This window comes from Lygodium microphyllum, chromosome 5, assembly GCF_053477565.2.
Source record: "Lygodium microphyllum isolate KBCC chromosome 5, Lygodium_microphyllum_v1.1.10, whole genome shotgun sequence".
Taxonomy (NCBI): Eukaryota; Viridiplantae; Streptophyta; class Polypodiopsida; order Schizaeales; family Lygodiaceae; genus Lygodium; species Lygodium microphyllum.
Genome location: NC_141139.1, coordinates 57039014 through 57111102, shown reverse-complemented (window position 1 = coordinate 57111102; position 72089 = coordinate 57039014).

The window sequence follows — 72089 nt, the reverse complement described above, 5'->3', positions numbered from 1 at the left end:
AACAACCTTCACCACAGAATGGGGGACCTACGCTTACCGAGTGATGCCATTTGGGCTCTGCAATGCCCCTGCTACTTTCCAACGAGTCATGATGGCTGCATTTCAAAATCATCTGCACGACTTTATTGGGTATATTTGGATGACTTCTGTGTCTATAGTTTGATCAGTGAACACTGGGGACATTTGGAACAATGCTTTGACCGATGCCGGGAGTATGGGATTTCCCTCAACCCCGACAAATGCATCTTTGGGGTCTCTTCTGGAGTTCTGTTGGGCCACATTGTCTCAGCACAAGGGATATCAACAGACCCTGCAAAGATCGAAAAGATTGCAGCTCTGCAAGCACCCACCAACCTCAAACAGTTGAGGGGATTCCTAGGCCATGTGGGTTACTACAGAAGGTTCATAGCCCATTTTGCAACAAAGGCAACTTCCTTGCACAAGCTTCTGAGGAAAGATGCAGAGTTTACTTGGACAGAAGAATGTGACAAAGCCTTCCACACTCTGAAGCAGTGTCTGATAGAGGCACCCATCCTGCAACCTCCTGATTGGACGAAAGAGTTCCATGTACACACTGATGCATCAATTGAAGGCTTAGGCGCTGTCCTCTGCCAAAAGGGCTCCTCGAAGTTGGATCAACCGATCTATTATGCAAGCCGAAAAGTCACTGATAGGGAACGGAACTATACAGTGACAGAGCTGGAGTGCTTGGCAATGGTGTTTGCCCTGGAGAAGTTTCGCCATTACCTCCTATCTACCCACTTTAAATTTTATGTGGATCATGAGGCCCTGTCCTTCTTGATGAACAAAGCAGATGTGAAAGGACGAATGATGAGATGGCTCCTTCTATTTCAGGAGTTCGACTTTGAGGTGATTACTAAGCCTGGTCGTTCCCATGTTCTGGCTGATCATCTGTCGCGTATCCCACAAACTGCAGACGAGGAGCGGGATGATCCAGACCTCCCTGATGCTTCCCTATTCTTGGTGGAAACTGTCACTCCTTGGTATGCAGACATTGCCAATCTGCTGGCAACCCAACAGTACCCTCCTGGTATCTCTAGTCGGGAAAGGAAGAAGCTCATGCTAGAATCAGCCCCCTACACCCTGCTAGGCGGTGCACTGTACAAGAAAGGTAAAGATGAAGTGCTCCGAAGATGTGTTGCCGGGGATGAGATTGGGATTGTTCTGAAGGCTTGCCACGACGAGCCATGTGGAGGTCACTTTGCAGGAGAAGCTACAGCCAGGAAGGCTCTGCTAGCAGGATATTGGTGGCCTACCATTCACAAAGATTCCTATGATTACTGTAAAAGATGTGATGCTTGTCAAAGAATGGGGAAACCCACCAAGACAAGTGCCATGCCATTGCAACCTATCCTTCCGTTAAAGCCGTTTGAGAAGTGGGGCATTGACTTCGTAGGTCCAATCGACCCTCCCACTAGAAGGAAACAGAACCGATACATCCTCGTATGTACGGATTATGTCACAAAGTGGTGTGAAGCTAAAGCCCTCAAGCGGGACGATGGTAACAGCGTGGCCCTGTTCATGTACGAGAATATCATCACCCGTTTTGGCAGTCCCTTAGAGCTGGTAAGTGACAGAGGCACTCATTTCCTCAACAAAGTCATGGAAGAGTTGACAGAGTTGTATAAGATCCGCCATCGCAAGTCCACTCCTTATTACCCCAGAGCCAACGGCCAAGTCGAAGTCACCAATCGCATCCTCTGCTCGATTCTGACAAGAACAATTGCCGCACATCGTCGTGATTGGGACGATCGACTTACAGAGGCCCTCTGGGCGTACAGAACCTCCCATAAAGCAGCAACGAGACAGACACCTTTCCAGCTGGTGTATGGTAAAGAAGCAGTTTTTCCTGTGGAACTGGAACTACCCTCGTTGAGATTAGCGATCAAAGAGCGTTTGGGGGATGACGATTCACTGCAACGACGTCTCCTGCACTTGGAATGTTTGGACGAAATTCGTAGGATGGCTCTATAGTGCATGGAAGCCACGCAAGCCCGACGCAAGGCTTACCATGATAGTTTCATCAAGCACAAGGAGTTCAAAGAAGGTGATTTGGTCCTAGCCTATGATTCACGCTTTGGCAAGTTTCCTGGCAAGCTCCAACAGCGGTGGATGGGCCCCTATAAGGTACTTGCAGTCAACCCTAATGGCTCTGTCCAAGTACAGACCGTTGATGCCTCTGATGATCCCTTTCTGATCAATGGATATCGCCTGAAGAAGTACTTCCCTCCTTGGGGATCTTGACAATTACGGTCACTTGATCTTTTCCCTCATTGGCGCAGCACTGTACTTCTTATGATGCTACTTCTGATAGCCGTTCTTCAATCACTCCTGATGAAGTGGACGCAACCCTCTGTCCCCTCAAAACCCCCTTCCAGCCTTGATCTCTTATCCTCTATTTTCCACCAGCGACAGTGGCGAGGTGGGTTCTGATAAATGGTAGTTCTACCATTCACTTGCTCAATTCGAAAAAAAACAAAAACAAAACAAAACATATCGGTCATGGGAGAAAAGGACTTAGGTCCCTGTCATGCCGACCTATTCTTCGGGAAAAGGTGGAAACACCCTCGAGAATAGGGAAAAATAAGAAAAAGAACAAAACAAAGAAGAAGAAAAAAAAAACAAAACAAATCTGTTATGAGAGAAAAGGAAGCAATTCCCTGTCATAGCAGGCCTCGTTCCAAGAAAAGGTGGTAAACACCCTTGGGCGGGAAGCTGGCTGTGGAAAAGGTGGTAACACCCAGCAGTCCAGAAAGTGGAATTCATTGATTGATATCCCTCGGATCCAATTCCGAAGCTGCCTCCCTTGGTACGCTGTGTCCTGGGTCTCTCTGCAAAGCAACTACCTGTCCTCTAGCAGACGACATATTCCTATCCAACACAATGTTCGATTTGATGGCTACCTCCCTGGGTATGCCTCCTCAACAACTGATGACGCGATCTTCATCGACAAACAACAGAGTGCTGTGAGCTTTCATCCTAACCGGATGGGGAAGTGAGTATGGTTGCCCTCTGTATCTATCAACAAAGAGTGAGACAGAGGGTGGGGCGAGAGACCAGTCTTTTCCCTTCAAATCGAACGAGAGGTGAGAAGTGTGAATGAAGTGTTGCACGCACGGGATGGGCCTCTCCAAGCACAAAGCACGATTTGTTTCTGTGCACTGCACCATAAGGCTCCCTGGCCTTCCTTCTCGCACCGTATGCCGGCACAGGGCGGGATGCACAGTTGCACCATTAAATGTGCACAAGGCGTACACCCTTTGCACAAGTGACTGTGAGGATTACATCAATGGGTTTCAGGAAAAGGCTGCCCTCCTGTATCTATCAACAGAGAGTGAGACAGAGGGTGGGTTGAGTGTGACTGGAGTTTCTTCAATCAAATACCGAGAGGTGAGATTGAGGGACGTTACGACACTTGGAGTCAGGTATGTTCCTGTTTCCCTATGCACCCACGGGATGGGTTTTTGCCGTCATCACAAGACACATCACCCTGTTCTGTACACGGCACTGTAAGGCTCCCTTGCCTTCCTCCTTGCACCTATGCCAGACGGGTTAGACGCACTAATGCACCATCAATTGTGCACCCTGGCATACTCCTTCTGCACCATTCCCCCCTTGTCGATTCCTCAACCGGGTATGCGATATGGGTTTTAATCATTCTTCCTCGAGTGATATTAGTCATGGGGCGAGTGACTGTTCCTTCATTCCAAATTGAGTGACTGTGAGTTGAGTGCAATATCCCTCATTATCGACGAATTTCTTGCGATTCCTTCCATCAGCTACCTCCCTGGGTGCTGCGGCGTGGTCCCTGCCATGACGAACGTGTGCCGAGAAGATGCCTTGGTCCCTCCAGCGCCGACAACAACACTGGACGTGCCGTTGATACTCAACCTTGATTCTTGACGCAACGGGCCAAGTTTTTCTAACCCTACAACTTCTGTTTCTTAGTGATGTTCATGTTTTAAGTGTGGGGACGTTAGTGGATGGTCTGTGGCATGGTCCTAGGTCCCTGTTGTTCGGTTAACCCTATCCGTTACGGTCTTAAGTGTGGGGACGCATCCCTGCGCGTCTACATTGCATACCCATCTGCATATGCCTTACCCTGTTCATGCATGTATGCCATGCCTTGCTTTTACCTTCCTGGGGTCCCTTCCCACCCGCCCGGTTATGTTCCACCCACCCTTCGGGCTGTTTCCTTGCAGTTTTCCTTCATTCCTTGATTTTGAGGTCCTGCTATGTGAATGCACCCTACGTTCACTTAAATCCAAATCCAACCTTATAGCCCTGTTCCTCCCGTTGACCTGACCATTTTTCCCTTTTATCTACCCCTGTTCCGGTGCATGGTTTTTGCGTTATTAATTTTTGAAACATTTTGCGCAATTTCGCTGGTTTTCCATGTGAACGCGCTTTTCTTGCTTCCGAATCATGCTCTGACGTCATAGCCCTGACTAGCGCTTTTCCCCTGACATTTTTCCTTTTTATTCCACATCATTCCGATACACGGTTTGTCCGTTATTAATTTTCCGGGTTTTTCGCGCCTTTTTCGTGCGTATATTTGACATTTTTCCATGTGAACTTGCCCTATTGGTATCGGAATTCCAATTTGATTTGACAGCCGTGTCCCCTGTGCCTTCCCCTCCCTTTTTCCTTTTTCCTCTACCCTTTTTCGACTTCTGGATTTTTACTTATTAATTTTTAAATGACTTTTCGAGAGTATTTTTGGAGTTTTTCACATGTGAACCCCTCCTATTTCCTCCGGAACTGCGGTTTAACGTGATAACCCTGTGCCACTCCTTCCTGTGGACATTTTTTCTTCTTACTGCATGTTATTCCGGTGAACGGTTCGTCCGATATTCATTTCCGATCCCATTTTCGAGTTTGTTTTTTGGGTTTTTCCCATGTGAACGCGTCTTACCTTAGTCGGAATTATGTTTTGAGGAGATAGGATTGTTGGGCACAACTTTCTGCACCGTTTTCTTTTTTTCTACACCTCATTCCGATGCATGGATCTTTCGATATTAATTTTTAAATTGCGTTTTTGGTTCGTTTTTTGTGTTTTTTGCACGTAACTACCCTTTACTCCTCCCGGAATACCCGTCCCATATTTTTCTTGTTTCCCCCCTGTCGTCTTGCCCACTTTTCGTTTTTACGATATTTCGTTTTGACATCCGGATTGGGAGTTGTTCATTTTTCTTTATTTTTACGTTTTTTCTCGCGCCCGTTTTGCGCGTGAACGCGCCCTTTTTCGATTTAACGCGTCTCCACGCGCCCCGGTCGTGTCCGCGTACCCCGTACCGTCATCCCAGCGTCATGTCAATCCCGTCACGGCAAATTTTTTTTTACCCCGCCCCGCGCACGTGCGCGGGACGGGGATCCGTCCCCTCTTGACCCCGCCCATCCTCCCTTACCCCTCCCCACCTTTTATTTAACAAAAACCTAAATCCTAATTAATTCATTAATTAATTTTTTTAAAAAAACCTACCCAACGGACACCCTTCCTCCCCCCGACTCTCAACCAACTTCTCTCTTCTCTCTCCTTCTCTTTCTTTCTCTCTCTCCTTCTCTCTCTCTCCCTCTCTGTGCGTTCCTCTTTCTTTCTCCTCCATCGCCTCTCTCCTGTCGCCTCCTCCCCTCCTCCTACTCCTCCTTCTCCTCTTCTCCCTCTCCCCCTCCTCCTCCACAGAGCGCCCCCCCCAGCGCGTTCCTCTTCCTCCCCTCCTCCTACCTCTTCCTCCCCTTCTCCTTCCTCTCCTTGCCCGCCGTTCGACCTCCCGCCGTCGCGTTCGCCTAGTCGCCGCTGCTGTTCGCCCACCCGCCGCCGCCGCCGTGGTCGTCGTCGCCGTGCCGCAGCGCCTCCTCGCCTGGTCGCCGTCGTCGCGCCCGCCGTCGCGTTCGCCTGGGCGTCGCCGTCGCAGTCGCCGTCGCCCGCCATCGCCACGCCCGCCGCCGGCTCCCCTCACCTCCACCTCCCCTCACCTCCACCTCCAACCTCCACCTCCTCCTCAGGTCACTAACCTAACCTAACTAACTTAGTCAAAACCTAACTAAACTAACTTAGTTACAACTTAGTCTAACTAACTTAGTTAGACTTAACTAACTTAGGAAGACCTAACTTAACTAACCTAGGTTGACTTACCAGACTAACCTAGGTAGATTTACCTGACTAACATGACTAACCTGCCTTAAGTGACTTATGACTAACATGACTAACCTGCCTTAAGTGACTTATGACTAATGTGACTAATGTGATTAATGTGACTTAATTAATCACAACCTTCATTTTTCCCTAAAAAAATTTCTAAAAAATTTCTAAAAATTCCTTCTGCCAGTTGTCAATTTTTGGACCTTTGTCTGCTAGGAATTGCCTTTCCTATAATTTCAGAAAAATCCATTTTTCCTAAAATTACCCATAAATTGCCAAAAAAATATGGAAAATTTCATTTTAAAAATTGTAAAAAATTCTAAAAATTTCTAAAAACATTCAAAAAAATTTCTCTCACCTCCCTTGCTCATTTTCCATTTATTCCAACATAAAAAATTACAACTAAAAATAAAATAATAATAAATAAAAATAAAAAATCAACATAAACCAAATTAACACATCTGCTAAGGTGTTGTTTGTTGTTTCATCAGTACTTTTTGCTTTTCCTTTACTGGGACTCTTCCGTGCGCATTCCTGCATTTCATACACACCCTTCCAGGTATTTATTTTATGTTATGTTATTTATTTTTCCCTTTAATCACAAATTAATTGTTAAAATGAACCCTTTCCTTCACCCACAGTTTCCACGCGCATTCGCGCTAAACACACATTTTTTTTAATAAAAATCAACCAGCCGTTCACTTAGCACGCGCTACGTGCGCTACAGAGGCACTCTAAAATTTTAATTAAAATAAACCAGCCGTCACATGAGCACGCGCTGGCAAAAAAGCGCTCCACATCACCTTAATTATAATCAATGAATTGCATTTAGAGACCCAGTCGGAAATCGAAGTCCGGGAATCGTATAACTGCACCGTTTAACCTAATAATTGGTACATAAATTTATAATAAGGAACCGCCGTTTTCTTATTAAGGTTTATCACCTAATAAAAATTCACCCATTTTTAATAATTGATTAAAATCAACCCTTCATTCAATTAATTCCCCCCTCACTGCACTTATTCCCCTTTTCAATGAACCGTTTCGTGGGATGGGTATGCGCAGTTCTTCGTGTTATTTTCCATGGTCCAGTATTGGTTCTATCACAGTTGTCGTATTGATATGTGTTGGATATGGTCTGGTTTTGGTTTCTTGTTTTAGTTACGGTTACGGTTACGGGTACGGTATGTAGTTTTTTTTTCTTTTATTGCCTGATACGGGGTTCAGGGTGTTTGTTTGATGCATCGCATGAAGCTTTCGCTTGCATTTGTCTCGAGGTCATGTCAAATTTTTTCTAGGATGTGGTTTGCTTGGGGTTAGTAGGTCGGGTCATGTCTTATTTGGTAATTCTCTTATCCTTGGTTTTTGTCTGTTGGTTTGCAGGCATTCACCTTGATTGTCTGTGTTTGTGGTGTGTGTGTAACCATCTGAATGGCGCATTCTCATGCTCCTCCCCCTATCCAGTACGTCCCATTAGTTAGTAGGGATTACTCGTCCCTACTTACTTTTGAGCCCCTCACGAAGGCAGGACTTGCTGCTTTTGTGGCCACTCCTTTTCCATTACTTCCAGAGGATCCGTCCGTATGTGATGAGTTCCTGGCCTCTTACAGCAAGAAGACAGGAGTAGTCCAAGGCATGTCTATGACATTGACGTCTCGCGGCTTAGGGAAGGCTCTGTCTTTACCCTCCAAAGGAGAACCTTTTGTGACCACTCGACAGCTCTTTTCTAATGAAGAGATTCTCAAACTGTTGCAGAAGCAGACAAGGGAAGTCCTTGATGTTAAGAAAGTAATAAACTCTTCAGGAGTTTCGTTTTCTATGATCACTGATCCCGTCTGGAAGACCATGTGCCAGTTCCTTCAGGACAGGTTCATGCCTGCCAAAACGCCATCCCATTATTTGTCCAAGGAGCTTTTCACAGCTTCCAGGATGGTGCTAAAAGGAGTTGCCATTGATTGGAGCACATACCTCCTTACTAAGATGGATCAGCATTTTGTTAAAGTCACGAGGGGTAATGTTACCAATGTTACCTATGGATCATATTTGTCTGCCTTCTTGACCTATTCAGGTTTACAGAAGACTGTGCCTCCACCTCCAGCATCAGATCCAGTACCTCCTCCTCCACCTTCAGAAGAGTCAGCACCTATTGACATTGAGGATGATGATTCTCCGCCTCCCCTGGTCATACAGCGCAAACGCTTGAAGAGGGTAGTGGACAAAGCCCCTGCTGTACTTCCCTCAGTGTCTATCCCTGCTACTTCTGGCAGTGACCTCCCTGGGTATCTCACTTGCAATAATCTGTTCAGAGCACATAGAGAAGGATCCTTGGAGATCTCAGTTCCTTCCCTAAACAGTCTCGTCTCAGGAGATGCCATTCCTTTCCTCTGCAAGGATATTCAAAGTTCCATTGAGTTGTCAGTGACAGCCTGTGTTCAACAACTGTACGCATCTTTCTATGAGGAGCTCATGTAGTCCAAAGACCAGTTGCATAAGGCAACATCTGAGTTAGCATCTGCTAAGGATACCCTAGCAGATCTATTTAAGCAAATGGAACAGCAAACCCAACTGGTTGCCATTCAAAGTGATGAGATTGCTTCATTGAAGACCCAGTTATTCGAGGTTCAGTCACAGGTTACTAGCCTTTCAGCAGAGAAGGAGAGGATGTCCAACGAAGCAAAAGAATTCCAAGTTCTTTTAGATGACAAGCTTTCAGCTTTACAAATGGCTAATGACACAGTGGCCAACCAAGCCTCCCAAATCCGGCAGTTGTAAGATCAGCTTGCAAAGTCCCGCTCTGTTCCTCCAAGCCCTCCTGTTCCATTAATTCCTTCTCTTTCACAGCAGGACTTGGCTGCCCTACAGAGACAGGCTACTTTGTGCCCTCTATTCCAAGACAAAGTGGAAAGATTGCAGTCCAGACTGGACTTGTTATGGTCTACCTTTGAGCAGTTTCAGGAATATGTCTTACCTGGCCATTCTTTCTTTGTCCACTACCACTTGCAGAAGCTGGTCTTCTATATGAAGCTTTCCACGATGGATTTACCTTTTCCAGAGGATGGCTGGAGTGGGGCTTGGTCTGCTGAGTTGTTGACAGAGGTAGTCAGAATGGTCTTTGAAGATTCTGTCACGCCAGACACCATGCTGATGTCATACATGTATCTCCGAGGAGATTTGTTAATTCCAGATGAGCTAGATATGGCATGGTATGTGGGGGATGTGGTCTTACAGGCTGTCCTATATGTCAATCATTTGGAGTTGCGCATAGCTGATATGTTCCAGAGTTATTCCTCCAAAGTAGCTGATTGTCAGGATAGTTCGTGGCATCCCATGATTGATTTGGTGGTCCTCAATCAAAGACAAAACACAGCTCCTACCTTTGTACAGAGTACTAACCAACTGAGGATGGATCTCTTAACCTATCTTTCCAAACATAATCCATTTGATGCTACTTTCTTTGATGCCTATCAGAGACGATCTCTCTTGGGACCTTCTGTTCCTACCCTCCTTTATTACCAACAATTGGCTCACCGTTATGCTATATATTTTTCCCTTTGTCAAACAAATTCCACAGTAATTTTACCACTTCTTTTCCAACCTTCCAATTTCCCTCAAATTCCTATTTTCACTTACTGTTCCTTTATTGAGGATAGGGTATTTTCCCCTTCTCCACCCTGTCCTTCACCCCTCATAAATGTACCCTCCACATTTCCTATTTATCAGTTAACACCGTTCCTTAGTGATTCCTTACAAATTGCTGCCACTCCTTCTTTAACCTTTTCTTCCTTTTATGATTTTTCCTATCCTTCCCTACATCCACTTTCTCTTATTCCATTACCCTCTCCTAACACTTCCATATCTCTACCACCTCAGTTGGTTAGTGACTGTGCTGGTTTTGATACTCAGATTTCCAGAAGAAGGGGATGGAGTTCGGATGATTGCCTTACAGGACCGCAGATTAATTGGCCAGTAATTCCAGGGGAATGGACAGTTTCAAGTCAAGCTTATCAAAACTATGTTCATTTTGCCCAACAATATTCACAGTCTGCAGATCCCTCAGTGAGATTAACTGCTCACTTTGCTTGGTACCTGGCGTATATGCATAGGCATTCTCATACTGATTCAAAGCCTATTCCAAAGTTGTGCATGAATGTCAATGTTAGCATTGATTCTCAACAGCTGGAGATACTGTATTTTCATGCCCTCTGTTTGCCTAGCATATACTTGGTCCTATTGGAAAGGATGTGTTGTCTCCAATTTTTTCAAAATCCTCCTAAAAACTTTGTAGATGAATCCTTATCTATGGATCGATTCCGACAACATCAATCTTTTAAGAGGGATCATCTTCATTGATGCCTTTCCAATGTATGGTGCAAGCTTTTTAATGCCAAACTCTTCTTTTTGAAGAAGTCATTTAGATGGTTGGTTGTGTATTAGTGTTTGTGTTGTGAGTTCCTTTATGTCAAACGAACGTGGTGGTTTCCTATTGGATTTTGTGTATGAGCTATGTTTTGGAGATTTGTAAAGATGGGGTCGTGGTTGGAGAGTTGAAGATGAAAATGATGAAGAAGAAGCAAACTCTTATATCCTTTATAAATTTGTGGAGATTTTTAGTTTAATAAGCGGTGTTAATTTCAATAGAGTTTTCCTTTCTTTGTATTTTTATATCAGAAACAGGTTATAAGTTGGGGTCGTGTTGGATGGATTCTTTGTAAGAAGATATTGAAGATCACAGTGAAGCTTTTCAATGAACTTGTATTCCCTTTTTCCTGGGTCGCGAGGACGCTTCCTTATTAAGTGTGGGGATATGTTGAGTGTTGAAATGACTTGTTTTTTGGATGATTTTTGTTGTTTTTGAGAGCTGAATGGTTGATTTTAAGGGATGATTGATTGATTTGGAAGTGGTTTGAGAGTGTTTTGGATGATATTGATTGTGTTTTGGAAGATCATGATGTTTGTTGATGGTTCTGTGATGTTCTGATAGGTTCTGAATGGTTCTGTATACCTTCTGTTTTGTTCTGTTTTGGTCTGTTTTGTTCTGATTGTCTTCTGTAAAGAGGGATAGAGTATTGATTGATGAAGAATGAGATATTGTGAAAGTTTATTGAATGGTTTTTGAGAGTTTGGAATGATTTGAGAGTGAGTTATGTGGTTTTGATGACCTTCTATAACCTTCTGTAGGTCTTCTGTAGAGCTTCTGCTTCTGTTCTGTTTCTGTTCTGTTCTGTACTGTAACTGTTCTGGTACTGTTCTGTAGACTGTTCTGTAAGTGTTCTGTGGAATGTATGTGTGACTTTGGGAAAGTTTTCTAGCCTTGGAAAGAGGTGAATACAAGTGCAAAAGAGCTGGAGGAAGTGGAAGAAGTAGCTGTTGAAGACTCAAGAGAAGACTAGAGTGAAGTGACAGTAGTGAGCTGTGAAGAGACACTGTAGTGGCTCTGGTGACCCTTCATATCAGACATACCTCTTGGGAGGGGTATCCACGACCTAAGAGTGATTATTGAGAGTAATTTTGGGAGATTGTAGTGAGGATATGATGTATTATTGATGGAGTGTGTGAGAGAGAGTCAGAGATAGTCAATTTTACAGAAACAGAGTGATTGTATATGAGAGATTGAGAGAGAAGACTATGAAGATATTGAAGATGAATACTATGTGATGAATTTCCATTCAAAGATGGTGTATTCCTTTGCTTTCTTTGTTCTATTGATGGATTTTGTGAAGATATTGAAGAATATGGTTGATTCTATTAAAAACCGTGGGAGATTTACATGATGCTGCATGAAGATTTGTTGTGCCTGGTGTTCTTTTCTTCATTGTGATCATATGAAACATGATAAACAAGCTTGTTGATGTTACAAGATAGATTTTCTTGCAAGAGAATTCCCTTTTCCTTGGTGTTCCTTTCGGGGCTCCAAGCTACTTCTTTCACTTCTTTCAGCTCTTTTGCACTTGTATTCATCTCTTTCCAAGGCTAGAAAACTTTCCCAAGCTACACTCTCATCCATCAGAACACATACAGAAGCATACAGAACAGTCTACAAAACAGTACCAGAACAACTACAGTACAGAACAGAACAGAACAGAACAGAGACAGAGGCTCTACAGAAGACCTACAGAAGGTTACAGAAGGTCATCAAAACCTCATAACTCATTCTCAACCCATTCCAAACTCTCACAAACCATTCAATAAACTTTCACAAGATCTCAATCTTCATCAATCAATACTCTATCCCTCCTTACAAAAGACAATCAGAACAAAACAGACCAAAACAGAAGGTATACAGAACCTATCAGAACATCATAGAACCACCAACAAACATCATGAACTTCCAAAACACAATCATTATCATCCAAAACACTCTCAAACCACTTCCAAACTAATCAATCATCTCATAAAATCAACCATTCAGCTCTCAAAAACAACAAAAATCAGCCAAAAAACAAGTCATTTCAACACTCAACATTTCCCTATGCCTTACAGCACATGGATGTTTCAGCCAGAATCGCTAAGTGGGTGATAAAACTCCAAGAGTTTGACTACACCTTCAAGGTGGAGGATTCTACTCGAGCTTGCCTAGCTGATTTGTTGACCCATAGATGTCATCAAAAGAAGGAAAAAGAGAAGGAAAGGTAAAAGAGGAGACACCTCCCCTTGAGGAGCCGCCATGGGTGGAGAATGCCCATGCCCTCTACTTCGATGGGACCTACAAGTATATTAAAGATAGAGCGGCAGCAAGAATAGTGGTGTTCAGTCCCGAAGGTGACAAACTTTATGGAGAAGGTATCAGCTTGGAGGATGTCCATTCTAATAATGAGGCAGAATATCAAGCCTTGCTTTTAGGTTTGAGGTGGTGTCTTTCACATGGTGTCACTCAACTTAATGTTTTTGGGAATTCTATGCTAATTGTTAAGCAAATGAAAGGAATCTGGGCTTGTAAAAATGATAATTTAGCAGTGAAAATGAGAGAAGCTAAAACTCTCATGAGAAAGCTACAGAAAGCCCAAATCTATTTTGTGCCAAGGCGCACAAATGGCGACGCAGATGCTCTAGCAGCTGAAAAATTGAAAGAGGTAATGGTGGGCATCATTACAGTAAAGCTTCCCTTGTTTTAGGGTAAGTTTCAACTACAAGATGTGCTTTATTTTTTTGAGCATGGTGAGGCACCTACACATATGAGTAAGAGTGAGAAAAGGTGGCTGGCTACTAAGCCCACTAAATACCACTTGATAAATGATGTGTTGTATTGCAAAGGAAAGGATGAAGTGCTTAGAAGGGTGCCAACATCAAAGGAGATTATGGATGTGATTAAGAGCTTCCATGAGGGGGTTTGTGGCGGACATTTTTCTCAAGAAATAACCAACAGGAAGATTCTCCAAGCCGGTTTTGTGTGGCCTAGTCTACATCGAGATGTGCAACATTGGTGCCGCACTTGTGACGATTGCCAAAAGGCCAGACCAAGGAAGCTAGTGCATGAGGAACAAAATCCCATAGCTACATATGGTCCATTTGAGAAATGGGGGATTGATGCAATAGGGCCACTCCCACGAACTCAATCTGGCAAGGAATACATCATAATGGGTGTGGACTACATGACGAGGTAGGCAGAGGCTTCAGCAACTAGTAGGATCACAGCCCAATAAGTGGGAAAATTTGTGTTTGAAAATATTTGTTGCAGGTTTGGCACACCTTTGGAAATTATCTTTGATCGGGGTCCTGGTTTTAGGGCAAACCTAGTAGGGGAGCTAATGGAAAGGCTAAAAATCAAGCACAGGCATTCTACTCCCTACTACCCACAGTGTAATGGTTTGGTCGAAAAAGTAAATGGGCTGATTTGTAAGATAATTACCAAGCAAGTACACATGCACCCCAAGCACTAGGATAAAAAATTGAGTGCAGCTCTTTGGGCCTACAGGACTTCATTTAGAACCTCACTTGGCTATACTCCATTTCACCTCGTCTATGGCAAAGAGGCTTTGCTTCCTATAGAGGTGGAACTGGCCAGTTTGCGTATTTTAGTAGCCAATCGAGAGAAGAATCAAGATAAGAAGTTAGAGGATAAGATCTTGGATCTAGAGAGGCTGGAGTTAGACAGAGAAGCAGTAGTCCAACACTATTCCATGCAGGCTGAAGAGAGAAGGAAGACATTTAATAAGAAGCTGGCTAGCAAACACATAAGGGAAGGATCACTTGTGCTACGTTATGATAATCGCTTTGATAACAGAAAGGATGCTAAACTTGTGTTCAAGTAGGAAGGGCCATTCATGGTCATAAGGAGATATCCAAATGGCAGCTATAAGCTAGGTGACATGGATGGGAAGGTTCACAAGACAAGGGTAAATGGATGGTGACTGAAGCCTTATTTTCAAAGAAATATGAACACTTTGGAGCAGTCATTCAATGAAGAGCCACCAATGGGGGGTGCAGTCCTCCTTGCTCTATTGGACCATCATTATAAAGCTAGAGGCATGAATACCTCTAGCCTAAGGGGAGGGCTAATGATCCGGGTTTTTTACAACCCGGATTATTACCACAAAATTTAGCCAAAGCCCCTATCAATATCTTACCATATCACTTTGGGTTTACTCTTCAAGCACTAGGTATGCTACATTGCTTCTCGATTATGATAACTTTAGCAAATGCAGGGAACAAGTTCTTAGGAGGCATGTCAATGTAAAGGGTAAAAGGAAGGGTTATCTTAGTGAAGATGAAAATGGATTACACCTAGGAGTTGAGTAAGTGCATAGATTTTTCAAAGGACTAGCCTCCAACTACACATGGGCTCCGTCTGCATCACTAAGATTTGGAATCTATCACCATCATTAGAGGACACCTCACCCTAGCACACAAGTCAATATCCACATCATGGTGTCATTTGGATCTTACATAAAAGCTTACAAGCATGGACCCCTTCTGACACATGCTTATATGTATTTATATATATATGGGAGACTAAAGTCAAAGCAGCTTTTGGAAGCCGTTTTTTATAATCTTGATAACTCCCAAGAAAAAGCGAATTTCAAGAAAATTCTCGCGATGCCCAATTGGTTTTGACCTGGTCTACAAAGTTGCAGAAGAAACTTTTTTCAAATTCTTCACGGAATTGAAGTTACGAAGGTGCAGACTGCTGGCTACATGCAATTTGCTTCTCTCTTTCACCACACCAACTTTCCACTCTATCCTTCTTGTAAATATATTATAATAATGTGTTTTGGGCACCCACCTCTTGTAATCTAGCTCCATTTCTCTATTTTGTCTACCACCATCCTTGGCTTCTTGCATGATGACCAAGGTGGGGACTTGTCCCATCCACTATTCTCCATATTTTCAAAGATGCCATACATCATCAAGGATTATGTGAATCAAGAAGATTAGCTTAATCTAATCCCTCATGGAGGCTATATAAAGAGCCCATGGAGAATGAAGGGGAGGAAGGACAATGGCAAGCCCATGCGAGCACTCTAGAATACCCTCATCTCTTTGAGGTAAGCTATGAGTAAGTTCTTTTATTATGTAGCATAATGGCAAGCTTCCTCTACCTCTTCTCCTATTATCTCCCTCTCTTCTCATCTTCTCATTCCATGTAGCATAATGGCAAGTTTCCTCTACCTCTTCTCCTCTTGTCTCCCTCTCCTCTCATCTCTCTCTCTCATATTCTAATATGGTGTCTAGTACATATATTCTCTCTTGTAAATTTGTGTCTTGGTTCTCTTGATTCTCTTTGAGAAAAGGGATGTCCTAGCCCATCCTCCCTTTGGCTAGGTGGTGCCCCTCTTTAGTTCTCTTAGTGAGGATTGGAGGTTGGATGGGTACGAGGCAACCCGTTCATCATTTCATCCCTCAACAGGATGGCATAGGGTCTTCATCAAAAACTATGCTTTGATTGCAGCACCTCTGACGGACTTACTGAAGAAGCAAACTTCCATTACATGGTCAACTCCCGAACAGGAATAGCTTCGACAGATTAAAGAAAAGTTTGGTATCAGCACCTATCCTAAAACTTCCAGACCTCAATAAGGAATTCCAGGTAGTAATTGATGCTAGCATTCTTGCCTTGGGATGTGTACTTATGCAGGAAGGTCATCCAGTAGCATACTCTTCAAGGAAATTGAAGAGTCATGAAAAGAACTATGCTACGCATGATCTCGAATTACTAGCTGTCATCCATGCTCTAAAGCTTTGGAGACACTACCTGTTGGGTAACAAGTTTACTCTAGTAACCGACCATAAGAGTCTCAAATGGATCTTTACCCAGAAGGAGCTCAACATGAGGCAACATCGGTGGATTGAAGTGTTGGAGGAATATGACTTTAAAATCAAGTACCGACCGGGGAAAGAGAATGTAGTTGCCGATGCACTTAGTCTCGCAAGGCATTCCTAAATTCCCTAATCTTGCAGAATCCATCAACGGCCAAATCTCTAGCTACAAAATTATCTATGCCAAACAACCCTATACTTGAATTAGCTAGAGAGGAAGCATGCCATGATTTGGCCTACCAATCAATGCTAAAGGAGATCTCTATCAAGGATTAGAATCAAAAGTTGCACGCTAAGTATCAGGAATTTTCCATTAATAGTGGACTTGTCTACTATAGAACAAGGCTGTGTATACTAGCAAGCCAGTCACTTAAGCAGAAGATAATGTGGGAAGCTCATGATTCTCCTTTCGCAGGACATCCTAGCTATGCTAAAACTCTTAATGCAGTTAGGAAGAGCTACCATTGGGAGAGGCTCAAAGGTGACATTCTCAAATATATCACTGAGTGTTTGTCTTGCCAACGTATCAAAGCCGAACATGTCATGATGCCAGGGAAACTGCAACCGCTTGACATTCCCCAAATGAAATGGGAATTCATCAGTATGGATTTTGTTGTAGGCCTACCCCAAGTCCAGGGAGGATACAACTCCATCATGGCTGTGGTTGACATGCTTACTAAGGTTGCACACCTTATTCCAGTAAAGACAAACTATAAAGCCTCAGAAATTGCAAGATTGTTTATCAAGGAGATATTCAAGCTACATGGTTTACCCAAAAGAATCATTAGTGATCATGATTCTCTCTTTACATCACACTTCTGGAGAGCTATCTTTGAAGCTATTGGGACTCAACTCTGTGTTAGCACCGCCTACCATCCCCAAACGGATGGCCAAACAGAGGGAGTAAATCAAGTCATCGAGGATATGCTTAGGGCATACTGCTATCGAGAGCCGAAGAGGTGGATTCAATACTTGCCTTTGGTTGAATTTGCATACAATGCTTCTTACCAAGCAAAGCATTCAGATGACCCATTTCCAAGCATTGTATGGTCATGATTGTCAAAGTCCCCTAAATTTTTCCGATCCAACCTTAAGGGTTGAAGCTTCAAGACAGATGTTGGAAGAGATGGATGACCAAATAAAGTCAATAGACATACAAGCGGCCAAGGATAGACAGAAGGCATACGTGGATTTGAAATGTTAAGAAAGGGTCTTCAAAGAAGGATACATGGTCTTCATTCGCGTACGCCCTAAAAAGAGTTCTCTATCCTTAGGAGATTACAAGAAGCTAAGTCCAAGGTATTGTGGGCCATACAAAATCCTCAAATGCCTAGGACCTAATGCTTATAAATTGCAACTTCCTGAGAACCTAAAGGTTCACAATGTATTCCATATCAGCCTATTGAAGAAATACGTACCTAATCCTAACCATGTACTTATCGATCAACAAGTTGCAATGCCTAGTCAAGGAGTTCTTGAACTAAGGCCTGATAGGATCTTAGATGTTAGACAGTGACAATTAAGATCCAGAACCTTGAGAAAATGCCTCGTCCAGTGGAAATATTATCCTGAACAGGATGCCACCTAGATAGAGGAAGCACACTCAACCATCAATATCCCCACTTTATCTCGAGATGAGGACATCTCGATTCCTCTAAGGGGAAGAGAATGTGATGGCTCCGTAGTAGAAATAAGCATTTCACATGAATACCCTCTTAGTAGGGATAATAATTTTCTTTTAAATTAGGCAAAAAAAATTTATTATTATTCCCTCCTTCCCCCAGCCGACTATCGTGTTGGGGGGAGGGAGGGAATGGTGGATGACTAAGCATCCTTGTTGGATGCTTTGGAGGGTGGAGGACCAAGCACACTAACACGTAAGGGGAGGGAGGATCCTCCTTCCCTCCCCTATTTAAACAGAGGACGGCGCTATGATTGGGGAGGACGACGCTGCCAGATGGATGAGGTGGAGCTGAAGTGGGGAGATAGGATGGGACGCTGAGAAGAGCCGTCACGCTGAGGGAGCCAGGAGCCGTGAGACTGCGAGGAAAAGACGAGAGACGGGATTCTGAAGACTACTCCAGAACTACCATCCGTCGCCAACATCGGCCGCCTGGACATCGCCACCTGCCGCCTAGGAATCGCCATCCACTGCCATTAAGTAATTCCCCTTCCCTCCATGTGGCTTTTTGAGCCCACAGAAGCTTCTAAGGGGAGGGATCTAAGCCCCCTTTCCCATACCTTTTATTAACCTTCCCCCCTCCCGGTTTAAATCCTTTTTAAGGGCCTTCTTAGCCCCCTTTTCCCCTGGTTCAAATCCACCTTAAATCCCCCCGTGTTTAACCTATAAATCCCTTGTGTTACCCTTTATCTTTTCCCCCCTAGGTTTGAAACCCCTAAGTCCTTTTCACCCCCGTGTCCACACACCCTTTCCCCCCCATCCAAAAATCCCTTCAAGATCCCCCTTCCTATATCTTTCACTACCGTGTCCAAAGATCTCCCAAGGCCCTTCATATGCCTTTAGAAACACACACACAACCCCATGTTTTAAAGCCCTCATCCCATGGGTGCTGGAACCCCGTAATTACTTTCCCGTATTTAACCCTTAAGCCCCTTTCCTTTGGTCTTGTTACTCCCCCCCCCCCCCCCCCCCTCATGTGTAAAACTCTATAGGGCCTTTTTTCCTTGGGCCTTGTAAGCCTTTCCCTCCCAAAACAAATTAAGGCCTTAAAGGTCTTATTACCCCCTCCTCGTGGTTAGTCCCTCAGCGGTTCCTTGCCTTTCCAAAAATACCATTGGGACTTGATTTCTCCCCTACTCGAAAAAAAGAGAAGAAGAGTATTGGCGTGCAAGGGAGCGACGGTGGAATTCTGAAAAGGAGTGTAAAGTTGCTTCCACATTCGAAGGACTACAACTGCGATGCCTCCTAAGAAAGTCCAAGGAGTAGCTGCGAGAGGGTCATCTCCCGGTATCCATGTGGATATCTCACCCCAAACCCAGGTTTTTCCTTCTTAATTTTATATCGGTTTTGATTCAATCATGCAAGATAATTTGTTAGGGATAAGATATATTTTGTCCTAGTTATTTACAACGAAGGAATTTAGTTTAATTAAACATATAAAACATAGTTTTCCTTCAAAAATTATTATGCATGGAAACTAATTATGAGCAAGATTATTTACCCACTAAAGTAGTATACTTCGATTAATTCTAGAAGGTATAAAACTGCATCTTGCACTATTAACCCCTATTCTTTTTACAACGAGTCATCATGGAAGGTGCGAATCATGAAAGGTTTCTTACGTTGCTTAAACTCTAGGAAGTTATCATTGCTAACTGCATAACTTAGCAAGGGAAAGATTGCTTATTTGGCATGAGTTTTGTTCGCAAGGAAAAAGGAAGATTAATTGAATTTACCTAAACTCAAATAAAAAAAGTTTAGGATTGAAAAATCAATTGACACATATATAACAAATCGTGCGGAGGTGATCTCGATATTACCTTCTAAAAGTTAACCCAATTAATATAAACTTAGAAATACCTATGCTGCGAAATATTCATTGGGAATGATTTAAAATCTAAGAAACATTTATATCTTAAATACTTGCCCACATTCCCTGATTGTAGGGTCAGTAAATCGTAAACGTAAAAGAATTAGGGTTTGTCCCTGAGTTTCTTAAAGAAAATAATAAAATCTGGGAAACCCTAGGTCTGATAAACGTCAGCTTAAAGAAACTGAAACGGATTGATTCGTAACTCCATTATCGCATAGTACGATGCAGGACTTGCGCAGCAAGTACGAAGTCATATGGTCTTGTGATTGATTCACAAGAAGAAAGGTTAAATACCCTCAACAACGATGGCAGATCCTTATGCAAGTTATCTTGCAAGAGGATGTATTCTTTGATATCCTTCTAAGTAAGGAAGGTTAAAAACCGGAAACTAAAGTATCCAACGAACTTTAGGGTTGACCAAGTCGGGTTAAATAGGGTATGCCCTAACCCAGAATATAAAGGATCTTGCCAAGTTGCAAGACACCCCGGATCGAGTGCTAGATGCATTCAAAAGGAAAGATTCCTTCCTTAGCAGTTTGCCAATAACAAGATCGATCAATGCAAATGTTTGTGCTTGCTAGAGATTTTAGATCACTATTTGATTTAGGAATTACAAATTAAATGAATATCTATACTTCAGGTTGAAGGCCTGAAGGGAGAGGCAGTTACAGTTATCCTCGACTGCCTACCTGACCCTAACCAAGGGGGTTGTTGACCGTGTCGAGAACATAGACCGAACCCTCCGCGAGAGGTCTCTTCGTTGAGCGCTACTTGGAGCAAGAGGATGCTTGGGTACCAGGGGGGCTCTGGTCGTAAATCCCTCACCTTCCGGGTCCTGCACAAGAGGCTAATGCGACTCGGGATTGGATCTCGAGGCCCGCATACTAGTCTACGGGCGAAAACTTGGAATAGTGATCCTTGTGGATTGCTGGATAGCCTTCGCGCGGATTGTGGATAAGCCTACGGGCAGAACTTTTGTATTTCAAAGATAAATATAATGATATGTTAATAAAGAACTTGTCTGATATTGTTTTTCTATGTCACGTGATAAGATTACGTGAAGGAACCAGTGCTTAACGGATTAATTAAAGAAGCTGGTTGTTACATGTCCAATTAATGTGTTAGATAATTACATAACTAAAACAAACGGAGGAAAGTGCGGAGGATGGGCCATGGGTCCATCCTATGGTTGGGTGGTCCCGATTGGCCAGGAACTTTTCTCAAATCTCGAAGAACAGCGAGATGATTGTCAAAGGACAGAACAACGAAAGCATTGACCTAGAGTTATGTCTTAACCGATTTACGTTGTTTTAGGGGAACGGAATAGGACTATGCCTTATGGCAGAGAGGTTGAGCTTTGCATCCCTCTCATTTTCCATTCTCCTTGAACCAAGTGCAGCGTGAATCCGGTTCGGACCTAGCGTTTCTGCGTAAAGTAGTTCGCTTGGGTCCGACGCTAGTTGTTGTTAGGAAATGACCAATCAGGAAAACCCTAATTCCGGTGGATCCTAAGTGGGAACGGCCAGAATACTTCCGCTACGTGGCAGACGCGGAAAGCCCTAGATCGCAAATCCCATAACATTCCATGGGAGTGCTGGGCTGAGCTTTCTAGACATCCTTTCCAATGGACTGCTAAGACGTGTCCTGGATGATACTAGTGGACACGTTACACCATCTCATTGAACAATAGCCAATATAAAACTCTCAAGTCTTTGATTTGCATTTTATGCATCGTGAAAGGACAAGCATAAGATTTAAATCAGTTTGCTTAAGGGAAGGTTGATGCATCATCATATGTTGATTTTTCTCCATCCCAAGCTGACGAATGTAGACATAATACATGTGCTTGCAGGCTAGGAAGGGTTTACTTTCCAACTCTCTCTTTTGAAAGTCAGGACACATGTAGAAGGGCTCGGGATTGACATGCACCTCATACAAATGCTCTGACATAACATAAAATATGACTTTCTCATTTGCCACCACTACTTTCTCTTCCATGAAAACTACATCCAATGCCTCAGTCAATGCAATTTTTCTTTCTACATCCTTAGAAATACCATGTCTCCATTTTTTTCTTCGCTTTCCACTTGAAGAGGTAAGTGGTTCTGTCCCATGTGTCGTAGTATTTTTGGGGGTAGGTGGAATGCCATCATGCTTGAATACAAAACCTCCTTTTATAAGAATTGAAATCTCCTCTGCAGAAGCATTGGTGCCCTTGTCAATAGACCAAATCCTTGGTCGCAAGGGCACATGCTTAACTTGTTTATCAACATCCCATGTATGCTCCACATCATGACTGCAAAACCAGAACCATTGTGCAATAGGCTTACCTTGAAATTCCCTCTCTGACCAAAATGAAGGGCATAGTAACCCAGGTGATCTACTTTCTATCACATTGCAGCACTTATTTCTTTGTATAATACCAAAACATTTTCGTTTGCAATGAACATGCATTCTCCGGATGGCCCACAAACTTCTATGCATTTCCTCCTCTGAGACAATATTAGTTGGGAGATCCATTTCAATCGGCACTGCATGCACCGCATGGTCCAAGCCCACTTCTGTAGGTTGGTCATTTCTATTTTGAAAATTTATCTTGTGTGGTCGTCCTTTTTGTTTTCTATCCCTTGACTCCATTACATAGCCAAGTTTATGAGAGCTACAACCATCTATAGTTCTTCTTTTCCTTTGAGTTGTTTCTTTGTTTCCAGAAATGAAAGGCTCTCCGTACATGGGGGTGCCAAGAACTGCTCCTTGAATTGTTCGAGCTATGAATGCAGGTGAAGGGGTATTTCTTGCAACCACCCTATTAACAAGAGCATCCATGTCGGGACCACTTCCGGAGTATCTTCCAGTTGTGAAGGACAGTTGCCTTGAACATTGAATATATTAGTTGATCAAGTCAGTGACGCATGCATCATACAAACCAGTTTTCTTCTTTCCATCCTCCCCTGCCAACCAAATTGTATGCATGCTCTCAGAAAGATTTGTGTTGGGAATACAAGCCCTCTCCCAAGGACTCAAGGAAGCCTGCAACCCAATAAAAAACTTAGCAATTCCTCTTACATGTCTATTTTGTTCTCATACTTGGGTATTCCCACCCCAATGATATTAGTACATGTGTATGTAACAAATAGAAACAAAAAAAAAACATTTTCGTATGTAGTACTACCCCAATGGTCTATCCTATTCTCCCACCATTTGATCCATCTCTTCAATGGTACGGTACCATCTCTTCAATGGTACGCTCAAGGTAGTCCTACTTGCTACCACCAATTTTGTATAGCTGTGGCATTCCTCTTGCCCTCTTCAATGGATTTTGAAAGGCACCACCTCTCACATAAATTCAAGTGATGCTTCCGAAGGTTTGAAGGCATGTATTTTGTTGTGTGCTTTTGTAAGCTTTGTTCCCAGTGAAACAAACACGATCGCTCTCTTTCTTCCAAAACATTGTCAGGTCCCGCATTGAAAACAGTGCGGATCGCCATCCAATTTGCACCGGCTTCATCCGCCATAAAACCTGCAAAGTCTGCAGGAGGGTGTCCACACTCGAGCATCACATTATTAAGGCATCTCCAAAAAAGAATTTGTGTTTCTGTATCCTCTTCCTTTGTATCAAAAATAGCAATCACCATGATCCCCTTCAAGCTGCAATAAGAAATACAGTGATTAGCAACTAGAATATGTCAACGAAAATTGATAACAAGTAAGGTTCACGAACAAACCATGGATCGTACACAGAACAAGACATTGTTGCCCAGTCATCTATTCTGTGTGTAAAGTCAAAGTGAACCCAAGACTTGCAAAGGTCTCCATTTCCTAAGCGTCGCATTCAATTAACCAATTCCACTCCAGAGTCGGGTCCTTTAGTAGACATCTTGAAAATGTAACTTTTTTCACCCACCCCTCCTTGCCTTGGAAATCTACTGCCATGCATCTTTTTTTCAACTCCAAAATGTTATCAAAGCCATCTCCAACAACACGTGTTTCTTTTTTTTCTGGCATGTCACGATACTATTGAACCTGCAACCTCAACAAACGAAAGTTTGTTAAACTAATAACAATGCTACAAATCATAGTTTGCAGACTTGAATAACCAAAACTAACCTCTGATTTTGAACCAATGGCATCAACTCCTCCAAAAAGTTTGTAAGCTCTTGTTCTCCCTCCACCATTGAACCATTAGTTGTCAAAGATTCAGTGATAATTTGTTTTTCTACAATCATTTGAATCTTCCCAGCACCACAGTGTCGATTCACTTGCAAAACTAAGTGAACTAGAGATCTAATTTTTTTAATTGCAGCCATTTAAGTCCCTGGTTGCACATTGTGCGTGTGAGCGCCTACATGAAGCATCAATCTCTCCATGCTTGTGTCCTTTGGCAAAATGTAATAAACTTTGCAATCATAAGTTGCATAACAAGTGACAACTTTACTACAATAGTGACACGTGATTGAATGTTTTTCTTCACTTGCAAGTAGCCCCTTGCTCACTATGCTATTGAGGTAACCATGAAAATACATTTTATTATGTTGATTGTTGCTCTCATAGTAAGGACAATTGACTCGATGGCATTGTAAGTCTCCAAGGCAATGGCTAATTCTCAAAGTAGCATCAAGGAAGATATTAGTTGGATGGGATCTTGTCCAGACATGACCATCATATTGTTGTTGCATCCCATCCATGTTTGAAGATGTGCCATATGTCGGCAGAAGAACGAAAGCAACAGAACCATTGTACTCTCTTAGAATCTCACTAACAAAAAAAGGGCCTTCACTCGTCTGCAATAAAGCCTTCAACTTCTTTCCTCTGGGGCTATTAGCAATCCAAGGTAAAATCTCTTCCTTTATTTGTGGAAATGAATGAGGACTATCAAGTCCATCATCCGACTCTAAGTCAATAGTCGGAGTTGAGACGGGTGCACAAAAAGCATTTGTTATAAGTGGCGAAGAAGTTTGAGATGATGTCTCTGCGAAGGAATCAGATGTAATGTCTACAACAGGTCCTGAAAGTGAATGAGCTTGTTTGCTATTTTCTACAGTGTGTAGTCCTTCATCTTGGTCCATGGTGAAAGTGGTGTCACAATGTACTATTTTATACTGACATGAAAGAGAAGAATCGAGCTAAAATTTCTATGCACCATTGATATCCGGTTGGCCATGAACCGCGATCTCTTCACTGTAAGCATCAAGTTGGAAAATAACATACAAACCTACCAAGCTTCTGGTAGGGGGGTAGAAGTGATTGAAGAAAATAAGAGCTCACAAGAATCTTTCCATTCCTCAGGGGCACAACACGTTCCAGTGATTCGGAGCCGATTGACCATTGAAGAGTAACTTTTGCCATCGTGTCTCATAAAAGCCGGTTTGAAACTCATCCAAACAATGGAGCAATAAAGGCGAAATATTATATCTAATAGCATGCCTATTGTTTATCAATTTCTTTGAACGTAGAAATAATAGTCTGTTACCCCCACCAAATATGGATTAAATGAGCTTTTACTCCATGGGCAAGTTCTTAGTGACGGTTGAAGTTGCGAATCAGTCCATTAATGAACCAAATCATTAAAAAAAGTCTACATATTGAAAAATCACAAGATTTAGTTAAATAATTTTTTTAAAAAATATGTTTTTTCGAAAATAAATCATGTCTTTTCAAAAATCATGTCGTGTTGTAGCACATATTTTTATAAGCACGTTTTATTTTGTCAGATGTCAGGCGCCGTCAGCATTTACATTTTTTAGTAAATAATTTTTCGATGTTCAAGAGAAACATTCTCTCATGATGGATGTTCAATATGCATGTACCACTTGCCATTGAAAGTTGTGTGTAACGGTTTAAACATATCTTCTTATTTGTCCTCCTCCTTCTTCTTCTTCTTCTTCTTCTTCTTCTTCTTCTTCTTCTTCTTCTTCTTCTTCCTTTTCTCTTTTGTTTCCCTCTTCTTCTCTCCCATTGCAAGTTGGAAGGCATAAAGAAGAAGCAAGAAGGAGAGCAGCTCTTGCAACAAGCTCAAACAAGATCAACATTCTCCATCAAACTCACCGGGTAAGCTCCACACTCCATCCTTATGGCTGAAAATCTATATTTCAAGTTTCATTTTTCCTCCATGGCTGAAAGAAATGGAAGAGAAGGTAGACAATGAGAGGGCAACAATGGGAGGGGAGAGAAGGAAAGGGGAGGTAGAGAAGGAGACGGTAAACTGAAAAAATGGGAAAGGAGGAGACCTTTGGGACACCCGGGGCTATCTACGTCAACGCAGACAACTCTCGGGGGTTGGGCGCAGCCCCCTTTGGAGGGAGGAGGAGGAGAGGGAGAAGGCAAGGAGGGGGAACCCTCAGTACCCACCCGCTATCTGCGTCAACGCAAACGACCTAGTGGGGGGGCGGGGTACCTTATGAAATGGGGCGGGTAGTGCACAGCAGCCCCCCTCTCAGCCCCTCCTCCTTAAACCACTCCCCTCTCAGTCCCTGCTCCCTAAACTACTCCCCTCTCAGCCCCTCATCCTTAAACCACTACTCCTCCCTAAACCGCCCCTTAAACCTCTTCTATAGCCAAGTTACCTACAATTTTTGGCCCCCCTTGGAACCCCCCGACGACAGTAGTAGGGGGGCTGATGCCCCCCCTACACCCCCCCCTCCATATAGAGTGGGTGTAAACCGTGCGAGTCCAAGGCATGAAAAATTAAACCATTTTTAAATCGTACACAAATCATCCTAAAGAAATAAGTGTGATATGATTTGATTTTTTTGGATTGGGAATTGTCAAACACTCAGCATTGTCTGCGTCAATGCAGATAGGAACAAGGGGTTGGAAGTATCCCCCCTTTGGGGGTGCGGGGGTGAAAATGTGGTCAAGAGGTTCAAATGATTAAGAAAATTTAATACATTTATTAAAACCAAATAACAAATGATATTAAAGTGTGTTGTCTGCATCAAATGGTCATATTTTGGTGGAGATTAATTAATAGAACATGTGATTTAGTTGAGTTGTCTTCATTTTTAAAATGATTTGTGGTTTGTTTTAGTGCTTCTGAGCATGGCTAGAGGTCGGCGTGGTGGTGGTAGGAGAGGTCAAAGCAAAAAGGGCCGTCCAAGTAAGTCATTCAATCACTCTTTTAAATTTACATATTCTATTCTTAATGGTTAAGCAACTCTTTTAAAGTTCCATATAAATGTTATATTCTATTTTTAAATTATTTTTGTAGATACTCCAATTACAAGGTTAAGATCCGGTCTATGCAATAGACTAGTAAGTATCAATCAAGAAGCATCCTCCCATGCATTTTCTGAATCTCCAAATAACAAGGGTGGAAAACCAAGGAAAAAATGTCCTTTCATTAATGATGAAGCGCTTGAGGATAGCATGGATGAAGCAAGCAATGACATTCATGCTGATCCTATGAGCACCCACACTACCACCACGGAGTGTGGTGAAACAACATAAGGGAGGTCTTTAGATTTGCAAACTGTACATGAGGAAAATGAAGAGGTGAATGAGGATGTTGCTAATGAAGAAAAGAAAGAGGTCAGTGAGCATGATAGACACATTGGAGAGAATGTCAAGTTTGGGCTTATGTCAGATGTGTTGGCCTCATTTTTTGTAATGAGGTCTACTTCTCCTCCTCCTATCCCTTTGTGTAGACTTGTGCCCTATGAGGCTATAAGGCTTGCATCTAGTTCTGCTACATGGTTGATTTCATCTTTTGATAATGCTTCGTATATGGAAACAATGGGGAAATATTTGGTTTCTTTGAGAAGGCCCATGAGTGGGCTGATTTAAGAGGGCACAAGTTTTTGGTATGGGACGGTAATCATAGGTTGAAGACATGGATGAAGAGGATAAAGGAAGGTAACTATGCATTGTCTTGCTTTCTCTTGTTTATTGTGATGATACTTCCTTCTTTGACTAATTTTTATTTTATTATTTGATGTATGTAGTTTATAATGAATATATTTCGCGACATGTTAGAGTTCTATGTCAATTCATTCAAGTGGAGAAGAAGAAAGAATGAGAACTATTGTTAGCATTGGATACATCAAATGCATAAGTATACTTATCACTATTAACTTTTTCAAATGGGTTAATAGATCATCAATTGTGTGTGAATATTGCCAATAGTTTTTATTTATGTGTGAATCTCAAAATATAAAGATAATTTATGTGTAAATATCAAGATATTTTATTTATACCAATAGGTTTCATTTACTTGTGAATGCCAATAGGTTTCATTTATTAGTTATGTGAATGTGAATAGGTTTTATTTATGTGTGAATCTTAAAATTTAAAGACAATTTTCAATGTTGTAGTGTAACAAGAGCACATGTCAAACCCAACCTAGGCCATGAAATTTTCATGTTCCAAAAGTTTGGCATCACTGATAAACAAAGCATTTTGGAAAGGATGAGCCCTTCTCAAAGACGGTGGGCTGAAATAGAGTATGAAATTGAGGGAAAAAGTAACCATGGCAATGATCCATGGTATAAGAACCAATGTTTGCTAATATCGCTTTTGGTGTGGAAGGTAAAAAGTTTGGTATAGTATTTTAGTTTTCAGCATAACAAATTGTGGTATCTTGAATTTAACCATAACTAAGAATAGTGTATTAGTTTTTCTATTTAGGATGACTATAACTCTGCCATACTCAAAGAGGAGGCCCGCCTCAAGGAGCTTGCATTGCCAGAGGCAAATTATGAGGCAAAAAGAAAACAATTCATATTAAACAAAGAGCAAGATAAATTGAGGGACAAAGGATACAAGTACCTTGGAATAGCTAATCATGCGCATAGAGAGGATTTCTTTTCTGTTTTGTTTGCATTGAATTGGGATGAAAAGAACATGATGGGTATTACCAAGGACAAATTGTATGCCATTTGTAGTGCTAATATTGCTACGGAGAGGTATGTTTTCCTCATGGACTAATGTTCTCTTATTTTTTGGAATTGAACATAATTTGGTTCAACAATATTGAAGTTATGTTTTGTTCAATAACCAATATATTAGAAAAAGGGAGATTTTACTTCTCATGACTGTCACAAAGGCAAAGGACTCCACTATGTCACACTTTGCGGATGTAAGGAGATTTCGTAGCTACATGAAGCAAGAGGTGTATTGGTTTCATATGATTGGAGAATGCTCCTTATTTATCAAGAGCTTACAAGATGATGGCACTGAGATTCCAGGAGGCTTTGATGTTTTTTTAAAAGGCCAAATACGTTTACATATTTTAAAGGCATTTGCAAATATTTTTGGTGAAATGAAGAATGTTGGAGACTCTGAGAAGGTTCCAGAGCTCACACAATCAAGCAAGAGGGTGGTATATAGGTATTTCTAGTATAAAGAAACCATATTTTCTAAATACCATATGTACAAATGTATTCTAACTTAAGAGTGCTTTTGTTGTTTGTTCTTATGTTTTTGGAAAAGATGGTTGCGTAGTCTACAGGAAAGTGGAGTGCTAGAAGCCTCCCTCCTCTAGTGGAGGAGTGGATGGACTTGGGATGTTGATCCGAGAAAATTAAAAAAAATATTTGTCTAATACGTTGTTGATTTTTTGTACATTTGAAGCTTTGAAATAAAGAAGAGGGCCGGAACAACCTCTTGGAAAATCCAAGAAATCACTGGATGAAAATATTTCATGGACCGGTTTACCAAGGGGGGGTAAAGAGTAAAGATCAATGGAGGAAGATGAAGGGAAAATGTATAATGTGAAAAGGAAAGATATGAAATGGATTTGGAGCCATCCAAAGGGTATGTGAGGCTCATAATGTCATGACTTTGGAGCCTTATGACAATTCAACCAAATGAGACCCTTCTTGGAAGCATTAGTGGAAGAAAAATCAGGCACATGATTTTGTAAGATTTTTTAAAAATTCTTCCACTCCGATCCAAAAAACTTTTCAACATGAAAGTTGTAGTGCGTGAGCTGAAGTTTCGGCTGATATTTTTTTATAATTTTTTGAAGCTACGAGTTGGGAGATATGGCCAAAATGGTCGATGCCAACTTTTTCCAACTGCAGTGGAGACCATCTCCCAATTTTATACACATCCATACTTTCTTCCCCACACTTAACACTTCCATAAAACATCATTCATTAGACTCCCAACCCTTTTCCCTCTCTTCTCCTCTCTCTCAAGCTAATAAGCCATTAGAATTCCTCTCCTAAATCACCCTCAAATCATCCTTAATTGTAGTAGTAATGTATGAACTCTCATTACTCTCCCTCTATTATTGGTAGATATGATCTTATTTTATGAAGATTCTCTATATTTTTTTATAGGAGAGATCTTGGACTCAAGCTATGGGGGGGGGAGAATAGAGACAACTCACCTATGATGGAGCTTGATTAAGTACAAATTGGTCAACAAAACATCTAGATGGAGCTTCCACATTGGTGGAACCGCCTTAATGCAGCTTTGGTGGTGTTAATTCCTATTATATCTTAACCTCCTCCCTAAACACCCTCAAGGACTATATAAAGAGGCCTTCTCCTTTGTTATTTGCAAGAAGAGAGAGAGCCAAGAGGCCTTCTTCAGCCCTATTGAGCCTTCCCTATTCTCCCTCATGAGTTTATGCAATTCCTTCCCTTACTATAGCTTATGTATGCTCTACAATGTAATAAGCCCATGATATTGGTGTCCATATTGTGTATATTGGTTATGTTCCAAGGGTTCTCCATCTCTTAAGTTTATTGATTCATCTATTTTGTTCATAGTTCTCTCTCTCTCACTTAGTCTCTCTCTCCCTCTCTTAGTTTTCCTCTCTTCTCCCTCACAGTCTCCTCTCCCTCTTGCATAGCGTCCTAGTCCGCTCTTCCATGACTAGATGGTGCCCTTACCTCATTCACTTTGTGGCAGAAGGGAGTTTGGCATAGTATAGAGGCTGCCATACCGAATTTCCTTCGTCATAAATTGGTGCCTCCACAGAGGACATTCTCAACCACAATTCTCTACCTCCTTATGTGGGATTATACAACACATGGTGGTGCATCCTCTACAACAAGTTCCCCAAGTGGCTCTTCCTCAACACCTTCACCAACTGTTTTTGAAGCTGGTTGAAGTCCACGACTCCCACAATGGTCTCCCAAGGAAGCCCAAGAAAGAAAGTATGCCTATCGAATGACGGCACATATGCGGGTAAAAGGTGTTCACCTTAGAAATTCCATTCTCTCACAACGGAAAAAATCATGTTGCCATCAATTGCTAGGTTCTCATAATTGTGGTGAGTGTTTTGCAAACAAAGTAAAGGCTCTTCCGGGAGGTCCTGGTCTCCAAATCATCAAATCCCTCTCTCTCTCTGGCCTAATCCACATCAAAGGAGGACAACTATGCATGAACGGTGTGGAGTTTTGTAGAAGTGCAAAGTATGAAGACTACCTTCAACTGTTGTTAGCTCGAAGGTTGGGTGTGGTTGAAAAGGTGGCCATCACACCTTATGAAATATATGTCGCCGAGGATGGACACACTAAGGCAAGAACAATCACTGGTGAGAAAATTCTTTGTATAGCAAAGTTGATGGGTTCCAGAAAGAAACACTCTGGGAAAAATCCTTCATAATTCAAGAAAGTGCATTCCCTCTACTCCCTTAAGTAGTCTTACTCATGAATAATAATAATGGCCCGAATTTCTACACCTTCCACTCTGTACAAAACATCCAAGTTAATGTATGCATCAGTAGGAAGATTTTCTTCCAACAGCGTCTTGTCATGTACTTTGGGGCTGAAAGATTAAGGGAGATTCTTGTATCACCAGAACCTATAATCTTCCCAATGCTAGACTACAATGCATCCTTCAATGTACATGTCTTTATCCTATTATAATAGTTTCTCATGAATCACAACGAGTTGTATGGACCTATCCGTCCACTTGCTATGCAAACTGTGCATATTGTAGCTAGCACAAAGCTTAGATTCCAAGGTATTATTAGAAGCATACTGGGGCCTAGACGTCTTACTGAAATCAATGTATCTGTAAACCCATTCATCCTTCCCCTCATAAAATACAACTTAAGTCTAGACGTGTTCATCTTTGTACTCTACTAAGGCAACATGGCATTTCCAAGCTTCTTTGGGCACAATGGAGAAAATGTAGTGGATAATTTGGACAACCTTGAGATGGCCTTCCTTGTCTCTGGGAGGGATGATGAAGCATTAAAGTTGAGGGCTTTTCCTTTGGTGCTCAAGGAAGAAGCTAGAATGTGGTTCCAAACTCTAAATCCGGCCCAAAGAGGTGAATGGGAAGGATTGAAGGCAACTTTCTTGCAGAGATTTCAACAAACTAACTCAGCTAAAGAGTTACGACAACGGCTTTTGGCCCTCCATCAGAGTGATCCTTATGGTTATGCAACTTATGAGGAAGGGTTTTTGAAGCTTTGGGGGCAGTGGTCAGACTCACTGAACCCTGGAGAGAGAGCTCCAAACTGCCTTCAAAAGGATCGATTTATTTCAGGTTTGTATCCCTTGCTCAGGGAGAAGGTAAAGATGAAATTTCCAAATACTTTTGAAGATGCTTTGAGAATCACTAGGGAAAAGAATCGAAAGATTCTGTACCAAGCCCAAGCTAGCCAAGCGGTTTTGGGAAACAACATCACAACTATGGAGGCCTCTCAAGTTCCCCCAAATGTATCTAATGCACCAGGCCTTGTTAGAGGTCAAGAAGACATGATCCAACAAATAAACAATCTTACTAATCAACTAGAGGGTTTGAGTGTGAATCTTGTGCAAGGTGCAAGAAGACCTATCGAAGGGAATGGTGGGAATCGACCACAAATGCGGCGACAAGCAAGGGAGATGTTGTGTTACAACTGTGGAGAAAATGGACATGGCATGTACAATTGTCCTCACCCTAGAAGATATGATCACCATGCGAGAGGTCCTCGACAACAAGTAAGCCCTCCTCGTGCTAGGACTCAAGAGCAAGAGCAGTCACGACCTGCAATTTTACAACCACCTTATGTTCAAGCTGAAACCCCTGTTGTTCAACCAAATGTTAATATCATAAAAATAGAGGAGGTGGTCAGGGATAGAAGGCTCCAAGAAGAAATAGCGAGAGGTAAGATGAAGGTGGATGTAGTAGAGACCATGACTATCAAGTGGATACGTGTCCAAACTGAGGCAAGTAAGGAAGCAACCAATGAGGCAAGTACATCACGGGCACCTAGAGATGAAGGGAAGAAGAGAAAGACTCGAGCTAGGTCTAAAATTGATATCTCTGACTTCCCTTTGGGTTCTCGGACACAACCTTATGATCTAGTAGCAGATGTGAGCTCTCAAGGGCCAAAAATTACTTGGCCATAACTACTTCATGTCTCTCCAAAGCTACGGCGACAATGGTCAAAAATGGTAAGCACAAGGGCAAGGCAAGGTAAAATGGTTAGTGCAATCAAGGCATATGGACTCAAAGATATAGTGCCTATAGTGGAGGCTCAAATTAAAGGTCAATGGATTCGAAAAACATACATCGATAGTGGAGCAGAGGTTTGTATCATGACAGAAAAACTTATGCATCAATTAGGTTTAGAAGTAATGGAATCCTCAACCTTCAGGGCAAAGATGGCCAACAATGATGCAGTTACATGTGTGGGTATAGTGAAAGCTTTGAGAGTTTCTGTTTTTGGAATCACTGCAGCAGTGGATGTTTATGTGATGCCAGTAAAGAGGGAAGGATATCCCCTCATCCTAGGGAGACATTGGCTTATGGGCATCGGAGCTACGCAAGATTGGGCAACAAGAGATTTGGAGTTGAGGCCACGTAAGGTGGGTGGCCACAATCAAAAGATGGTTTACAACTTGAAGAGTGGGCGTCAAGAGAACCTTGAACTAGAAACGTCTACCAATGAGTGGAACTCAAGTGGATGTTCCTCATTGGTAGAAGTGGAAGAGAGTTCAAGTGGAGAGAGTGATAGCACTCTCGAAGTTATGGGCATCACCTTAAAGGAACCTACCTCATCAGAAGACAACCCAAGAATCCAAGGAGAAGATGTGTGGGATGCTAGCCTAGAGAAGATGATATCCAATGATGTAAAGGATGAAGAAAGGGAGGGTTATGTGAATGTTCTCAAGAAGCATGCATCATTGTTTATTTCTGATTATACTCACATTACAGATGTCACTGCAGTGAAGCATCACATCCAACTCAAAGAAGGAAGAAAACCAATAGTACAAAGATTGAGAAGACTGGGAGTCGTGCAACAGGATGCACTGTTGATGGAGGTGAAGAGACTCTTGAATGCAGGATTCATATACCCAGTGGAAGATTCAGAATGGGTCTCCCCAATATAAGTGAGGCCAAAGAAAAATGGTAAGTGGTGAGTATGCATAGATTACAAGCCACTAAATGCTGCAACAAAGAGGGACCACTTCCCTCTCCCATTTCAGGATGAAATCTTGAATGAAGTAGCGGGACATGAGCGGTATACGGTGTGTGATGGCTACTCTGGCTACTTCCAGATTCTCATTGCAGAGGAGAATCAAAAGAAGACCACTTTCATCACACCATGGGGCTGTTTTGCCTTTCGGATCATGCCCTTTGGTCTCACAAATGCCCCAGCAACCTTTCAACAATTCATGAATATGGTTTTCCAACCTTACTTTGGTAAGTCCATAAGGGTTTTCATAGATGACTTTTGTATTTATAGCTCAAGGAACATACATCTACGCAAGGTTGATGAAGAATTTACTTGCTTAGCTAGGTTGGGTGGACAACTAAATAAGGATAAATGTCACATTAGGGAAAGCAAGGTTACACTACTAGGGCATGTAGTGTCAATTGAAGGAATTGAGGTAGATCCAAATAAGGTAGAAACATTGCTAGCTCTACCTTCCCCAACCTCCATCAAACAATTGGTCTCCTTCTTACAAAAGCTAAGATATTTGGGTAGATTTATACACTTACTCTCTCAGGCCATATATCCCTTGCAGCAACTGACACACCAAGAAACACTTGTATGGAGTGAACAAAGTGAAGGACATTTTAAGGAGATAAAGAAAATGTTGGGGTCACTTCCTATAATCCTCCAGCCTTGTTGGGAAGAAACATTCTTTGTAAACCCTAGTGTGGGAGAAGAGGCCATTGGTGCTGCTCTCCTACAAAAAGATCCAAAAACATCCTTCATGAGGCCTGTGTATTTTGCCAATCACCTCATGAAAGCCTCAGAGAAGGCTTACACCTCCATGGAACAACTAGTGTTGGCCCTCATGTTTGCAGTAACCAAATTTCGGCCATATTTACTTCCAAAGAGGTTTGTGATCATCACTGTGGAGGATATGTTTCCCTACGCACTACAACATATGGAAATCTCTGACAAAATAGCAAAGTGGGTGGTCCGACTTCAAGAGTTTGACTATACAGTGCAGGTTGAAAAAACAACTCGGGCATGCTTGGCTAATATTTTGACAAATAGGTGCTATGAGAAAAATCTCATGGTGAAAGAAAGAACCTTCCACCACCCCCATCCATAAAAACTCTTGTAGATACTTATAGCCTCTACTTTGATGGTGCATACAAGAGAACAAAGGATAAGGCAGCCGCAGGCATCGTTGTTTTCTCTCCTTTAGGAGAGAAAATCTATTGTGAAGGAATCATCTTGGAAGGTGTCCACTCTAACAATGAGGCAAAATATCAAGCTTTAATTCATGGTCTTAGTTGGTGTCTTAGTAATTCAATTGAGAGATTGAATGCTTTTGGAGACTCCATGCTATTGGTAAGGCAAATGCAAGGTACATGGGCATGCAAAAATACAAACCTCTCTAGTAAAATGAGAGAGGCCAAATCTCTTATGAGAAGATTTAGGGAGGCACAAGTACATCATGTGCCAAGAGACCAGAACAAAGATGCCGACCATCTAGCATCATCAAAGCTGAATGAGTCAATGGTGGGAGCAGTGGCTATCAAACCCCCACTTCGACAAGGCAAGGAAGACTTAGAAGATATTCTACATCTCTTAGAACAAGGAGAAGCTCCCAAACACCTGACTAAGGGAGAAAGACAGTGGCTAGCTCGGAAGGCTACAAGATATCGCATGGTAAATGACATTTTGTATTGTCTTGGTAAGGATGGTGTGCTTTGGAAAGTGCCTTCAAAATAGGAAATTGAAGAAATCTTAGAAGCTTGCCATGATGATGCGTGTGGAGGCCACTTTGCACACGACATCACAAGCAGAAAGGTTCTACAAGCCGGCTTTACTTGGCCCAGTCTATACCGAGATGTCAAATATTGGTGTCAAACATGTGAAGAATGTCAGAAATCAGGACCACGACGGCTCATAGCAGAACCCCAAACCCCAATCAAGGTCTATGGACCCTTTGAGAAGTGGGGAATTGATGCCATAGGGCCTCTACCATGCACTCCATGAGGAAAAGAGTATATTATTATGGGGGTAGATTACATGACTAGATGGGCCGAGGCTATGCCAACTAGAAGAATCACTGCTAAGGAAGTGAGTAAATTCATCTTTGACCACATTTGTTGTAGATTTGGTACCCCTCTTGAAATACTATCAGATAGAGGACCAGGGTTTAGAGCTAATGTGGTGGGTGAACTCATGCAAAAGCTAAATATTCAATGACGACACTCTACCCCTTACTACCCTCAATGCAATGGATTGGTGGAAAAGGTAAATGGAATGATTTGTAAAATCATCAGCAAACAGGTACATTCAAGGCCCCGGGATTGGGACAAGCACCTTAGTGGAGCTCTATGGGCTTACAGAACCTCCTTCAAAACCATGTTAGGGTTCACACCTTTTCATCTAGTTTATGGACAAGAGGCTCTTTTGCCTATTGAGGTGAAATTAGCTAGCCTTCGGGTATTAGGTGGCACAGTAGGCTCTCAAAAGGAGAAGTTACATCAAAGATTACTAGACCTAGAGAGGCTACAATTGGATCGTGAAGAAGCCATCAACCACTACTCCCAGGAAGCTGAGAAGCGTAGAGAAAATTTCAACAAGAAGCTAACAAATAAAAACATCAAGGAGGGATCTTTAGTGCTTCGATATGACAATCGCTTTGATAAAAGAAAGGATGGCAAGTTTCTCTACCGATGGGAGGGACCGTTTTGGGTCACAAAAAAATTCAACAATGGCTCCTACAAACTTCAAGACATTGAGGGAAAAGTTCACAAGACCAGGGTAAATGGATGGCGCTTAAAACCCTATCACATCAGGGTGGGGTTAGCTCAAGATACCAAAGAGTGTCTAGAGGCATAAATACCTCTAGCCAGGTTGGGGGGGGCTATATGATCCGAGAAAATCACAAAAAAATATTTGTCTAATACTTTGTTGATTTTTTGTACATTTGGAGCTTTGAAATAAAGAAGAGGGTGGGAACAACCTCTTGGGAAATCCAAGAAATCACTGGATGAAAATATTTCATGGACCGGTTTACCAAGGGGGGGTGAAGAGTAAAGATCAATGGAGGAAGGTGAAGGGAAAATGCATAATGTGAAAAGAAAAGATATGAAATGGATTTGAGCCATCCAAAGGGCATGTGAGGCTCATAATGTCATGACTTTGGAGCCTTATGACAATTCAACCAAATGGGACCCTTCTTGGAAGCATTAATGGAAGAAAAATCAGGCACATGATTTTGTAAGATTTTTTAAAAATACTTCCACTTTGATCCAAAAAACTTTTCAACATAAAAGTTGTACCCGTGAGCTACAGTTTTGGCTGGTATTTTTTTATAATTTTTTGGAGCTATGAGTCGGGAGATATGGCCAAAATGGTGGATGCCAACTTTTTCCAACTGCAGTGGAGACCATCTCCCAATTGTATACACATCCATACTTTCTTCCCCACACTTAACACTTCCATAAAACATCATTCATTAGACTCCCAACCCTTTCCCCTCTCTTCTCCTCTCTCTCAAGCTAATAAGCCATTAGAATTCCTCTCCTAAATCACCCTCAAATCATCCTTAATTGTAGTAGTAATGTATGAACTCTCATTACTCTCCCTCTATTATTGCTAGATATGATCTTATTTTATGAAGATTCTCTATATTTTTTTATAGGAGAGATCTTGGACTCAAGCTATGGGGGGAGAGAATGGAGACAACTCACCTATGATGGAGCTTGATTAAGTACAAATTGGTCAACAAAACATCTAGATTGAGCTTCCACATTGGTGGAACTGCCTTAATGCAGCTTTGGTGGTGTTAATTCCTATTATATCTTAACCTCCTCCCTAAACACCCTCAAGGCCTATATAAAGAGGCCTTCTCCTTTGTAATTTGCAAGAAGAGAGAGAGCCAAGAGGCCTTCTTCAGCCCTATTGAGCCTTTCCCATTCTCCCTCATGAGTTTATGCAATTCCTTCCCTTACTATAGCTTATGTATGCTCTACAATGTAATAAGCCCATGATATTGGTGTCCATATTGTGTATATTGGTTATGTTCCGAGGGTTCTCCATCTCTTAAGTTTATTGATTCATCTATTTTGTTCGTAGTTCTCTCTCTCTCACTTTCTCTCTCTCTCCCTCTCTTAGTTTTTCCTCTCTTCTCCCTCACAATCTCCTCTCCCTCTTGCATAGCGTCCTAGTCCACTCTTCCATGACTAGGTGGTGCCCTTACCTCATTCACTTTGTGGCAGAAGGGATTTTGGCATAGTATAGAGGTTGCCATACCGAATTTCTTTTGTCAGATGTAAAAATTGTATGTTCTCAAAAGCACTACTTGAGAGGGGTCTGTCGGAATGGGAAATGCGTATTTGTCCATGGTGGATAGACTATCCATTGGATGACATTCCACGGCAAGAGATTGAATTAAGAGAGAGTAAGTACTTTGAGAGCCAAACATAGTAAATATGTGGTAACTCTTGCTCTTATCTATTTGTTTTAGTAATACTTGCCTAATATGCAGGATTTCTGGAACAAAATAGAGTAATTTCTATGCATAAAGAAGAGGATGAAGAAAATGGTACTTTCTAAAAATGTATTTGTTTAACATGAAACTTATCATAACTTTTTAGACTTTTGTTTTTTCTTAACTTTGTTGTTTTTGCAAATTAGAAATGTCCAATACAATAGACATGGTCCCTCATGTTGTGGGGATAAAGGCAACTTGTGGTGGTAGCATGGCAAAGGGTATATTGGATGGAATGCAAATTTTTAGTTTGATCCAAGTAGCCTTGTTTCTAATTTGCATGAATATGATATTATATTGTGTTGATTTGACACTACTTAGGTGCCATTAGTGATGCAACTGTTGATACTACAATGAAGAAAAAATCCATGGGAAAACGAAAGAATATCCCCACGATAGATGATGTGTTGAAGCATAGCAAGGGTAAGCCAATTTGCATGAATGATAGAGTTTAGGATTTTCATTTGACGAGTCAATTTATTAAAGTATTATTTTGTTGTCTTTATATTGCGTAGGTAATATAAGTGAATCAAATGAGGTTGGTACAACAAAGCGAAGGTCTAAACACAAAGAGCAAGTTGTTTCATTGGATGAAGAGTTAGAAGGTGAATCAAGTATCATTTTTTGGATTATTGGAGTCATGTTAACAGTACATTTTATATTTTTTTGAAGATAATATAAAATCTAAACATTAAACACTAAATAATTTGCTTTCCTTCCTATTTTTCTTTACAACTTTAGACAAAAAAGATGGTTTTGACATGCATAGCATTTGGAAAGAAAAGGAAAAAAGTAAGGGTCACTTTGAGGGATCTTTGCAACATACTACACCTTCTCGGGCTATGTCGTTCATGACTCAATCATCAGAGCCTATATAAGAGTCTTGTAGACATCCCGCTATACACAACACAGGTATGTAGATTTCTAGCTTTACATTTTGAGTCTTAACATTTAGCCAAACATCAACATTTGTAAGTAAACATTATTTTGATGATAGGATTTCAATACCAAACTATCGTAGATGCTCTGTTGGTAGACGTGACATCGATCGACGATTTTGCATTAGATGGGTATATTTTATCACCATTCTCTATATACACATCTATTGTAATGGTTAATTATGCTTTGTTATTGTGTTTTCAATTTTAGCATTAAGCGCTTCATGGAGGAAAATACCATCAACTCTTACCAGTGTAATGGTGTCCCATCATATGAGGTTGCTAAGTTGTTGTTTGCAGATTTTCCTACATCTTTGCTTGTTGTTGGCCTTGAGGCAGAAGTTATATGTGCTTGCATTAGTTTAGTTTATAAACTCATGTGATATTGCATGGTCTTATACATCTTTACATTTGAAAGGGATTCCCGAATGGAATACATTTTCTAGTGCACTTGTCAAAGGTGTCATGGACCTAGCCCATAGATTCTTGGTAGATGAGGGGTTCTTGGTGACTTTGGGACTTGCACAACACTTTGGAAAAGTTCTTAGGGGAGCTCATGCCATTGGATTGAAGCTCCATCGCACATGGACTCTCGTGTGTGTGGGTGGATATAGACACCCTGATACTCGAGAGGAGGTAAGTGTGTTGAAGACAAACTTGTAACTTTTTAAAATAAAAGTTTAAGTAGCTAACAAGATGATTCTACATTGCTAGGTCATGGACCTTACTATTGGCTTGTTTTATCGAGGGATGTATGTCCCTTCATATGATAGAGAGGCTGGTGAGAGGGTTAGCCCATACAGGTTTCCTGCCTCTCGTAGCTTCCTCTTCGAGACAAACCTCCAGGGCACATCATTTGAGCACACTTATGTGGATGGCGTAGAGGTTCGAGGGGGTGCAGAAAGATCACTAGTTTTTTATAGGTGCGTTATACACTCTTAGACTGGTTTATACTTTGCATTGAGATATGTCATGCTTTTGTTATGGATGTTACTAAATGGTTTCTTTTGTAGGTGGCTCCTTGCTACGTTCACAGAGGATCTCGACTGTGCTGGATATTTTTTCAGGTTGTAGCGGCCTTGGTAGAGCATGCACAGAGATGCATCATTTTTGCATGTGCCTTGAGGGTGATTTTAGCCTCTACAACCAGTGCTTGGTTGATGTGGCATGCGGACCGCCATCTGTTCATCCTAGTGATGATGATAATTTCACATGATTTGTAGTTGCATTATTTTTAATATGATGCCTTGTATTGGTAGTGCATGCCATGGGGCTTGATGATGCTCGGGAATTATGTATGACTCTATGGATTTTGGATCTCACTTAAATTGGGATTAATTCATAAAATTATGCTAAAACTTCATGCTTTAGAAGTAGTTGCATACCTATTTTTTGTTAGAGATCAAAGCATTCAATAGTTTGCGATTAGTTTGCAATTCAACATCCTAATATAATTGATCTAATTAGTTTGCAATTGCAAAATAATTAAATTCAAAGTGATAACATAATCAAACAAAAAGCTCCATAAAACAACCAAAAAAATCCAAGTGATGGCCAAAAAGCTTCAAGAAGCACTTAAAAAGCTCCAAATGAAGAGCTTGCTAAATAATAGCACTCAATAAAAAGTATCCCTAGATGCTTCAAGCCTGCTTATAAGGCTAGATTGGTAGCTAAGGGTTTCAAGTAGAAACATGGTGTTGACTTCCATGAAGTTTTTTCTCCTATGATTAAAATGACGGCCCTACACTTGGTGCTAGCATTGGTTATTTAACTAGATTTGGACCTTTATCAAACAGATGTAAAGACGGATTGTTTACATGGGGACTTGTATGATGAGATCTATATGAAGAAACCTAAAAATGGCACAACGTACCTAGTCTACAAGCTTAGGAAGAGTCTTTATGGCATTAAGCAGGCATCTAGGAAATGGGACCATAAGTTTAATGCTTTTATGCATTCATAGGGATATAGTTGTAGTGCTATGGATCCGTGTTTATACACAAAGAAGGCTTGTGATGTGAGAGCAGATTTTTAAGTCAATTTTTGAAGTAGAAAAGAGCCCAGAGACCATCAAACACTAAATTTTCATGCAAAATAAAATGGTTGTGGATCGATGAGCTGGAGTTTTCCTAGATGGAGTTTGATGCCAGGAAGCCAACGCAAGTCTCGGTTTGTCGATCAGAGTCTGTTTGACCCCCATTTAATCCCTATAAGGATTCACATTGTGAAGTAGCTACATGATCTGAAAGCCAAAAAGTGCATACCATGTACTAGTTTTATAGTTTTTGATGTCACAAAGCTAGCCGTCAAGACAGATCTCAATTCCGAGCACGTTTGCCCCCTCAAAAGTGAAAACCCCACTTTTCTCGTAGGGTAAAACTCCGAAAGTGAACCAATTTTTTGGGGCTTTAGGCTTGGTTTAAGCTTGTGGAATGAAGGGGCATGAAGACAAAATGTTTTCCTATGGGAGAGGGGGGGATTTTTTTAAATGCCCTCTCCAATCATTAAAAAATGATTTTTTGAGCCTACAACCAAAAAAAAAACTCTCTTGGCTGTGAGATGCTCCATTTTTTCACCCATCATCATGACAAAAATGACTGAATTTCGTGCATTATTCAGCAAGATCTCATTCTAGTTTTTCTCTCTCCTCTCTCCTCTTATGGATTGTTCTTATGGATCAATGTAAAAGAGAGGGGGATGGACCGAGATGGATGTTTTTTGTCAAACGATGAAGTGAGAGTGGAGAACACGTGAATAAAAGTTGGACGGATCATCAACGACCATGGAAGAGCATCAACAAGCCTCCAACGTCGAAAAACACGCATCATAATGAGTGATTTTATGAAAAAAAGATAGATTTTATCGTTTTATGATCAATTGTTATTTGGAATCATAAGCAATGATTGTATTTGATTACCAATCCTCTGTTTGATCATTCATGTTGAAAGAATCATAAAACATCAGTCGTATAATGATTGTATGCAAAATACGCAAAACACTCAAAACCCGATATTAGACAGTTTTAGGGATAATATGTGGTTTTGGGAATTTTGGTGTGCATTTGTCATTCCCATGGAATGAATTGAGCTAAGAAAATCATTTTTTATAAGAGTAATTAGTCTACATTTAAAAATTATTAATTATCTGTACTTTTTTATAAATAAATAGATAAATATAAATAAAATTAAAATTTTAGATTTTTTGCACCATAAAAATAAGAAAAAATAAGCTTAATGTGTATGATCACATAATGGAGCTAAAGCATGAGGTTTAGCCTCAATTCAATCCCATTTCTTTATTAGAGTGAGTTTTCAATGCTTTCAATACAGAAAAATACATTAAAAACTGTGCCTACACCTATCAACGTATGCAAAATCTTAAACAGTAGGGCATAAGGGGGTTGTTGAGTGGTTGAAGTGTGTTCAATGCTGATGTTTGATGTTGCATTTCATATAGAGTTCAGGATTGTTTACAATTTAAAGGGACTAGTAGCACGAGGAAACTCGGTGCTAGCCCTTAGCAACAAAGCACTATCGTGTAGAAAAGGAAATCGCGAAAAGAATTATCTTCACACTATCACGTTGTTGATTTCCAATGAATATTTGTTTGAGCATGATGGCCATATTCACACTTGCATTGAGGCACATCATGGTATCCAATCCTGGATGCATAGCACCTGTTTGTATGAGTGATGGCCCGATGCTGAGAGTGTGAGGTATCTTGACCCATAGGGCTAAGTATTTGAATCCTTAGGAGTTATTTAGTGAGCTTTATCTAACATCTCATGGATCCATTTATCAAAAGAGTGGACTTTTGTTTCAAAAGTGCTTTATGTTCACGATGCATCTTGGGGTCAATCCTTGAGGTGTAGAAGAGCCATAGTGGAGCCACATTGATCAACTAAGGGGTGATCCCTATATGTGTGCTACATGATGTATAACAACAACATGTTTAGGGACTCCTTTTGAGGAGTAGGGAAAAGAGTTATTCGTTGGACTACAAAAAACACTACAAACGCAAAGTTCTTAGATGCTTATTTGGCCGCGAGGCTGTGTGGGGTGGTTTTAGTCGAGTGGAAGAGACCTGACTAGTGCCTTAGAGACACTGTCGGGTCCGTTTTAGGTCCCAACAAGTGGTGCATTGCTGCAAGCTACTAATAAGTGGCGGTTTTTGAATCTCACTCAATAGGGACCAATTCATTAGTGTATGCCAAAAGGCACTCAAATTGAGTCAAAAGACCATCAAGCCGAGCTTCAAAAGCAAGAACGAGCTAGAGAGGTTAGATAGCATACCGAAATTATTAGAAGATATTCTCCACAAATATTCCTACAAGGACAGGATCTTAATAACCCTAGCTTAAGGCATAGTCTGTTAGGAGAAGGATATTCTAGTACTTCCCCTCTTCCAATTAGTCCATCCACTTCGAGTGGAGTAATAGTTCTGATTGGTCAAACTCCCTTAATGAATCCGATTGTTACCATGGCACAACCTATTGCAATCCTAGCAGGAACACCGGACTTACCAGCCCTTAGGTTTCCTCTACCCATTTTTAATGGGTTAGCAGAAGAAAATGTGAAACTGCATATCAATGAATTCCAAAAGTTAATGTTTAACTCTCAAATTCAAGATGAAGGACACTTGATGATGTTCTTCAACATGACTTTGAAAGGACAAGCTATAGTATGGTATCACAGCCTAGAAGCTGGAACCATAATTACAATTGATCTATTCTTTGCATCCTTTTGAAGAGAGTTTGCCCCTCAAACGGGAGGTCACTATTGGCTACATGTCCTCAACATAACACGTCAAGAACCTCACGAGAATGTTCATGGGTATGCCAAGAAACTAAAGGAATTGTTCCGTAAGTTGCAAACCTATATTCCCATTCTTGTTGCTGCTCAATTGCAATACTTTTTGAATGGGTTGGATTTTAACATTCAAGGGCAGTTGAGTAGTGTTGATCCTGCGGACATAGACATAGCTATTACAAGAGTAGAAGAGGTGGAATCACGATTGCAAGTGGGTTATAACTCTAGGGAAAATTGGAACCCGAGTTCAGGGTTCGGAAATACGTTAGCATGGAGTCCTCCTAATGGGAGATGAGAGCAGAATTTTGGTGCCGGGAATTGCTTAAAAATAGCTAAAAATTATGAATATCAAGGGAAAAATATCCAATGTCAAAGGCGGCGGCTCGACCTAGGATGATTTTAAGCGTCAAAGTGCTCTAAGGACGCCCGGGCAACACTTTCGGATTTTTAGTAATTTTTTCATGCGCCTGTGGCGGTCAGTGGAGCTATCAATCAGTGGGGATGCCGAGACGAGCTCACAGAAATTTTTAGATCGCGATTCGGACACCGTATGCGAGAGAGACGGGAAAAGGGCCAAAAGGCGGGAGGTGCCCAAAAAATGAGAAGTGAAGGGGTGCCTTTGTGAAGGGGCACCCCCCCTTCCAAAAAATATGATTGAGGGGGGGCGGCGGCTGCTGCAGCACCGTGAAAAAAACGCCCCCCCCCCCCCCCCCCCCCACAAATCGAGATGCTGGCTTGAAAGTAGGCCATAAGACAAAGCACAACAGGGTACTACACTCATCCTCCGCTTTGTATAGCTCCGCTCCCCGCGTCAATTGGCAGCCTGTAGAGGGAGAGAGAAAATCAGTCTTTCTCTCTCCTCCCTCTCTCTCCTCTAAGGGGGAGTTCATGTGGGAAGAGAAAAGAAGAAGAAAGAATGGTGGAGGCTTGATCGGATTGCTCCACGGGCTGGAGATGGTGACTTGTGATCGTCATGAGCATGAAGTGCTGCTGATTTTCAGATTTGCAGCCATGGACATGAAACCCAAAATACGCAAATAAGCGGTAATCGAATTTTTTTAAAGGAAATTTGAGATTTCATGGCTTTTGATTGATAAAATGTTGTTCATGTGGGCTAAAATTTGTTTATATTGCTGTTTTCCATGAGTACTTGTTGATCATAATCAGAAAATCAGAAAAACATGCATCTTGTGCCTCAAAATAATACACTAAAGCACGTAAAATATGGAAAATCAAGGGAAAATGATGTTTTTGGGCATAAAAATGGAAGAATAAACAGGAACACCAACTAAATTTTCATTTTTGCTGCAAGAAGGAACTAAGGGCCACAGCCCATAACCTATTTTGAATTTTTAATAATTAAATAATGCAGAAAATAAGAGAAAATACAAGGAAAATAGAGAAAAACCACTAAAAATAGGGGAAAAATGCATTTTGGGTGCGAAAAATTAATGAAAATTAAGAACAATGTTCGTGAATGTTTGTGGGGACTGAAGCATGAGGATTTTCCTCAGTTCAATCCCACCTTCTTGTTCTAGTGTGTTTTTTCCACTTTTTACACATAAAATGATGGCAAAATGCCTTATAAATCTATACAACAATGCAACATTTGATTGATGGGAGGGTAGAGTGGTTAAAATGTGTCTCAATGTGGAGTAAAATGATAAAAAGATTGCTGGTTTTTGTTAGCATACCATATAGGTCGGTGAATAATTATAAAATAAGGGCCTAGTAGCACGAGGGTTTCCTCGGTGCTAGGTTCATGCAACGCCGCATAAAAACGGTAGTTGAAAATCATTGAAAGGATGTTTTCCAGATGTGCACAATATTGATTTTACAACTGTTTGAGCACTTAGCATCCACAATGTGCATAAACCATGGAAATATTTAAAGGTATCAGAAATCCTGGATGCACAGCAATTGCTTTCATTAGGACCTTGACCCATGTTGAGTGAGAGACAGGACACCCTAAGCCATAGGCTAGTCGTGGGGTCTAGGGGAAAGAGAAGTAAGGACAATGGTACATTCCTATATATACGATTAAATGGTACCTTGAGTGGATTTTGTGTGAAATGTTTCTATGTTGAGCGACGCATCGAGGGGCCAATCCCCAAGGTGTAGGAGAGTCGCAGAGGGGTGGCGGCACTCAACCGTTGGAGGACCCCCTATGTTTGTGCTTCATGCTATTAGGCAATGTGTAAGGGACTCCCTCTGAGGAGTAGTGGGTGAGAGAAGAGCGGACTACAAACGACGTAATACAAACGCAAGATATTTAGGAAGGCAATGTATGTGTCATCAGCGCTCCTGGCCGCGAGGCCGTGGGGTTGTTGAGCGCGTGAGATAGAGGTCACGAGCCAGTGCCGGCCCGTTCTAGGTTCCATCAGTGGTGCATCTGCCGGGAGCCGTTTAAAAGTGGCGGTCCTCGAATCCTGGTTGTCTAGGGACCAACTAGCAGTTTATGCCAAAGGATACTGTGATTGATCCGTTATTTATCAATAAGCATCGTCTAGCAGAAATCCAAAAGCAAGAGAGAGACGAAAGAGCTAGGCAACGTGCTGAAATTTTTAGGAGATATTCCCCTAAGCATAGCGGTGCTGAACCCTTACGAGGGAGTGGATCTAGTGGTCTTTGTGCCACAAGCAGTAAGTTAGGAGAAGGTGGAAGCTCTAGTGCTCCCCTTTCTTCCATAAGCCAGTCTACATCAAGTGCGGGAGGTGTAACCCCACCGTCCCTTATTCCTAGTGCAAATCCAATCCTCGTCATGGTGCAGCCTATTGCAATTCCTGCAGGAACGACAGATTTGCCGGCTCTAGGTTACCCGCTACCCATTTTTAATGGGCTAGTTGAGGAAGATGCGAAACTCCACATTAGGGAGTTTCAAAAGCTGATGTTTAACTGTGGCATTCAAGAAGGACATTTAATGATGTTCTTCAATATGACTCTCAAAGGAAGAGCCGCTATATGGTATCATGGTTTAGAAGCCGGAACCATATTGAATATTGATGCATTTTATGGAGCTTTTCGAAGGGAGTTTGCCCCTGAAAGGGGTGGGCAATATTGGTTGCGTGTACTCAACGTGACCCGCCAAGAACCACACGAGGATATTCGTGCTTATGCGAAGAAAATAAAAGAGGTTTTCCGTAAGTTGGACACCTCTATTCCTATCCCCGCAGCTGCCCAATTGCAATATTTCCTACATGGTTTGGACTTTAATATCCAATTGCAGTTGAGTAGTGTCCCCTTGGGGGATATAGATACTGCCATTACACGAGCACAAGAGGTGGAATCCCGACTACAAGCAGCCTATGCTTCTCGAGGCAATTCGAATATGAGTTTAGTATTGGAAAACAATATGGCGATGCCCAATGGCAGTAGTGGCCAAGGGATAGCGATGGCTAACCCTAATGGGAGAGGGAAGATGATGCAGAATGTCCCTTTATTACCAGCTCCCCCTAGCATGTCGATGACTACGGGCAGTCAAATGGCTCCAAATGGTGGAGGCCAGGCTGTCAATTCTAATACCATGCATGTGGCTCAACAACCAGTGCCTAATCGAATTGTTAGGCCGATGGAACAACATGGTAATGACCAAGGCTATGAGTCAAGCGCTTCCAATGTTCTTGGCGAGGTTAAGGACATGATGAAGCATTATTCCGACATGATTACAGAGCAGTATCGGCAAATAGCCGTTGATGTCAACTTCCTTAAAAAACAACAGAATTTGATAGGAAGTAGATACCCAGATGAGGGTGCACCTTCGAGGTTTAGTTGCAAATGGTGTGGTGGGCAGCACTATCCAAGAAATTGCCCAAATGTTAAGTGCGACATCTGTGGAAAATCCGGCCATTTAGCAGCTACTTACTGGAGTAAGATCAGTTCCCTCTAGTGAGGTAGTCGACAGCCAGGGCCTGTTAATCATCGTGCCCAAGGAAATGATTCCCAGCGAGAAGACATGCCTAAACAAAATACTTCAACGACCAAAGACTACAGTGGAGGAGCTACCCAGTGGTAGTGGGGTTAGTTTGATTGAGGCTGTACGCGTTAATGATGCTGAAACCTCTAATCTGCAAGCTGTCCTTACAAGAGGTCAAAAGGGTAGAGAGGCCGACAAGGATAAGCTTGTCGACGGAAACCCTAAACAAGGCGACAAAGGAACGCAAGTTTTGGGTCCTGCCATGGAAGGAGGACCTTTGAAGCCCGTGGAGAGTAAAGCCGATAAGGAACCACCAAAGAAGAAGGTGAAAGTTAAAAAAGAGGAAATAAAGCCGGTTCAGCGACCTAAAGAGCGGATGGTTTGGCGTGAAAAGCAAACTCTATTGAACTATCATGAATTCGATTTGGCGAGCTCTCTTTGCGAAGTCAAGCCGGATGTGAATCTTTTACAGCTTATTAAGCTTTCCCCAGGAGTACGTAAGGAATTTAGAAAGATCCTGCGTACCGGGTATATCGTAGAACCTTTGGGTATTGCGCGAGTTGGTGATGACTGGTTCGAGCATGCTGAGAAGCATTGCCCCAAGGGTTGCAGTCTATGTCGATGGGATATTAGTAGATTATGCCATTGTCGACAAGGGATTATCTGTTAACATTATGAGTTCTGAACTGATGGAAAGGTTGGGTCTTGCAATCCAGAAAGATACCTCCACAATTCTTAGAATGGCAGATGATAGTTTGAGGCAGCCGGAAGGCTGCATTACTAAGGTCCATGTTACTGTTGCAAATGTAGAATGCCGGTTGGACTTTAGGGTGATTCGTTTTGCAGGCCGTCCAAGTTACCAAGTATTACTCGGACGACCTTGGAGCTTGCAAGCAGACTGCCAAGTAGATATACCCGCCGGTCGACTAATATTCGGCAGAGGTGCCTAGCGTGTGGTGGTTGATGCTTATCCTGAGTCCCCGCGGAGTGAGAGAGCTCCTCTATCTTCTACAGAATTGGAGACATTAGAGGATTTATCTGCCAGTGAGACATCATCGAGTGATGAGTCCAAAGAGGGATCCACCACAGAAGACATCTATCAGATCACTTTGAACAAGCTGACAAAGGGCCAAGATCGTATAAGAGATGCAGATGTTATCGAGCTAGACCTTGGTACGCCTGATGATTCACGGCCAATCAAATTAGGTTCTATGCTCAGCACAGCAGAAAGGGAGGACTATGTGGCCTTGATTCAGGAATTCTGTGATATCTTTGCCTGGAGTTATGATGAGCTGAGAGGCATTCCTCCTAGTCTTGCTGTTCATACAATTCCGTTGAAAGAGGGTAGTCGTCTTGTACGACAGAAAGTAAGGCGTATGCCTTTCGAACTGAGGGACGGGCTGTTTGAAGAGTTAGAGAAGCTTCGGAAAGCAGGTTTGATTTTTCCTGTGCAACACACGGAATGGTGTTCGCCAGTTGTGATCAGAAAAAAGAAGAATAATCAAATCCGATTATGTGTAGACTTTAGAGAGCTGAATAAGTAGACAGTTAAGGACTACTACCATTGCCATTTATTGACCAGATTTTGGATCAATTAGCGGGTAGGGAGATATATTCATTTATGGATTGCTTTGCAGGATATAACTAGATAGCAATTGCAGAAGAGGACAAGTTAAAAACAACTTTTATTACTGTATTTGGTACTTTTGCGTACCATGTGATGGCCTTTGGTTTATGCAATGCGCCTGGTTCATGGCAACGAATAGCAGATAAGACATTCGGTGACATATCCCCTGAAGAGTTGAAGGTGTTTATTGATGACTTAGGGGCTGCCACCGTGAGAGGAAGGCAGTTGATCATTTTAAGAAAATGCTTTGAGCATTGTAGACAGTTTTGTATCGCCCTAAACCCACAGAAGTGTGTTTTTGGAGTACCTTATGGGCTATTGCTGGGTCATGTGGTCAATTCGATAGGAATTGCGACAGACCCCGAGAAGGTCAAAGTTATAGTTGCCATGGGTCCATCACGCACTCCGAAAGAAGTTCATAGTTTTCTGTCTTCGGTTGGTTACTACCGTAGATTCATAAACGCCTTGGGAGAAAGAACGTTGCCGCTTACAAATTTATTGTCCTTTAGTTGTTTGTTTGTATGGGGTGACCCTTGTAAGGTAGCATTCGAGGATGTGAAACAGGAGCTAGCAAGAGCTCCCGTTTTAAAAGCACCTAAAAGAGATGAGGTATTCTATATATTCTCAGCAGCCACCATGCATAGTATCAGTTGCTGCTGTTTAGCCCAAATTTGGGAAGAGAAGTGGTACCACCCGATTGCTTTTGCTAGTCGGAAATTGGGTATTTCAGAGATCAATTATACCTACATGGAGAAGTTGTGTCTAGCGATGGTCTTTGGGACCAAGAAATTCAGGCATTATATTCTCTATGAGAAAGTTGTGCTTTATACGAAGGTGGAGGGACTTCGATTATTGATGAATAAGCTACAGCCGCCTGATCGTCTAGCAAAGTGGTTGATCACTTTGTAGGAATTTGATTATGAAATCAGGAGTAAGCCACCAAGGTTGCAAGGCATAGTGGAATGTCTTATGGACTTTGGGGAGCCGAGAGAATCTGTGGGGCTGAAGGTAGTGACATGGAGTTGTTATTTAAAATAGATACAGCATCTATTCCCTCCTGGTACACTGCAATAACGCATTATTTATCGACGGGAGAGGCGGGATCCGAATTATCTAAAGCTGAGAGAAGGAAAATTAAGCAACAAGCGTTAAAGTTTGCCTTGATCGCAGGTACATTATATCGGCAAGGGGTTGATGACATCTATCGCCGATGTGTAATGCCTGACGAGGTGCCATTCATTTTGGAAGAGTGCCATGATTCTGCTTGCGGCGGCCATTTTGCTGGACGGCTTACAGCACAAAAGGCTTTAAGAGCAGGTTATTGGTGGCCTGCTATCTTCCAGGATGCGTTTGCGTATGTTAAGAGATGCGATATTTGTCAACGACATGACAGTCGAGAGAATAGGAAACGACCACTCACCCCTATTATGGTGATACTTCCATTTGAGAAGTGGGGAATAGACTTTGTGGGTCCTATTACTCCGTCGTCGACTACGCAAAAGAGGTACATCATTGTAGCAACTGACTACTTCACAAAGTGGTCAGAAGCACGTGCAACAAGGAAAGATGATGCTAAAGAAACTGCTAGTTTCCTTTTAGAGCAGATAATATGCCGTTTTGGTCCGCCGAAAGAATTAGTGTCGGACCGCGGAACCCATTTCCTGAATAAGGTGATTAAAAGCTTAATAGAGACTTGGCAAATCAAGCATAGCAAGACAACCCCATATAACCCGCAAGCCAATGGGCAAGTTGAAAGCACCAACAAGCAGCTTGTGGGCATCTTGTCCAAAATTGTGTCGGAAAAGAAACGAGATTGGGATAAAAAGTTATACGTGGCAATGTGGGCCTATAATACGACTTTCAAACGAGCCGCTGGCCATACCCCGTTCAAGTTAGTATATGGGGAGGAGTGTGTCTTGCCTTTAGAGATTGAGCTGCCGACTATTCGGTTTGCCATCAATCATTCTTTGAGTGATGAAGACGCACTTTTTGAGCGCTTAACAACACTGGCACATTTAGATGAGCTTAAGCTGCAGAGCTTATTGCACCAAGAAGTGGTGAAGCGCCGAATGAAGCAGTTACACGACCTTAAAGCCAAGAAATACACCTTCAAGAAAGGACAGCTTGTTCTGTATTATGACGCACGACGTGAATTATTTCCAGGCAAGCTAGAGCCCAAATGGGATGGGCCCTATAGGATCGTTAGAATAGGAAGGATAGCTGACCTTGAGGGGGTAGAATTTAAAAATAAGGTTAATCTTAATAAGATCAAACCTTATTATTTCTGATTGCACTAATACTATGACTGCCTTGCAAGTCTAGGCGAGATCGATCAAATATCTACAAGGAAATCGTGATCAGAGGTTGATGGGTCGTCTGATCCCTTATTTAGAACACCCATATTTAGAACAGAGGTATCATCAGGGAAAGCTCATTTGGTGGAGCAAAGGATATAAGGTGATTGAGCAAGAAGGCGGGACATTTATTTGGGAGATCAAGGTCTTCTACCATCACTGCCTACAAATTTTGACGAGCATCCCTGTTGAATTCAATGATGATGGAGGGATGGAGCCTACGGTCCACCCGTTGAATATGCTGAATTTCGATTACCATAATTACGAGTAGAGTTCCGAATGGCGGGATATGTAAACCCTTTATGGACGTACACCTTGTACTTTGATGGGGCGTCCAGGGATGCATGCAAAAAAGGAAGTGTAGGAGTTGTCATCCGAGACCCCCGACGACGCATTGTCATGAAGTTAGCTGCTTATCTCGGGGTGAATTTTACCAATAATATGGCAGAATACAAAGCCCTGATTATGGGTCTAAATATTGCAAAGAAGGGTGGTATCCGCCAGTTATTGGTGAAAGGGGACTCTCAGTTGGTTTTAAATCAACTCAATGGGACGTACATGGTATGAAAGGCCATCCTTTGCATGTACCATCATACTGCCATAGCCCTGCTAGACGAATTTGATAGAGTGTCTTTTCAGCTGATTCCACAGAATTGGAATCAGTTTGCCGATTCATTGGCTAACCTTGCGTATGAAGAAGACCTCTTCTTTAATTGTGGCCCTTGTCCCGATATATCTATTGACGATGAGACAGGACCTGGTCGTTTGTGTGGTATGCTTTCTGAACATGCCCTCTTTGGCAGACGATGGTTGATCTGGGTGATGCAGAGGGTAGGCGAGACTTATCTGCCTTTATTATCTTGGACCCACAGACTGATTAGATGACATGTGATGCGAACACCTCTTGCGATATACGCAGGAGGGATGGGTCATAATTTAATGCACCTAGTTTAGGGCTACGAGCCTTTGTTCCCCTGGGAATGGTATGCTTTGATGTCTATCATAGTTGTTTCCAAGAGGATGTTATGAGTAGTATTGTTTGATTTCATTAGGCCAAGAGGGCCAATCTATTGGCAAAGTCATGTTTGATTTCATTAGGCCAAGAGGGCCATTTCCTTGTCTAGTGCGGGTGCGTTTAATCGGGTTTTTGTTTTGAGTGTTGTGATGGACAGGTTTCATGATTCGTGGAATTTGGTGGAGCCTGGAGGAGCCTTTGCTGCGATGGAAGCTTCTTGTGGCCAATCCAGGTGATATCTCTCCTTTACGAGTACCTTTCTTTCCTGTTATATGTGTATTTGTACTTGTCGAGGGGATATATTTTTGTTGGGGACCGGCAACCAAGGCATGAAGTCCCAGGTTTAGGCTAAGTATGTTTGAGGGAAGTCGGAGTAGTCATTGCCTCCTGTAAAGACATTGTCAGGCATCGAAAGACCTATTTTAGAAGGAAGTCCTAGTGGCCCTGTTCTGCTAGCCTGCTAGGTAGCCATTCTAGGAGTTCTTGTTAGTAGTGAGGCAGTTAGAGAAGCCTGCCAGAAGATAATAATGGTGATGCCAAGAAACCCTGAACATCCTAAAAGATGAATATAAATACGAAGGTGTGTAAAAAGGGGTTCTAACCCCTATCAAAGAAAAGAAAAGGAATGAAAATGTATAAGCAGTTGATCATCGCCTTGCGAAGGCCCGGTAGATTCCTGGGGATGAGTCAGACCTGGGGCCGATACCTTGTCTTCCTAGGGGTGGCTTCTTGCTGGAAAAAAAAATGACAAAACAAGGAAGGTTGGAGCGAAAATAAAAGTGAGCGTTAGAAAAGGATTAAGTGTTGCCTTGCGAGGGCTTGGTAGGTTCTTGGGTGTCGAGACAGGTCCTGAGGTCAATGCCCTGTTCTCCTTGGGTCACTACGCTCAGCTTCCTCCTTTTTACATGCCCAAGTATGTTAATAGCAGAAAAACCCTCAAAGAAGAACTGTACTGAAAGAAAATACTCCTTGATCAGGCTATAGGAGTCCTCACCTTGTAAGAGCTCCTAGTTGTGTTGTCTTTAGTTGGTAAGTAGTTCAGACCACCACTTAGGGCAACCTCTTTGACAGTTCTTTTTAGTTTGGCTGCGTTGGAGCAGCTGGTTAGTGACTCGCTTCGGATCTTCTATTAGATGATGCTAGGCCTACTCCTTGTGGATGTCATGCCTTGCTTCTGTCCAGGGGTAGGGGGAGCATTGTGCTGAGTTTTATTATATATTTGTTTTGTATCAGCTTGATGCTTCTTTGGTTGTTTATGTGCAGATATGTTCGTGGATTCGACGAGCTGAGTCGCCCTATCCCGTGGTCGCCAATGAGAGCGGAATTTTGGTGTCGGAAATTACTTAAAAATAGCTAAAAATTATAAATATCAAGGGAAAAATATCCAATGTCAAAGGCAACGGCTCGACCTAGGACGATTTTAAGTGTCAAAGTGCTCTAAGGACACCCGGGCAACACTTGCGCATTTTCAGTAATTTTTCCATGCGCCTGTGGCGGTCAGTGGAGCTATCAGTCAGTGCGGGATGCCGAGACGAGCTCACAGAAATTTTCAGATCGCGATTCAGACACCGTATGCGAGAGAGACGGGAAAAGGGCCAAAAGGCCGGTCAAAAATTGGGAGGTGCCCAAAAATGAGAAGTGAAGGGGTGCCTTTGTGAAGGGGCACCCCCCCCTCCAAAAAACGTGATTGAGGGGGGGCGGCGGCGGCTGCAGCGCCGTGAAAAAAATGCCCCCCCCCCCCACAAATTGAGATGTTGGCTTGAAAGTAGGCCATGAGACAAAGCACAGCAGGGTACTACACTCATCCTCCGCTTCGTATCGCTCCGCTCCGCGCGTCAATTGGCAGCCTGTAGAGGGAGAGAGAAAATCAATCTTTCTCTCTCCTCCCTCTCTCTCCTCTAAGGGGGGGTTCATGTGGGAAGAGAAAAGAAGAAGAAAGAATGGTGGAGGTTTGATCGGATTGCTCCACGGGCTGGAGATGGTGACTTGTGATCGTCATGAGCATGAAGTGCTGCTGATTTTCAGATTTGCAGCCATGGACATGAAACCCGAAACACGCAAATAAGCAGTAATTCAATTTTTTTAAAGGAAATGCCTTATAAATCTATACAACAATGCAACATTTGATCGATGGGAGGGTAGAGTGGTTAAAATGTGTCTCAATGTGGAGTAAAATGATAAAAAGATTGCTGGTTTTTGTTAGCATACCATATAGGTCGGTGAATAATTATAAAATAAGGGCCTAGTAGCACAAGGGTTTCCTCGGTGCTAGGTTCATGCAATGCCGCATAAGAACGGTAGTTGAAAATCATTGAAAGGATGTTTTCCAGATGTGCACAATATTGATTTTACAACTGTTTGAGCACTTAGCATCCACAATGTGCATAAACCATGGAAATATTTAAAGGTATCAGAAATCCTGGATGCATAGCAATTGCTTTCATTAGGACCTTGACCCACATTGAGTGAGAGACAGGACAACCTAAGCCATAGGCTAGTCGTGGGGTCTAGGGGAAAGAGAAGTAAGGACAATGGTACATTCCTGTATACGATTAAATGGTACCTTGAGTGGATTTTGTGCGAAATGTTTCTATGTTGAGTGACGCATCGAGGGGCCAATCCCCAAGGTGTAGGAGAGTCACAGAGGGGTGGCGGCACTCAGCCGTTGGAGGACCCCCTATGTTTGTACTTCGTGCCATTAGGCAATGTGTAAGGGACTCCCTCTGAGGGGTAGTGGGTGAGAGAAGAGCGGACTACAAACGACGTAATAGAAACGCAAGATATTTAGGAAGGCAATGTATGTGTCATCAGCGCTCCTGGCCGCGAGGCCGTGGGGTTGTTGAGCGCGTGAGATAGAGGTCCGGCTAGTGCACGAGCCAGTGCCGGCCCGTTCTAGGTTCCATCAGGAGAGGAAGTCTGATTCAAAATGTGCCCATGTTGCAAGCTCCTCCTAGTGTGACCATGCCTATGGCTAGTCAAATGGCTCCACCAAATGTTAGAAGCCAAATGATAAATCCCACCATTGTTCCAAGAAATCAATAGCCAATTCCCAATCAAGTGGTTTAGGCCAATTGAATGACAGGTAGAGAATCGCGGCTATGAGTCAAGTGCATCGAATGTCCTTGGTAAAATTAAGGATATGATGAAGCACTATATTGATATGATTAGTGAACAATATAGACAAATAGCCGTTGATGTCAATTTCCTTAAGAAATAGTAAAATTTGATAGGGAGTCAACACCCTGAAGAGGGTGCCCTCTCAAGATTCAATTGTAAGTGGTGTGGCGGCCAATATTTTCCTAGCAATGGTCCAAATGTTAAACGTGACATATGTAGAAATTCTAGCTATTTAGCTAGTACCTAATGGAGTAAGATTGGCTCTCTCCAACAAGCAAAATGAGGGACGGAAGAAAATAATATAGAGAGGGAAAGCTATGGTAGAGGAGCTATCTAATTGCAGTGGAGTTAGTCTTATAGAAGCCATTTGTGCCAATGGCACTAAAGGTTCTAATGTGCAAGTTGTTACGAGAGGGAAAAAGGGTAAATAAGCTAATAAAGACAAGGTAAAACCTATCATGGGAAACCCTAAGGAAGATGATAAGGGGATGCAAGTCCTTAATCTTGATATGGAAGGCAAACCTCTCAAGGTCATAGATTGTAAAGCTGATCCCAAATAGGATAAGGAGTCGCCAAAGAAGAAGGCAAAAACCAAGAAAGAAGCACAAACCCGGTTAAAAGACCAAAGGAGAGAATGGTCTAGCACGAAAAGCGAGCTCTTGCTAACTATCATGAATTCAATTTAGCAAGTTTTCTTTGTGAAGTTAAGCCAGATGTAAGCCTTCTGCAATTGATTAAGTTGTCTCCATGAGTGCATAAAGAATTTAAGAAGATTCTTCACACGGGGTATATCATTGAGCCCTTGGAAATAGCGCTAGTAGGTGATGATTGGTTTGGACATGCTAAAAAGCATTGCCTAAGGGTAGCAGCATATGTTGATGGAATAGTAGTGGGCCATGCTGTTGTGGACAAAGGATCCTCTGTCAACATTATGAGTTTGGAATTGATGGAGAGACTAGGATTAGAAATAAAAAAAGATGCCTTTATGATTCTCCAAATGGCTGATGACAGTTTAAGACAACCTAAAGGTTGCATTACTAAAGTCCATGTGACCGTTACCAACATGGAATGCATTCTAGACTTTAGGATCATTAGGTTTGCAAGGCGACCTAGCTATCAAGTATTGCTAGGTAAGTCATTAACCTTAGAAGCAGACTGTTAGGTTGATATACCCGTTACTCGATCAATCTTTGGTAGAGATACTAGACATGTGGTAGTAGATTCCTATCCTGAATCTCCTCAAAGTTAGAGAGTTCCTTTATCTTTGTCTGAGTTTGATACATTAGATGCTCCATCTACTAGTGAGTTGTTGTCAAGTGACAAATCCAATGACGGGTCCACTACAAAGGATATCTACCAAGTAACCTTAAATGAGCCAATAGAAGCTCAAGAGAGGATAAGAGATGGAGATGTGATTGAGTTAGGCCTTGGCACACTGAATGATTCATGGCCAATTAAATTAGGGCCCATGCTCAGTTCAGAAGAAAGGAAGGACTATGTGTCCTTGATTCAAGAATTCCGCGATATATTTGCTTGGAGTTATGATGAGCTGAAAAGCATTCCTCCTAGCCTCACTTTTCATACTATCCCCTTAAAGGAAGGTAACTGCTCTGTGCGACAAAAAGTAAGGCATATGCCTTTTGAATTAAGGGGTGGGCTATTCAAAAAATTGACAAAGTTGTAGAAAGCTGGCCTAATATTTTTTATTCAACACATAAAATGGTGTTCACTATTTATTATCAAGAAGAAGAAGAATAACTAGATTCAGCTTTGCGTAGATTTCAGAGAGCTTAACAATTAGATGGTTAAGGATGACTATCCATTGCCATTTATTGATCATATTTTGGATCAATAAGTAGGTAGGAAATCTATTCGTTCATGGATTGCTTTACTGGATATAATCAAATGGCTATTTGCAAAGAAAATCAAATTGAAAACGATGTTTTGTCTTTAGTACCTTTCTGTATCATGTGATGGCCTTTACTCTATGCAATGCACCTGGTTATTGGCAACGAACAGCTAATAAGACCTTTGGTGATATCTCCCCAAAGGAGTTAAAAGTATTTATTGATGATTTGGGGGCAACCACCACAAGGGATAGACAGTTGATCATTTTGAGGAAATGTTTTGAGCATTATAGACAATTCTGCATTGCTCTTAGCCCTAGAAAAAGTGTGTCTTCGGAGTGCCCTATGGGTTGTTACTAGGCCATGTGGTTAGTTCAGTTGGTATTGCAACTAACCCTGAAAAGATAAAGATAATAGTTGCAATGAGCCTGCCACGCACTCCAAAAGAGGTGCACAACTTTCTGTCATTGGTGGGATATTGTCCAAGATTTATGAATGCATTGCAGAAATAGCATTGTCGTTGACGAACCTCCTAACTTTTAACTGTCTGTTTGAGTGGAATGAAGCTTGTCAAGTATCCTTTGAGGATGTGAAGCAGGAACTAGTGAAAGCGCTAATCCTAAAAGCGCCCACAAAAGGTGAAGTTCTCTACATATTTTCAGTAGCCACAATGCATAGTATCAGCTACTATTTAGCCCAAATTTTGGAAGGAAGAGAAATGGTATCATCCAATTGCCTTTGCTAGTAGGAAGTTGGGGATATCTAAGGTCAACTATACGTACATGGAGAAATTTTGCCTTGGAATGGTCTTTGTGACAAAGAAATTTCAACATTATATTCTCTATGAGAATGTGATATTTTTCACAAAGATAGAAGGACTTAGATTGCTACTAAACAAGTTGCAGCTGCTTGATCGTTTAGCAAACTGGTTGATCACTTTGAAGGAGGTTGATTATGAGATTAGAAGCAAGCCACCAAAGCTAAAGGATATTGTGGAATGTCTTGTGGATTTTGAGAAGCCAAAGGAAGTTCTAGCTGAAGAAAGTGATATTGAAGGTCTATTTAAGATCAATATTGCTTCCATTCTCTCCTGGTATGTAGCTACAACATCTTATTTATCTATAGGGGTTTTGGGATTAAGCAACAAGCATTACGCTTTTAGATTATAGTGGGTGTCTTGTATTGGAGAGGAGTAGATGATATTTATCATTGATGTGTAGTACCCAATGAGGTACCATTCATCCTTGAGGAGTGCCATGATTCAGCATGTGGGGGACATTTCATTGGATAGCTTATCGCCCAAAAATCCCTTTGTGCTAGCTATTGGTGGCCATTACTTTTCCAAGTGTTGTGATAACTGCCAAAGAAGACACGATGCAAGGGAAAATTGTAAGCGGCCTCTAAATCCCATTTTGGTTATGTTACCCTTTGAAAAATGGGGTATTGATTTTGTGGAACCAATATACCCTTCATCAACTATGCAAAATCAGTATATCATCATAGCAACTGACTACTTTACCAAGGTGGTTTGAAGCTCGAGCAACAATGAAGGACAATGCTAAGGAGATGACCAGTTTCATTATGGAGCTAATTGTTTGCCATTTTGGTCCACCAAAAGAGATTGTGTCTAATCAAGGGACACACCTCTTGAACAAAGTTATAGTATCTTTGATTGAAGCTTTAAAGTTTAAGCACAACAAGACTACCCCGTATAATCCTCAAGTGAACTATCCAGTTGAGAGTACAAATAAACAGTTGGTTTGAATCTTATCCAAGATAGTATCGGAAAGTAAGCGCGATTGGGATAAGAAATTGTATATGGCAGTGTGGGCATATAACAAGACATTCAAGAGAGCTACATGCCACACCCCGTTCAAGATAGTGTATGGCAAGAGTGCATTTTTCTATTGGAAATAGAGTTTTCCACTGTACATTTTGCTCTTAATCATTTGTTGGGAGAGGCAGAAGTGTTATAGGAAATATATACTTCTCTTGCACATCTTTATGAGATTCAGTTGTAGGTTTTACTACTTCAAGAAGTAGGGAAGTGGAGAATGAAAGCCCTTCATGACCTTCAGGCTAAGAAGTAAAAATTTGTGAAAGGTCAATTGGTGTTGTATTATGATGCTTGTTGCGAGATGTTCCCAAGTAAATTAGAACCCAAGTGGAATGGACCATACAAGATTGTACATTCAGGAAAGAATGACTCTACAGCCCTTCTAGCAGATTTCAGGGGGTAGATTTTAAGACTAAAGTTAATCTTAATAAGTTGAAGCCTTACTATGTGTAAGGACTGACATTGGGCTTGGTGCCAATGCAGTTCCTTCATGATTTAGCTTTAACATATAGTAGGTACCAAAATGAGCGGATAGGATAAATCATTTCTTGTCTAGAGCATCCGTATATAAAGCTACATTATCACCAAGGCCGAGTAATCTGGTGGAGTAAAGGGTATTAGGTTATTGAGTGGCATGACATATCTTTTACATGGGAGATTAAGGTCTACTACCACCATTGTCTATGAATTTTAACTAGCATTCCTATTGAGTTCAGCAAGAAAGGAGGAATTATACCTATTATATATTCTCTCCTCGGCTTGATTTTGATTATCATAAGTATGAATGAGTTGATTATTATGGTGTGGCCTATCAATGAAGACTAGGTCTATACTCTGTATTTTGACGGCGAAGCTTCGAGAGGGCCCACTAAACATGCAAGCATTGGTGTGGTCATTGAAGATCCCTGACAACGGGTTACTATAAAGATGGGAGTCTATTTAGGACCCTCTTTTACTAATAATCTGGCATAATACAAGGCCTTGATCATGGGGATAAATGTAGCCTGATGTGGTGGTATCCGCTGATTATTGGTTAAAGGTGACTCAAAGTTAGTAATCAATTAGTTGAATGGGACCTACAATGTGTGGGATCCCATCTTACATATGTATCATCGTGTAGCCTTGGATATGTTGCATATCTTTGAGATAGTGACTTGTCAATTAGTTCATTGATAGTGGAATCACTTTGTGGATTCCCTAGCCAATTATGCTTTTGTTGAAGATGTCTTTTTCAATTGTGGTCCACGGGAGCCTTTACAATTTCCTTCTAACATTAGCCCTGGACTACTTTGGGGTCTTCTTGCTGACACATCATATTTCGACTCTGTTGATGGTTAGTTTGGGTTATAAGTCAGATTGTCATGGATGCATAGGATTTTGTATCATCATATTCATCGGACACCCCTTGCTATGTATGTAGGGGGGTTAGCTAATAACTTGATGCACTTAGTGTAGGGCTTGAAGAGCTCTTATCCTTGGTCGAGTTTGTACTTTAGTAGAGTTATGCTAGGACCAAGGATTTGTTTCAATAGTACATTGCTGAGTGGTAGTGATATGTATTATTTCTTAAGGCCAAGAGGGACGTCTTTGTTCTGTTCTAGTGTTTTATCTCTTAAGGCCAAGAGGGCCATTTTGTTGGTTGTGACCTATTATATTCATTTAGGCCAAGAGGACCATGTGTTTGTTTGGTGTGGGTATGTTTAATGGTTTTCTATTTTAGTGATTGCATCAGATAGGTTTGACAAAGTGCATGGAGGGAGCCTTTGCTGCAGAGAGCTTCTTGTGGCCATTTCAAGTGGTGTCATCACATTTTCGAGTTTTTCCCTTAAGCTGATAATGATATATGTATGTGGGAGTTATCTTCTTTTCATTTGTTGGGGACTGGCAATCAAGGCATGAAGTCCTGGGGTTAGGTTAGGTATATTTAGGGGAGATTCAAGTAGTTGTCTACCTCATGTTACGATAGGCATTAAAGATCTGTTATAGAAGGCGGTCCTAGTGACCTTGTCCTTCCTCCTTGCTAGGTAGCTATTCTAGGAGTTCCTGCTAGCGTGAGGCAGTTAGAGAAGCCTTCCAAAGAATAAAGAAGAATATGAATATCCTTGAAAAATAAAGTAATACATAGGTGTGTAAAAAGGGGTTCTAACCCCTTAACCTAGAAAAGAAATGAAAAGAAGGAAAAATTTTAAGAGTAGTTGAATATTGCCTTGGGAGGGCCTGGTAGGTTCCTGGGGATGAGTCACCCGAGGCCAATGCCTTGTCTTCTTAGGAGTAGCAGCTAGCTAGAAAAAAGAAGTAAGGAAGGCTGGAATGAAAACAAAAGTGAGCATCAAGAAAAGGATTCAGTGTTGCCTCGCGAGAGGTTGGTAGGTTCTTTGGTGCTGAGTCATGCCCTAAGGCCGATGCCCTATTCTCCTTAGCTCACTCTATGCTTAGCTCCCTCCTTTTTACATGCTTGAGTATGGTAGCTTTAAAAGACAAATGTGTTACAAGGAAATATATGATAACCAGGGCTATAGGAGTTCTTGCCTAGTAGGAGGTCCTGGTCCAGTTGTCCTTAGTTATGTAGGTAGTTTAGACCACCATTAGGATGACATCTATGATGGTTCTTTTAGTCAGTCCGTGTTGGAGCAATTGGTTAGCGACTCACTCTGGCTTTCTGTCAAATTGTGCCTTGATTCTATTAGGGGGTAGGGTGAGAGTTATTTTTGTGCTTTGTTGAGTATATTTTTTGTGGCAACCTGATGCTTTCTATGGTTGTTGTTGTGAAGCTCAGCTCATGGGATTTGACCGATTGAGTCACCCTATCCTGTGGTCGCCAATGAGAGCTGATTTTAAAGTGAATTTGAAGTGGAAAAGAGCTCGAGAGGCCAAATTTTCATGCAAAATGAAATGGTTGTAGATCGATGAGGTAGAGTTTTCCTAGATGGAGTTCAATGCCAGGAAGCCAACACAAGTCTCAGTTCATTGATCAGAGTTCATTTAACCCCCATTTAATGCCCATAAGGTTTCACATTGTGAAGCAACTACATGATCTGGAAGCCAAAAAGTGCATGGCAGTGCCAGGTTTATAGATTTCGACGTCATGAAGCCAACCATCCAAGCAGATCTCAATTATGAGCACATTTGCTCCCTCCAAAGTGAAAAAACCACTTTCCCTATAGTGTGAAATCCCTAAAGTGAACCAGCTTTTTGGAGCTTTACGCTTGGTTTAAGCTTGTGGAATGAAAGGGCATGAAGAAAAAACTTTTTTTTTGTGGGGGGGGGGGGGGGGGCAAGGGGGGGAGGTGGGGAGAGGGAGCCTCCAATCATTCAAAAATGATTTTCTGAGCCTACAACCATTAGAGAAACCCTCGTGGCTATGAGATGCTCCATTCTTTTGTCTGTCATCACCACAAAAATGACTAAATTTTGTGCATTATTCAGCAATATCTCATTCTAATATTTCTCTCTCCTCTCTCCTCTTATGGACTATTATTATGGATCAATGTAAAAGAGAGGGGGATGGGCTAAGATGGATATTGCTTATCAAACAATGAAGCAAGAGTGGAGAGACATGTGAATTGGAGTTGGATAGATCATCAGCGGCCCTGGAAGAGCATGAGCGGGCCTTCAACATCAAAAAATGCATGTCATAATGAGTAGTTTTATGAGAAAAATGTAAATTTTATCATTGTATGATCAATTGTTGTTTGAAATCATTAGCAATGATTGTATTTGATTTACAATACTCTATTTGATCAATCATGTTGAAAGAATCATAAAAAACCAATCGTATAATAATTGTATGCAAAACAGACAAAGCTTGAGACTAGGTAATTTTAGGAAAAATATGTGGTTTTTGGGTTTTTTGTGTGCATTTTCTGTTCCCAAGGAATGAATTGAGATAAGAAATCATTTTCTATAAGAGTAATCAATCTACATCTGAAAGTCAGTAATTATCTGTATTTTTTATTAATAAATAGATAAAATTAAATAAAAAGGAGAAAATTAAGTTGTTTGCACCATAAAAATAAGAAAAATTAAGATTAATGTGTGTGATCACATAACGGAGCTAAAGCATGAGGTTTAGCCTCAATTCAGTCCCATTTCTTTATTAGAGTGAGTACTCTTTCAATAAAGGAAAATATATAAAAAACCATGCCTACACCTATCAATGCATGCAAAATCTTAAATGGTAGCGAGTAAGGGGGTTGTTGAGTGCTTGAAGTGTTTTAAATGTTGATTTTTGATGTTGCATTTCATATAGAGTTCACAGTTGTTTAAAATTTAAAGGGACTAGCAGCACAAGGAAATTTAAACAAAGCATTATCGCATAGAAAAGGAAATCATGAAAAGAATTGTCTTCGCACTATCACGTTATTGATTTCCTATGAATATTTATTTGAGCATGATGCTTATATTCACACTTGCATTGAGGCATCTCATGGTATCAAATCCTGGATGCATAGTACTTGTTTATGTGAGTGATGCCTCGATGCTGAGAATGTGAGGTATCCCGAGCCGTAGGGCTAGATATTCAATTTCTTGGGAGTTATTTGGTGAGGTTTATCTATCATCTCCTAATTGATTTTTCAAAAGAGTGGACTTTGTTTTGAAAGTGCTTTATGTTCACGGTGCATCTTGGGGCCAATCCCTGACGTGTAGAAGAGCCATAGTGGAGCCGCGACGATCAACTGAGGGGTGCTCCCTGTGTGTGTGCAACGTGGTGTATAAATCAACATGTTTAGGGACACCTTTTGAGGAGTGGGGAAAGAGTTATTCATTGGACTACAAAAAATACTATAAACGCAAAGTTCTTAGACGCTTCTAGCCACACAAGGCCATGTGGGGTGGTTTTAGGCAAGTGCTAGAGACCCGGCTAGTGCCTTAGACCCAATGTTGAACCTATTTTAGGTCCGAATAGTAGGTGGTGTATTTGCTGGGAGCCGCTAATAAGTGGTGATTTTTGAATCTCGGTCAATAAAGGGACCAATTCATTAGTGTATGCCAAAAGGTAGTGAAATAGATGTTAAGACTTCAAGCTCAGCTCTACTATCTTTAGGTTGTGTGTACCCTTGGCTTGTCCAGCTGTACCACGTGTGGACATTAAATAAGTTAGTCTATACTTGGTGTGAATGGTCTTATAGACCTTAGTGTGTTGCATTCACTTCAGTTAGATGAGTTAGTGATGTAATGAAAAAAGAGAAGAGAGTATGAAGCCTCTCTATGTTGGTAAAATTCTATGTCTCTCTACTCCCAACATGGTATCAGAGCAAGGTTTTGGCTGAGAATAGGCATGACTGGAGTTGAAAGGGACTGCAATGAATGGCAATCACAAGCAAGGAAGACCAACTAGTTGAGTGTTGACTAGTTAGGAATCAACTAGAGCAAACACGTGTGCTACTAATACTTTGAATTTGTGTCAACATGGACAACAATGTGAGTAGTCAGATTAGCATGGAATGAGCATCAAGATCAGCATGGACAGCAATGTGGGGAGCTAGAATTAGGGTGTACTATAGCGTAACCAGTCTGAAGTAGTGTGACATCAACGTGGACTGCATATAGTGCACCTATTTCCTGGTTCATAGCATGGTCTGAATGTAAAGATGCCGCATGTTCTCTCTCCTGTTTACCAATGTGGACATCAACAATTGAACTCTGATCATGCTTGATTGCATCTTGAGGTCTTCTGAAGAGAAGCTAATATGAATCATCATGAGGGTTGAATACCTTTTGAGAATATTCTAGTTGCATCCTGGAGGTAGTACTTGTGGTATCCCCATTGTATGGGCAACATTACCATTAATAAATCAAGTCTCTCGTGGTCTACATTGGGTACATGTATCATTTGATTGGTTGGCATCATTGTAAGCCTGTTAGAACTTGATGACCAAAATTTAATAGAGTGACATTATCAAAGTCTGCTCTTATGTATGACTGAAAGGTCCAATCATATTCAATGGATAATGCAAAAAGGAATAGAACTTAGACATTGAGCAAAATTTTGGCATTGAACTTGTCATGCAATTTATGTGGCTGAATACTTGGGCAAAAAAATTGGAGGAATAGTGGCACGTCATATGCTGTAAGGAAATCTAGACAGGTTATTTTTCACTAACAATAGCTCATTGAAACATGACTTGATTCTCATACATGCATGGGTGTTTCTAGATGGTTATGCCTTGCTATCTGAGTTGCTATGAATACAAACTATGAGATAGGGTTGTGCTGAATATTGAAATTTCTTGTAATTTCATATTGCTAAAAGTTCTTTTCTTACATGAATACAAGAAGCTTTTGTTACTATTATGACCACAATGCTTAAGTGTTGATGTCAACTAAGAGTATACATGTTGGAACATGTTTGGACAAGTTTCGAAGCTTAGATAATGTGTATATTGCAGTGAATTTACTATTGAAAATAGGAGGACTGAAACTATCCTAAATATACAATGAATAGAATAATTGTTTTGAGCAAAGTGCTGAGAAAACTGTCATTGAATTGGAAGGCTGAAACTAATTAGTCAAAAAGCCTTGGTTTGCGGGTAGTCATGCAAAGTTTGCAATATGGCAAATGCAGACAGAACAAACAACATAACCGAGATAGTGGGGGAAAAGCTTGATAGCAATAATTATGCCATATGGAAGTTCCACATTGAGAACTTCTTGATAGGTAAAAGATACTAGGAGTTGGTGATTAGAGTAGAAGCTGAACCCGAGCTCCTAGAGAGGCCTACAGCTGATCAAAGATGAGCACACCGAGCTTGGACAAAAAGAGCTCACATGCTTTTACATTGATTGTCTCTATGTATCTCGGATGCTATGATGATGCAGATCATGAACTGCAAGTCACCAAAAGATGCATGGAACATTCTGATTAGATATTATGGCACAACTACAAGTGGCAGGAACATACATTTAAAGCATAAATTTAACAACGTGGGTAGAAAAGGCAGATCTATACAGGATTATGTCATAGAGATTAAGACCCTTGCAGATCAACTAGCATCCATTGGCACACAGGTTGCAGATGAAGACGTGGTTGCAGTGACATTAAATGGTTTGGGGCCTGAATATAAGTCATTTGATACCTTCATATCTGTGTGGGATGAAATGCTAAATTTCAATAAGCTTGTTGCATTGCTCATTCATGAAGAGGTTAAACTGGGATTGGCCATAGGCTCTAGCAGTTCTAAGAGCAACGATGTTGTCTTTTATTTGCATCAACATAGCCATGGAAATCGTGGTAGAGGTTATGGTTCTAGCAGAGGAGGCCAAGAAAATGTATATTATGGCAATAATAACCATCAGGGTTCAAATGCAAGAGGAGATGGAAATTTTAGAGGCAAGAGGAGATCTTACCCTAGAGGCAAAGGCACTTGGTAGCAGTAGCACACCCATCTAACAATCCTAATAAGGATAAGGATTGTCACTATTGTGGAAAGTACGATCATATTACCAAGGACTGTTGGAAAAAGCAGGGCAATCAAAGAGGCAAACATTATGGACATTATGCATCATCCAGTCAGGCAAAAGATGCATCTAGGAATAGATTGTTTACCATGGCATATGTGAAAGACAGGGCTACTAAGAAGTCTCATGAGGATGCAGTTTGGTACATTGATTCCCTCGAATCATATGACACCTCATGGTGATTGGTTTACAGATATGGTGCCTGAGAAGAATGGCTATGTATGCACAGGGGATGACACGTAGCATAGCATAGAACATAAAGGCAAAGTACCTTTGGTAATCCATGATGGCAGGAAGAAGAACTTACATGATGTACTGCATGTCTCGTCAGTTACTAAAAATCTATTGTCTGTGGGTTAGATGACTGAGCAAAATTTGCAGGTTTGATTTAACAAGCATGGGATGCTTCATTGAGGAGTTTGGTAATGGCTACAAATTGATTGCTCGTAGTCATAGGAATGGCAAGATGTTTACTCTCGATGCCACTTTGCCACAGCTGAAATCAACAATGTTTGCCCATGGCTCTGGCATAGTTAGAGACTTGGAAATATGGCATAAGAGAGTGGGACATGTTAATCTTCACCTACTACAAATGATGCAGAAGAAACAACTTGTGATAGGTTACCCAAGTTTCAGTATACAAATATTGGTCATGTTTGTGATGCTTGCCAGTTTGGTAAATAGTCAAGGTTGCCATTTGTCACGCATGTAAGAAATAGTACATGGCCATTGCAGTTAGTTCACTTTGATGTGTGGGGGCCATCCCATAATGCATCCATGGGAGGCTCCAGGTACTATGTGACATTTATTGATGATTAAAGTCGCTATACTTGGGTTTATATCTTGAAAACAAAGAACAAGGTGTTTATTTTTTTTCAACAGTTTAAAAAGCATGTTGAAAAGGAATTTGATTGTTTGATCTCTTGCTTGAGATCTAACAGTGGTGGGGAGTATGTGTCAAATGAGTTTGATAGTTTTTTGGCTGAAAATGGCATACATAGGCAGCTTACCTGTAGCTCACTCCTCAACAGAATGGGGTAGCTAAACAGAAGAATAGAGTATTGATGGAAGCTACTCGGGCAACGATGAATGAGACGAGTACCATGTATATCTTGAACAAGACTCCCACTACATGTATTCATGAGATGACACAATTTGAGAAGCTATATGGCTACAAGTACTACTTTGACATGTCCTAGCAATTTGACAGTATCACCATGGACAGGGAGATTACTGAGCTTTGGCTCATCGTCCACTGACACCAGTATATCAGTGAGGGGGAGATATTATGTAATGGACAACAAAGGGAAAGAAAAAGCTTCTAATGATGTATCTGGTGTGATGACATGTGGCAAGATAACTTCAGGTTATGACTCAACTGACAATCTAGACAATGAGCTTAATATTCTGACAATGTATACACCTAAGCAGAGCAGGTACATTCCACCTCATGAGAGAGGAGAATTGAGTAGTGCACCACAGCTTAGACTTTCGCAAAGATTCACATACCCTGTGGATAGCTGACTTACATTGGTTTTTTTGTGAAGCATTTTGCTTATATGACAAAGGTGATAGAGGTCAAAGAGCATGCTAGATTTGTTGAAGCAGTGATGGATAAAAATTGGTGCACAGCTATGGATGAGGAGATAGATGCCTTGGCTGAAAATAGTACATGGGATCTTATGCCACTACTAGAAGGAAAGAAGACCATTGGCTGCAAATGGGTCTATAAGATTAAATACAACTCAGATAGCAGTGTAGAGAGGTATAAAGCCAGGCTTCTGGCAAAGGGATATACCCAATAGTATGGGTTAGACTATGAGGAAACATTCAACCCTATTTCCAAGATCGCAACCATTAGAACAGTGATCGCATTAGTTGCTGCTAAAGGCTGGAAATTGCAGTAGATGGATGTGAAGAATGTTTTCCTCAATGGTGACTTGGAAGAGGATGGTATGTGCACCTTGATTTTCAACATTATGTATGTAAGCTAGAAAAAAGTGTTGTATGGACTAAAGTAGGCTCCGAGAGCCTAGCATGCAAGGATCAATAATTACTTGCAGAGTTTGGGACTTACAGTTGGCAGGGCTGATCACATTCTATTTACGAAAAAGACAGATGGTAGTGTTGGTCATCTATGTTGATGACCAACACCATTCGAAAAATTAACAAAACTGTAGAAAGTTGGCCTAATATTTTCGATTCAACACACAGAATGGTGTTCACTAGTTGTTGTCAAGAAGAAGAAGAACAATTAGATTCAGCTTTGCATAGATTTTAGAGAGCTTCACAAGCAGATAGTTAAGGATTACTATCCATTTCCATTTATTGATCAGATTTTGGATCAATTAGTGGGTAGGGAAATCTATTCATTCATGGATTGCTTTGTTGGATGCAATCAAATAGCTATTGCAGAGAAAGACAAATTGAAAATGATGTTTATCACTATCTTTGGTACCTTTGCGTATCATGTGATGGCCTTTGGTCTATGCAATTCACCTGGTTCTTGGCAACAAACAACTGATAAGACGTTTGGTGATATTTTCCCAAAGGAGTCTAAAGTCTTTATTGATGATTTGGGGGCAGCCACCACAAGGGATAGATAGTTGATCATTCAAAGGAAATGTTTTGGGCATTGTACAAAGTTTTGCATTGCTCTTAATCCTAAAAAGTGCATCTTTGGAGTGCCCTATGGGTTGTTACTAGGCCATGTGGTTAGTTCAGCTCTCGTATTGCGACTTACCCTGAAAAGATAAAGGTTATAGTTGCTATGAGCCCTCCACACACTCCAAAACAGGTGCAAATCTTTCTGTTCAGTGGGATATTATCTAAGATTAATCAATGCATTGGCAAAAAAAGCATTGCCATTGACAAACCTCCTATCTTTTAATTGTTTGTTTGAGTGAAATGAAGCTTGTTAAGTATCATTTGAGGATGTGAAGTAGAAACTAGCAAAAGTGCCAATCCTAAAAGCACCCAAAAGAGGTGAAGTTTTCTACATATTTTCAGTAGCCACCACAATGCATAGTATCATCTACTGTTTAATCCAAATTTGGAAAGAGAAATGGTATCATCCAATTGCCTTTACTAGTAGGAAGCTGGGAATATCTGAGGTCAACTATACGTACATGGAGAAATTGTGCCTTGGGATTGTCTTTGTGATGACAAAGAAATTTTGGCATGGTATTCTCTCTGAGAATGTGATTTTTTTCACAAAAGTAGAAGAACTTAGATTGCTGCTAAACAAGTTGTAGTTGCTTGGTCGTTTAGCAAAGTGGTTAATCACTTTGCAGGAGTTTGATTATGAGATTAGGAGCAAGCCACTGAAGCTAGAGGGTATTGTGGAATGTCTTTTGGATTTCAAAGAGCCAAAAGAAGTTCTAGTTGAAGGAAGTGATGTTGAAGGCCTATTTAAGATCGATACCGCTTCCATTCCCTCCTGGTATATAGCTATAATGCATTATTTATCTACAAAGGGGATTTGGGATTTCTTTATCAAAGTCTGAAAAGTGCATGTCTCCTCTATAAGCTCCAAGCCCCTCTTTGCCCTCCACCCCCTCCACAACATCAACCCCTCTACCTACATAATCTCCTCGTCCACACTAGGAACATTGATTTCATCATACACTCACACACTCTAAGATGTGACACCACAATATACTACCATGGAGGTTGTCAGAGATTTGGATAGAAAATTACCTATTTAATATCACATATAAGAGTGAATCAACATTTGTGACTGTTTTGTATTGTAGAAAAATTCACAAAAAAGGTCATGCACCCGTTCATAATGACCCGACAAGACAAACATGTTGCGTAGATCTGTTCATCTTTTCTCGGAATCTATCTCTAGAAATCTAATGGACCTCACCAAATGGTTGCCCTAGCTCCTTCCAATACCACTTTAAATCCATGTACATCAAATATCATCATGGAGAAGCTATGGTAATCCATTGAGATAACACTTTGCATGTTGCCAAATACTCTATCTCATCTACTACGATATTTGGATTTGTGGCGTGCCCTCGGCTCTCTTGCTCAAACTTTACCATGACACCACAATTCATTGTGGAGCATATTTTCTCAATGTGCTCAACACAAAAATGTCACGTGCATGACCACATCATACTATAGATTTTGTATTGTATACCGAAACGGTTAGATTAGTTGTTGCTCACAATATCCAGATATGAGAGCAAATAAAGCATACGATCACCTTCCCACTCCTTGGTAGAGACCTCTACCCCTTCACGAGAAGTTATGATCAAAGTTTCATGTAACCACCGCATAGATATAAATTGTGATATCTCCTCCATGCCCTCGGGATATCAAACCAATCGATGGCAT